This window comes from Cetorhinus maximus, chromosome 25 (assembly GCF_964194155.1).
Source record: "Cetorhinus maximus chromosome 25, sCetMax3.hap1.1, whole genome shotgun sequence".
Lineage (NCBI taxonomy): Eukaryota > Metazoa > Chordata > Chondrichthyes > Lamniformes > Cetorhinidae > Cetorhinus > Cetorhinus maximus.
In genome coordinates, this window is record NC_135903.1 from 41,367,179 (window position 1) to 41,439,267 (window position 72,089).

The following is a 72,089-nucleotide window of genomic DNA, read 5'->3' on the forward strand; positions in this document are numbered from 1 at the left end:
CGCTGTCCAAAATGGGATCTGCTCAAAATGGCAACCGGATTTCCGCATCCTGGGTCCCACTTGCCATTTTTAGGGTCTGCTAAGACGTCCTGACTCAGAGAAATGTCTCTATTGCTGGGATAGGCTGTCAGCCAATATCTACTGTAAGTCCATTGATTCCCACAGCTATCTTCATTACATTTCTTGCCATCTCACTTCCTGTGAGGACTTTGTTCCATTCTCTCAATTTTTCTCTGTCCCATTTATTCTGATGATGCTGTCTTACTCAACCGTACTTCCAATATGTCTTCCGTTTTACTCAGCTGAGGACTTGTCTCCTCTGATGTTGACAAGGCTCTCAACTGTGTCTGTCACATTTCCTGCCCTTCTTCCTTACCCTTCTTCCCAGAACTAGGATAGTATTCCCTTTGTCCTCAACTCCTTCTCCACCAGTCTCCACCTCCAACAGATCATCCTTCACCATTTTCCACCACCTCCAGCCTCATGCCACCATCAATCTCACCCTCCCCTCCCAATCCTTTGCTGCATTCTGGATCAGAGTCACAAAATTGTTACAGCACAGGACACCATTTGCCTGTCCTGTCCGCACCAACTCCCCAATAAGCAATTCGCCGAGTGCCACTCTCCAGCCTTCTCCCCATAACCAGCACATTCTTCCATTTTAGGTAACAGTCTAATTCCCTTACGAATGTCTCTATTGAACCTACCTCCACCACATTCTCAGGCAGTGCACTCCAAAACCTAACCACTCGCTGCTTAAAAAATGATTTTCCTCATGTCACTTTCGTTTCTTTTGCCAATTACCTTAAATCTGCACTCTCTCGTTCTCGATCCTTTCACAAGTAGGAACAGTTTCTCCCTACCTACTCTGTCCAGACCCCTCGTGATTTTGAATACTTTCATAAAATCTCCTCTCAGCCTTCTCTTCTCCAAGGAAAACAGTGCCAACTTCTCCAACCTATCTTCATAACTGAAGTTCCTCATCCCTGGAACCATCCTCATGAATCTTTTCTGCACTGCAACATGCATTGATTTCTCCTATAAACTTGCAAAAAATCACCAACTCTAAGGTTATATGCAATTATCAATAACAGTTATCCACGAACCCTATTATTTTGAGGAGAAATTTATAAACTTTTAAGAAATCACAGCCTCTAACAGGGAGTTTTGAGGAGAGCATTAAAAGATGTGAGGGATTGGAGATATTGAGGAGTTTAAGAAGGTAATTCCAATGGCTACATAGCCAGAGGCAGGCATAAAAGGTATAATGAAGGCACTGTTCATTCCACAACCCCTTGGTCCAGTCTTCAATCACCCCTAACCGCCCCTCTGCTTCCCATACAAGTGCAGGAGATTCAACACCTACCATTTTAACCCCTTCATTCCCAGCATGCAGGGCCCAAAACGATCCTTCCAGTGATTCACTTGTACAACTTTCAATTTAATATGCTCGATCTGCCGCTCACAATGCAATATCCTCGATGCTGGGGAGACCAAATGCAGGTTGGGTCCTCACTTTTCTGAATGTCTCTGTTCAGCATGACTCCAAGCTCCTGCTCACTTGTTATTTTAATTCTCTAATCTACTCCCAATCTGACCTCTCTGCCCTCGGTCTGCTGTACTGTTCCAATGAAGCTCAGCGTGAGTTAGAGGAACAGCATCTCATCTTTCTATTCGGCACTTTACAACCTTCTAAACTCCACGTTGAGTTCAATAATTTCAGACCATAATTTCTGTTCCCATTTTTTTCAGATAGAAGCTGATGTTAGTGATTCTGCTGTCATCAGTTTCGCCTCTTCTGGACTCATCTTTAGTTTCCCTCATCTTATTACCATTGCACCTTGCCTTGCGCCATCATCACTTTTGTCATTTAGTTTCTCCTGCCTTCCATCCCATCACTAACCTTGCCTTTTTCCTTTCTTCTTGTCTAACGCCTTTTCGCTGCCTCTGATTTTGCCTAAAACCAGTTCAATCTCAAATTTCTCTCAGTTCTGATGAAAGATCGACGACCTGGACCATTAATTTTGTTTTCCTCTCGATAGAGCCTGCCTGATCTGCTAAGTTTTACAGCAGTCTCTGTATCTCCATGTAAAGTATTTTAAGACTATGGGCAGAAATTTCCGGTTGGCGTGCAGGGGGCAGGTCCCGCAAGTCCGGGCGTAAAGTGACACGCTGTGACGTCAGACAAGCGTCCCGATGTCGCCACACGCCATCGCGATATTTCGCTGGGCGGGCCCGTGATGATGTCCAACGTGCGCCCACCATTAATTAATGGGCCATTTAAGGCTCTTGACTCACCAATCGACGCCGATTTTTTGGCACCCGTGTAACATTTGGGTTGGTGCAAGGACATAACGGGCAGGTGGGTAGGACACATTTGTATAAACCTCAACCACAGGCGGGATAAGTGGGCTCAGTGGGTCGCAAGTGTCTCTGTCAAGTATTTATTTATGAAAGATTTTGAAACTTGCCTGTGTGATCTGCAGTACTTCAAAACGCAACCCGGCTGCTTTTTCTGGACTCTTAACCTTCAGGTCAGCACTCTGCAGTGAGGAATCTTTTCTGGGCCTGCAGGTTTCAGGAAGCTTTCCCTTAGACTGGGAATGGGAGCTGAACTGTTCACTGGAGGCAGCTCCTCTGAGGAGGAAGGGAGAGCTAGAAGGGGGAGGAGACCAGGAGTGGACATTCAGCCTCCAGGGGAGCCACCTTTGGGAGGACAGGCGCAGGCACAAAGGGCGCAGGGCTAAGAGGTTGTCCGAGGCGGAAGGGGCTGCAGAAGACGCCAGGGATACAGGCGGTGAAGCAGCTACCTCAATATGTCTGAGGTGTAGTGCCGAAGGAGGCTCCATCTCTCAAGGGAGACAGTCAACTATATCTGTCAGGTGATTTGGCCTGAGATCTCCCCTAACTGTGTGGGTGGACACCCCATGCCGGTGACTCTAAAGGTCACAGCTGCCCTCAACTTCTATGCCTCTGGCTCCTTCCAGGGCTCGGTGGGTGATCTTTGCGGTGTCTCCCAATCAGCTGTCCACACTTGTGTCAAGCAGGTTACAGACGCTCTGTTCAGACGGGTATCCACTTTCATCCACTTCCGCTGTGACCAGGCAAGCCAGACACAGTGAGCCAGAGGCTACATGGCCATTTCTGGCTTCCTCCGTGTCCAGGGTGCTATAGACTGTACACATGTGGCCATCAAGGGACCAGCAGGTGAGCCCGGTGCCTTCATCAACAGGAAGGGCTTCCACTCCATGAACGTGCAGATAGTGTGTGATCACAGGATGCAGATTCTACAAGTCTGTGCAAGGTACCCAGGCAGCTCCCACAACGCCTACATCCTCAGACACTCCCAGGTGCCGGGGCTCTTCAGTGCTCCAGCCCGGCTGGATGGTTGGCTGCTGGGTGACAAGGGCTATCCCCTGCGAAGGTGGCTCATGACGCCTCTCCGCCATCCAAGAACAGGAGCTGAGCAGCGGTACAATAGGAGCCACAGCTCCACAAGGGCTGTGGTGGAGAGAACCATCGGTCTTCTCAAAATGCGCTTCCGATGCCTGGACCGCTCAGGGGGCGCACTCCAGTACCCCCCAGATCATGTCTCGGTGATAGTGGTTACATGCTGTGCTCTGCACAATCTTGTGCTGGAAAGGGGGGGATGCAGTGGACGATGAAGATGTAGACGCAGTGTCTGCGGCTGCACACGATGAGTCCAGCAGTGAGTCCGAGGATGAGCACGCACAGGGAAATGCTGAGGGGGTAGTCACTGACCTGGGCATCCTCCAGTGAGGCAGGGACATCTGGGAGGCTTTAATCCAATGAACCTTCAGCTAGAACACCACAGATGGACCCCCAGGACAAGCCTGGGCTGTAGACTCCATACTCGACACCTAAGCGCAAAATCTGCCAGGTTAGGAACAGTCACTAAGGGCCTTGTTAATAAAGCTGAATGTCCCACAAAGCATCATTACAGTTTTGGAAGCCATACACATGCAGAAGGGAAGAGGCACCCTCACCCATGGTGACACCTCTGAATTTATTCTGTCAAGCGAACCAACTTTTTTATAAAAAAAGAGAATAGTGTTACCAAACAAAATAAATCATAGGGACCTCATCTCGGACCAACACAAAAGCACCAGTGAAAAACCCGTGATGTGCCTAAGGTGCCTTATGCTTTCCTTTACAGGTGCTACGTCTTGGTGCTGCCCCCTCGCTGGTAGTGGCATCTGAGCCAGCCTGCTGACCCTGCTGTCCTGTTGGCCACGTTGACCTTGGCGGCCGTCCTCTGGCCCGTGGAGCCTGTGCTGGCCCCGCCTGGAAGGGAGCTGCCAGTTCCACAGCTGGCATCTCCCCAGTCATCCATGTCCCCAGTCATCGCAGCCTCACCGGATGCTACGGTCACTGGGAAAGGGGCGGAGGAGCTGTCGCCCTTATCCGGAGTGCCCTGAGAGGTGCCCGCAGAGATGACAGGCAGCTGCTGCACCGACATGAGGTCGCTTCGGACCTCCCTGCTCACTGTGGATGGATGGGCACCGAGCTGGGAAAGTTGATGCCCAAACCATCTCCACACTGGCACTGACCAGCTGAGGTCAATGCCGATGTGAGGACTTGCTGGTCAGAGCGCATCCCCAGGAAGCCCTGACAGATCTCCTAGAGTAACCTCTTCCCGAGAGTTGCCACTCTCTCCATGGAGGACGCATGGCGCTCGGACATGTGCCTCATTGCTTCGGCGATCGTCTGCATAGACTCCTCCAAGGAGACCAAGCCAAGCACAGCCTCATGTATCTCCCCCAGATGCTCCCACACACCCGGCCGCATTTCCTGTGTTTGCTGTGTCGCAGACGACTCCAGAGGCTCATCATCAGGCACCAACTGAGCATGTGCCTGGTCCCCTGCAGTCCCCCGACTGCTGGCAGCATGGGCACTCTCTGTCTCTGCCAGCTCCTCCAGTGAGTGTGAAGTGCCCTCACCACTGTGCTAGCCGATGCTCCAATTCCCACCGAGGTGCTAGTCTCTGCGCTGGTGCCTGCCTGGCAGAGATGGTGTGATGCTGGTGAGACTTCAAGCCCCTCTGATACGAGAGGGAGCCTCTGCTACTCCTCCTCCCGGCCCTGCTCCGATGATGCTGAAAGAAAGAACAAGGACATTGGATCAGTTAATGTGGAGACAAGGTCAATGTGCATCCCTGTCTCCCGGATCATTATGCGCTCATCCTTCCATAACCAATGGTCAAACCGTATTGCAAATCAAATCAATTAACATTCAGCAGTGCCATGGCTGCTGGGAGGACAATGCTGACCTCACTGTTGGGCATAAATGCCTGGCCATGGCACCCCAGCCTCACCGACACCAGTGGACCTGGGCGCTTGGCGCCTCTCCAGATCCAGGGCCTGCTGTTCGAAATGGTTTAGAATGGCGATCTGCGCCTGGCCAACGCCAGTCCTCACCCGCTCTGCCACGTTATGAGCATTCTTCTCCTGAAAATGAGAGACGAGCATTGTTTAGTGCAAGTTGTACCTGGATTCTCTTCACGCACGGCCCACCCCAACCAGAGTGAGACATTGCAGGGCTCCAGTGCCTCCTCACCCCGCTGCTGCCGGACACTCAGACAAAGATGCCAGGCCTGTCCCCCACCACCCCCACCCCCTTGGACACATGCTGCCTACACCACATTATGCACCACACAGTATATCCTTCCATAGCAAGGAGGTACAAGCACGTGGAGCACAAAGAGCAGCAGATCGACTGGTGCCAACGCCACCTTTAAGCTCCCCTCCCAGCATCTCATCACCCTGACTTGGACATGTCCTGGAGTTCCAGCACTGCGCCTAGGGGCAGCTCCTCCAGGTTGCCCCCAAACCAGTCATGTGGGTCTCAGTGTAACACATGCTGCGGGGGCAGAACCCATCTCTTCACCACCCTCTCAGGGTGATCTCGGCATGGGCAATATCTGCTGGCCCACCCAGCGAAGGACACATGCCGGCGATGATTCAATGCAGTAACTGCACTCAGAGTTGGGGGGGCAGTGGTGGCCAGGGGGGAAAGCCGACCTGCTGGGTTAAGTGACCAATGCCAACATGGTACTCACCCTGCCAGAGCGCAACAAGTTATTGAAGCACTTGCGACACTGGATCCAGGTTCGCTGCAGCACGTCGTGGGAGCTCACCACCCACGCCACCTCCTCCCAGGCACGTTTGGTCATGTGGGAGGGGCCTCCTCCTCCCATCCTCGGTAACAAGCACCTCACGCCGTGCTGCCACCTTCTCAAGGAGGGCAGCAAGACGGTCATCCAAAAAACGAGGGGCACACTGTCAAATCTGTTCATCTTGAAATCCACGGAATATTCGTGACTCAAGTGCCAGGCAATGACAATCTCCAACAAAAGTGAATCTAACCATCTCGCCTTCACATTCAATGGCTCTACCCTCCGGCCTGTCCTGTCCCCCTGCCCTTCCCTCCGGCCTAGCTTGTCCCCTGCCCTACCCTCCAGCCTGTCCTGTCCCCCTGCCCTACCCTCCGGCCTGTCCTGTCCCCCTGCCCTACCCTCCGGCCTGTCCTGTCCCCCTGCCCTACACTCCGGCCTGTCCTGTCCCCCTGCCCTACCCTCCGGCCTGTCCTTTCCCCCCGCCCTACCCTCCGGCCTGTCCTGTCCCCATGCCCTACCCTTCGGACTGGCCTGCTCACCAGAAACCCCCTGGTGAGCCCTTCCACTTGCCATTGTGAGCAGCCTTGCAAAGGCTGCCAGCGCTTCATATAAACAGGCCACACCCACCCACGCCCACTCCCACTCCGCACCCCCCCAGCCAACCAGAAAATTCAGCCCTATGGTTTAAACAGAAGCGAAAGGCCAAAGTAGCCCATCTCGCCTTGCTCCGGCCATCTTAGCTAGAGGAAAAATCTCTGTGAGGTTAATTCAAGTAATGACCCTTTACCTACACACAGAAGGTGGTTGCTAAGAGACCCACTTACCTAAAGGCCTGATGACATTGGTAGCTGCTTGAATAGTAGACTTGGAAGCACCAGGCAAGGTCGTTAATGAAATGATGCTGATTACAGGGCAGCATTTATTCTTAAGAGAATCAGTGTTTATGTAACCAATATAAATATCATACAGATAACAAAGTATTCAATGCAGAGTATACAGGAGGGGAATATAAATAACTAAGGGGTGAGGACAGGAATGTGTATATGCAGCTAAAGGCAGGTGAATAGTATAAAAACAGCAGCTGTTTCCTCCCAAATTTACAGCTCTTGGAACAGTCAGAAATCTCTAGAAGGCATCCCCAAGAGGTCAAATCTGTTCATCTTGAAATCCACGGAATATTCGTGACTCAAGTGCCAGGCAATGACAATCTCCAACAAAAGTGAATCTAACCATCTCGCCTTCACATTCAATGGCATTACCATTGCTGAATACCCCACCATCAAAATCCTGGGGGTGACCATTGACCAGAAACCGAACTGGACCAGTCACATAAATACTGTGGTGACAAGAACATGGGTCAGAAGCTAGGAATTCTGCGCAGAGTAACTCACCTCCTTATTCCCCAAAGCCTGTCCACCATCTAATAGGCACAAGTCAGGAATTTGATGGAGTGCTTTCCACTTTCCTGGATCAGCACAACTCCAACTCCACCAACACTCAAGAAGTGCAACACCATCCGGGACAAAGCAGCCCACTTGACTGACACCCCATCCACTACCTTAAGCTTTCACTCCCTCTACCACCGATGCACAGTAGCAGCAGTGTGTACCCCTCCAAGCAACCCACCATCCTGATTTACAATTACATTGCTCATTCCTTCGCTGTCACTGGGTCAAAATCCTGGAACCCCCCCACAACTAACAACACTGTGGGTGTACCGACACCACATGGACTGCAGCGACTCAAAAAGGCAGCTCATCACCACCTTCTCAAGGAATTAATAATAAACACTTGCCATACATCCCATGAATGAATAGAAGAATCTCAATATATTAAAGCTTGTTTAGAATTTATTGGGCTTAATCTCATGGAAGCTATCATTGAACGGTTTGGCCTTGTATTATGGCTGTGACTAAAGGAAAAATTCACCATTCGCCGTATTTCACTTATGTAAAGATTGTGCAGACCGAGCACAATCTAATTTGTTTAAACTGCTTTGGAAAAAGATATGCTAAACAACGTTAGGAAGTTTTCTGTCTTTATAACAATTCAACCACTTTCCAAAACATCAGTTAACATTGACACAAAAACACCAAAGTCACATGTAAATGTACCTCACAATGATAAAACTCAAATAAACAATCCCTCATTCTGAATCAAATGGCTGGGATCCACTTTGGAGTCTTATTCTTCAACTTAAAACCACAGGGTCTGGCATTCATACATACCGCCTTAGACAAACTAAGTCAAGGTCTAAAGGTTGAAGATAAGCTCCTCTTAACAGTCACCACTGGGTTTTTGTTCAAGGATTAAAATGCAACAGATGCTGGAAATCTGAAGGAGATATGAAGGGCATCTTGAATTTTCTCCCCTCGAAATTTGTGGATTGTGGGGGACAATTGGAGCTTTCGACAGTGAGATCGATAGCTTTTTATTCTGTGATGGTGTCAAGGGATTTGGAGCTAACATATGTAATTTTGGTGTAGATTAATCATGAAATATTTGAATGACAGGGCAGGTTTGAGGGGTTAGATGGGCCTCCTCCTGTTCCTAATGTGTAAGTTCAAAACTCGACAAAGAGGATGCAACAGGCCTCACAAAATGGGTGACAATAAACCGGCAACATTTACCCCAAGCCTCTGTTTAACCACCCTCCCCATCCTCCGCCCACCTCCACCCAGCACCCCAACCCTCCAGCAAGTGGAAACAGGTGAGTGATGGGTGGAAAGGTAAGTAGGGGAGAGCCATGGGGTAGAAAGGGAACCACAAAGAAACCGGCAAAGCACAGCTTGGTGTAGTGACCCGGGAGTTGTGCAGGAAACAAAAACCAGGGGGAGGGTTTTACCTATGGTGGGCAGGCTGGGAGGGAGTGGACGGGGGCGGGCGCAGAGCCGATCGCCGCCCGCAATCGGCTGCGCGCAGCCATTTTACGCCCGCGGGCTAATTTAGGCCCACCCAGCGTAACGCACGGCCGGTAGCGCTCAGCACTACCTGTGCGGGCGGTGGGGGGGGCGGGGGTGAGGGAGAGTCGGGGCCTGTGCTCATTGGCGCATGTGCACGAAAGAGCGCTGGAATCTCCCTGAGGCACAGAGCCGCCTCGGGGAGATTGAATAGATTACAAGACATTTGAATAAACGGCGTAAAAATTTATTTAAACATGTCCCCTGTCACATGAGCTGAGACATGTTTGTGAAGTTTGGGAAATTTATTTATTTATTTTATAAAAGCTTCAGGAAGCCTCATCCCGCCCGTGGATGAGGTTTCCTGAAAAACGCGAAGGCCGCCTGGGCTTTTCGCCTGCCCGACAACCTTAAGGCTGGACGGGCAGCGTTCTAAAGTATTTTAATTCATTTCTCAATGGCCTTAATAGGTCCTTAACATTTCGGTGGGCGTGCAGCTGATTCCGACGCACACCCGCCGAACAAAATATCGCGATGACGTCGGGACGCACGCCCGATGTCAACATGCGTCACTTTACACGTCGGCATGTCGGGTACGCCACCGCGTGCTGACCGGAAGATTCAGCGCCAGGTCAAGACTAAGGGATTGACCCCTCCCACCCCAAAAACAGTGCACTGATGGGGTGACCCCTCAGCCAAGCCCACTCATCCCAGTCTGCTCAGAGTTAAAGTCTGGAGTTGTAAAAAAAATCTATTTTAAGGATTGAGGGCTGCGAAATACTGAGTGGAAAGATAAGCTGCTGTTCCACAAGTTGGGATGGTCAGAGAAGATGGGATTGAGATAGAGAAACTGGGAAAAGGGAATGGAGTGTTTACAGCATAATGCAGTAGCTGTGGGAGTGGGCAGACTTGTCATGGATTAGCATTGAGAGCCCATTTTCAGAGAAACAGAGTCCAGGAAGGGAAGAGTGAGATACGAACCAAACAGAGAGCAGAGAGTTGTACTTGTTTCTCCCACCATTTGACTGCACAGTGTCCTTCAAACCTGGCCACAGCATGGAGCACGGCTGAGTTTGTCCACCAATATTTGCGACCAGGCCTCCTCACAGCTTCATAGTGAGGATCGGTGATGTGCCGAGATGAACAAAGCCTGCTTTCTCCCTGTTTCAATTCGTGTGGACGAACTACATTGGAAATAACGCCTATCAGAGCATGATCTAAATTCACCCTTTCCTGGGTTGCAAGGTAGTGGGACCTCAGCCAATGATGTGCAGAGATCCGGCAGGACACAAAATGGGCAAATGGGCATCTGAGGACTGGAGCTGGTGGTACGTGTGGGAGTCAATACTAAATGGTAGAAGCGGTTACCACACCCAGCTGTTCTGGAACAGGGGAGTAGAGTTTCTGCTAGGTGCTGTGGTGCTTCCAATGCAATTCACCTGATATTCACTAAATCATTCTGGAAGATGGCCACGCCCCCAAATCAAATTAATCACACCGTTGACTTTCTGCTAATTACTCCAGTTTGCAGGACTCAGAGGAAGTTCTAAAAATTAAACTTTTCTAAGATCAGTGCAATAAATAGCACCTTTTAAAATTTTTAAGGATTAAAATATTTAATTTACTAAAGAAACTGACTCCCGTATCAGGAAATGGTTCTGCATAATTTTTAAAGTAATTTTCAGTTATTTAAAATCAGACTCCGCAGAATTTATTTTTAATTCAGTCACAGGGATGTAGGCTTCGCTGGCTAGGCCAGCATTTATTGCCCATCCCTAACTGCCCTTCAGAAGGTGGTGGTGAGCTGCCTTCTTGAACCGCTGCAGTCCATGTGGTGTAGGTACACCCACAGTGCTGTTAGGGAGGGAGTTCCAGGATTTTGACCCAGTGACAGTGAAGGAACGGCGATATATTTCTAAGTCAGGATGGTGAGTGACTTGGAGGAGAACTTGCAGGTGGAGGTGTTCCCATCTGGTTGTTACCCTTGTCCTTCTAGATGGTAGCGGTCATGAGTTTGGAAGGTGTTGTCTAAGGAGCCTTGGTGAGTTCCCAGTGAGTGGGAGGGAAGTCTTTGCATAGAAATGGCTCAATAAATAGATCTACTGAACATGCAGGCTAGGACCACATGGCACACAGAGTTGGTTTTGTTTGCAACATTTATTTAATACTCTAACAATATAACACAGAACAAAATGCACAAACAAATATTTATGCAACAGATACAGATTCCCACCTGAAATCATTCATAAATAAACAGATGATGGGATGCTGATTTCCCTCTTGGTCTCCTTCTGTTTCTCTGCAGTCTGGTGACACTATTGTGGCTCTGTCCTAGTTGGAATGGTTTACATTTACTAACGTAATCAACAAACTTCATGAAGTATCCTCCAGTCTGCATTACTGGTGTGCGGCCTAGTTTGTGCGGCTCAGTATGTGGTCTCTCTAGTGGCAGATGTTGGTCAAACAGTCAAGGCTAAGCCTGTCATTGCCATTGCTTTATCTGCTCACAAAACCCCAGTCCAGGATTCTCACAGGAGTTCCCGAGCGTTTTCCTGAATTGCAGGAAAGAACCCTCAGTAAATGCAGGAAACACCCAATAGGCCGGGCAGCACCTCTGGGGGGAACAGGAGAGTTAGTGTTTCAGTTTCGAACCCTTTGTCAGAACTGATGGTGGGTCTACACCTTAAACATTCACTTGTCTGCTCTCTCCACAGGCACTAACTAACTCACTCACTGACTCTTTCTTGCATTTACTGTTTTAGATTTCGTCTCCTGCACAATTTTGCTCCTTGTATTGATACAAATGTCAATACTTCAGTTATTCACTGCACTATTTTCACTTGCCATATATGGTAGTTACTGGGTATTGTACTTTCACTTATTGCATGGGACACAGGGTAAAACTCTTCAGCGTCTCATCAAACACTCCCAGGACAGGTACAGCACGGGGTTAGATACAGAGTAAAGGTCCCTCTACACTGTTCCCATCAAACACTCCCAGGGCAGGTACAGCACGGGGTTAGATACAGAGTAAATGTCCCTCTACACTGTCCCTATCAAACACTCCCAGGGCCAATAGGTAAAAATTAATAAAATTCTCCTTCCCTCACCCACCCCTACCCATTGTGTCTGAATTGATGTCTTCATGTTCTGGTGGTTTGGGACAATTAAAGGGGGAGTGCAGGGGCTTTTGATGACTTCAGCATGAATAACATGACCTGATTGGTGCAGTGGAGGGTTCCAGAATCACACTTACTCAGTGACATTTCCTGGCTCCATACGATACCCATCCTCCATTTTCCCCATTGGTTATTCTGACTCTCCTGTAGTGCCAGGCTGAGAATGTATATCAGGACAAAGGCCTACACGTGGGCTTATCCACTCTCCCTTGGGGTTAGAGCAGAGGCTAAATCATCTCCCCTGACCCTGGAGGGAGTGCGATAGAATGTGAAGATTAGAAATTATAGAAAAGAAAAATATTTTTCAGGAGGAGCTGGTTTCTCTAAACACTGAGCACTAGGTTGCCAACCCTCCAGGGTTGCCCTGGAGTCTCCAGGAATTTAAGATTAATCTCCAGGATACTGCTGAAAATAACCCAGGAAAAATAGAAGGATATTAAAACAAAGTTTATTTTTTAATTCCCTTTGAACACTTTTATAAGGATTTTGGTGATGGGGAAGAAACCAGTTTTATAACGGTCAATATTCATCCCATCATTTTCTGGACGGGATCTGATCTCTTTCCAATTGGCCATGGGAAAGGACGGGTCTGGCAGGTGACCAATGGCAGGAGAGCATGGGAAGGGAGGCTGGGGACAGGAAGTCATATGACAAACCTTCCAGGAATACATCCAACCAGAGTTGGCAACCCTATGGTAAAGGCTTCCATATTTACAAAGCAAGAACTAAGAACAGGAAACAGTTGACTGAGCAATGTCCCTTTGGCAAAGGCTTGTGTAAGCAAAGACGTATCTGAGACTCACTGAACTGGCATCTTCCATCATGCTGGGGGTCATTTTAACCCAGCTAACCTGGTAGGTGCTGGGTAACTGTGAGCTGGACGCCCATTTTACAGCTAAGTTGATGCCCCTTCCCTGTGGGGTGGTGTTAGGCTAAATTTACCCCACAGTGAATAAAATCATCAAGTGAATACAAATATAGTTATTGTTTAATATGGAAATTGAAATAAATAAGGCCGGTTAAAGGTTGCACCTCCAGGAGAGGCTTGGCACTGTGCTGAGGGCACCATTTGATGCTCTCTCACTTATTAATTACTATGGCCACAAAAACCTAATAATGCCCTAGGCCTCCGCCCAGTCGACAGAACCATCCGGATCTGAGCTGGTACCATTCCAGATGACGCCGTTTGAAAGAGCTAAAGGCCCACATTGCTGGTATCAGCCAGCGGGTGAGAGGAAGAGGCAGGGGTGACGCTGAGACGGGACTTTGAAAGGCTGGAGATTTACAGGAAGAAGGGAGGAGGAGAGTTTCATAGTCTCGAAATCCCGGGGCAGAAATCTTCGCTCGGCAGGTGGGCGCACGCCCGACCCGCTTGAGCGTGAAATGACGCGCGTGGTCGTCGGTCGAGCTGCACTGACGTCAACGCTCAACGGCGCGATCGTTCTGTTGGCGGGCACGCACTGGAGCCAGCAGCCCGCCCGCTGACAATTAAAAGGCCTATTAAGGCCATTAACTTATCAATTAACGTGAAGTTTCATTGCCCGTCCAACCTAACAGCTGGCGGGCAGACGAAAAGGCCAAGCGGCCTCTGCATTTTCTTGGAAATCTCATCCAAGGGTGGGATGAGGTTTCCAAAAGCAAATAAAATAAAAACTTTAATTTTTCATTAATAACATGTCCCTGCTCACTTTATTTTTAATTTTTTTTTATATCTATCTCTTCATCTCCCTGAGGCAGCTCTGGGAGATTATGAAACGCTCACTCACGCGAATGCACGAAGTTCACTCTCGGCCGGCTCACCCTCCTCCCTCCCCACCCCCCCACCCCGCATAGGCAGCGCTGCCACTCGCGTTTCACGTGGGCCGGGCTTTAATTGGCGTGAAATCGCGGTGCGGTGCCGATTGGGTGGCTTCCCGGCCCCTCCCGCCCCTCCCGCCCCTGCCGGGTACCCCCGCCAACGGCAAAATTCTGCTCCTGGAATAGAAAGAGGAAGATAAATCTTCAGGAGGAAGGGGGTTGAGGTATGGAAGGAGTTCCACCATATTGAGGTCTTGGGGTAGGAAGAGATGGCAAAAGATTAACTGTTTCTATCCCTAGGCTGTTTGGAGTGCAGTAGACAGCCTCTCTCTGTATGCAAGACCCACAAATGGCCGGGAAGCAAATAACCAGCTTTGCTGATCATTTTCACTGGTGTAAGCTGAGGGAGGAATGTTGGCCAGGGCACCAGGAGATCGTGACTGATGTCATGGGATCCTTAATAGTGATCCACGTGGGATCTTCTTTAACATCTTAAACAAAAGACTGCCCCAATGTTATGTTAGTCCTCCTAGACCCCAGCTCACTATCAGCCTAGCCGACAACTCTGGCCCAGATGTGGAACAATTTGGCACAGGGGGGGGCTTTAACAGGCGTTAAGCTCCTAATTAACATCTAAGGAGCCTACAGCCGGCTATGATTGGGCACAGGTGGTCTTGCTGTTAAATTGATATGCATTGCACTCATTTTATACTCGATAAAAGACTCAGATTTCTACTCCCCAGGGCATGGAGGGATGGGCAAGTGATGGCAATTCAGGACTGGCATTGGTTTAACAGTAAAAAACACATGCTTGGGAGTGCAGAGATCATCAGGAGCTGCGGTGATGCCCTCTCCTACTAAAGCCCAAGAGCTCAAAGCAGGACAACAAAAAGTGCACTCCATGAGTGAGGGAGTATCTGACCCTGTCTGACTGACCACTGTCAGTGATTAGATAGCTGAGCACACTCCAGCCTCTGTTTGTCATCCGATAATTAACTTGGGTTGGGTCATTTAAGACTGAGCCATACAAACTACATGGCTTCAATTCCTGATCTGGGACTTAGTTTGATGCTCTAGGCTGTGGTGGGAATATGAGACTCGATGACGGACCTCAAAACCCACTCCCTCCCCGCCCTTGTTTAATGAGGGGAAGATCATCCAGGATTCCTGCTCCTCATCGAGTTCAGGCAACCCTGCAAAGCACCCGGGTATTAAACAAGGACAATGTCTGGCTCAGCAATGGAAGAAAGAAAGAATAAAGAAAGGTTTGCTTTTATATAGCGCCTTTCACAGCCATGGGATGTCTGAAAGCACTTAATAATCAATTAAGTACTTTTGGTTCAAATAGGAAGTGGTCAATTCAAGGCAGTTTATTGGGATATTCTCAAAGTCTAATATGCACCTTAAGTATAAGGTTAATTTGATTTGGTACTTGTGAAGCTCAGAGTTGTTGGTGCTGTGGAACCTAATGCCAACATCAGGTAGGCCAGGTCTGGCAGAGTAAAGCTCGCTCTCCATCAGCCCCAGTCCCATGCCCCAGTCACAACCTAGAGAGAGCTCCTTATTGCCCAAGTATGTTATTGTTCCTGTTTCCACCACCTGTCTTCCTGCAGCCTCTCTGGAGCCTCCGTGGTCCCATGCCAATTGGGAGCTGGACTGAGACTAGTCAAGCTCATTCCACTCGGGGATCTTACTGCCTCAACTGGACTTGGTCCCGGGGTGAAGAACATAATGGGCCGGTGACTTCACCATCCAACTCCCCAGGGTAAAGGTCTAATTGCCACCCTCTAATTCATCTAGCTTTTTTCCTCTCCCCTGTTGCTAGGATATGATAACCACTGGTGCACCCCAAATACAATCTATTGAGGTGATGAAACAACTTGTCATTAAAGAAGAAAATCATTATGGGTTTTAATAACGAAAAAGAGACAGAGTGAGACATCAATGGACCCTGTGCTTTTTGCAGTCACTCACTCACATAGGGTTATTAATTGTGTTCATTTGATGCTATTGATTGGAACTTTGATCTTTATGATCCCTGTGGTGAATCAGGGCTATCCCTCTCTGTCAAGGTTTTGAAATGCATGGAGAGGGCTTCCTCCTCAGGGCTTGTTATCCACTTCCACTCGCTGCGTGTCACAACATAACCGACTGTCAATCCGAAGCCGATCAGCACCAGGCCCAACACATTCGCCAAGACTCCCTCAGCGGCAAACTTCGAGTAGGTGCCTCTGCAAAGGAAAAGATCGATTCAATCACAAACATTAGCAATCTGAACTTCAGTATCTGGTGGAGTTGCCAACTGCATATATTCCTAGAGGTTTCTAACCTCTGACCTTCTACCCTCAACCACACCCACACACTCGCCTAACACATTGCGCCACCCAAGTGCCAGGCAATGACTATCTCCAACAAAAGAGTATCTAACCATCTCCGCTTGATATTCAATGGCATTACCATCACTGATTCCCCCAGCATCAACATTCTTGGGGTTACCATGAGCAGAAACTGGACTGGACAAGCCTTATAAATACTGTGGCTACAAGAACAGGTCAGAAACTGGGAATTCTGTGCAGATTAACCCACCCCCTGACTCAGCAAAGCCTGTCCACCATCTACGAGGCACAAGTCAGGATGGGATGGAATACTCTCCACTTTCCAGGATGAACACAGCTTAAAAACACTCAAGAAGCTTTCCACCATCCAGGACAAAGCAGCCCACTTGATCAACACCCCATACACCAACTCAAACTTTCAATCCCTTCACCATCGATGTGCAGTGGCAGCAGTGTGTACCATATACAAGATGCACTGCAGCAACTCACCAAGGCTCCTTAGAAAGCACCTTCCAAACCTGCAACCTCTACCACCTAGAAGGACAAGGGCAGCAGACAAATGGGAACACCACCAACTGCAAGTTCCCCTCCAAGCCACTCACCATCCTGACTTGGAAATATATTCATTGTGGGTGGCTCAAAATTCTGGAACTCCCTCCTTAACAGCATTGTTGGTATATCTACACAACATGGACTGCAGCAGTCCAAGAAGGAAGCTGATCACCACACTCTCAAGGGCAATTAGGGGTGGACAATAAATGTTGGCCTTGCGTCACATCCCATGAACGTATATTAAAAAAAATGGATATCCAGGAGGCACTTAACAAAGTTTCCCATAAGAATAAGTATCGTCTAAATGTGAAGCTCATGGAAATTAAAGCCAAATTATTGATCTCACTAAGAAGTTGACTGATTGGCATGAGACAGGGAGCAGGGATAATGGACAGGTACTCTAATTGACAGGATGTGACTAGTGGTGCCCTACAAGGGTCTGCAATGGGGCCTCAGCTATTCACTGTATTTATAATGAGTTGGATGATGGGATGGAAAGCCACATAACGTGTTTGCTGATGATAACATAGGCAGCATTAGGAAAATGGGGCCTAATGAAGAGATATTGATGGATTAAGTGAATGGGCAAAACTGTGGCAAATGGATTTCAATGTAAGCAAATGTGAGGTCATCCACTTTAAACCTAAAAAGGATCGAACAGGGAACTTTCTGAATGGTGAAAAGCTAGAAACAGTGGAAGTCCAAAGAATCTTGGGAGTCGGGGACACATCATTAAAATGTCATGAACAGGGACAGAAATTAATTAAAAAGACTAATGGGATGCTGGCCTTTATATCTTGAGGAATAGAATGAGGTTGAAGTCATGTTGCAGCTGTACAAAGCCCTGGTCAGATCAAAGTTAGATTAAAGTTTTCAAGACATTAGGGAAACAGATAGGGTAGAGAGAGAGAGAAAAACTGTCCATTCGTAGAGGATTCTCATCCTCAAGGCACAGTCAAGAATCAGAGCCAGATCTTTCAGGAGTGAAATTAGGAAACACACTATACACAAAGGGTGATAGAAGTTTAGAATTCTCTTCTCCAAGTGCCAATTAATGCTAGATCAATTGTTAATTTTAAATCTCGAATTGATAAATTTCTGTTATCAAAAGGTATTAAGAGTAAAGGTATTAAGGGGTAAAGGATTTAGGTCACACCATCCATGATCTCAGAGGCTGGTGGAGCAGATGCCAGGGGCTGTTGTTCTATGTTGCAGCAGACAGCCTCCTCCTGTAGAGCGCCTACGGATGGCAGACAGTCTCTTCCCACGACAGGGAATGTCCTTCCTGTGAGATCTTGAACAAGTTTGGGGGAGGAGTTACTCTGTGGTCACCTCATCCAGCACCTATCTGCACACATTCTACGCAAGGTGTCACTAGGCAGCCATCAGCGAATTATGGATAATCTCACTGCCCTCCCCCCCACCCCCAATTATGGCACTGAGGCCAATTGTAGCACGGTAACACAGACCAAGATCAGCCAATTTGACACAGACCAATGTGGGCCTGGATTTTCATCCTCGAGATGGGTAGGGGGAGTTGGGAAAATTCCTAGCTCGGTCTACCTGCCTCGGAAAAAGTGCCCACAGAGGAGGGATCTTCATTGCTGGGGGTTGAGTGCAAGCTGGAGTCTGGCCAGCTGATCTGTGAAGAAGTGCAGAGGCAGCCACAGGGGCTGCGAGGTACTGAGGTGAGCTGTTTAAAAGACCCACCTCGGTACCATGGGATAAAAGCAAAATACTTGCGGATGCTGGAAATCTGAAACAAAACAAAAATAGCTGGAAAAACTCAGCAGGTCTGACAGCATCTGCAGAGAGGAATACAGTTAACATTTCGAGTCCCTGATGTTCTGATGAAGGGTCATACGGACTCGAAACGTTAACTGTATTCCTCTCCGCAGATGCTGTCAGACCTGCTGAGTTTTTCCAGCTATTTGTGTTTTTGTTTCGGTACCATGGGACTTTGTCTCAGTGGAAGAAAAGCACAAGGGCCCTCCCACACTCATGCCTCACATTCCCTTCATCCTCCGAACACTCTTCATGCACCATCCATGCCACCTCATGCCCCCCACCTACCCCTAAGTTCCTTCACATGCCCTAAGCCAAGCTTTGCCCTTCTACCCATCCCCTCATGCCCCTTGTGCAACAAATTCCAAGCTCTACCCTTCCACCCAACCCCTATGTCCCATCATAGAGGCATAGTTATAGAGGTCCACAGCACAGAAAAAGGCCCTTCGGTCCATCGAGTCTGCGCCGGTCAAACAAGTAGCTAACTGTTCTAATCCTATTTTCCAGCACTAGGTCCATAGCCTTGTATGCCATGGCATTGCAAGTGCACATCCAAATACTTCTTAAATGTTATGAGGGTTTCTGCCTCTACCACCCTTTCAGGCAGTGAGTTCCAGATTCTCACCACCTTCTGGGTGAAAAAATTCTTCCTCACATCCCCTCTAAACCTCCTGCCCCTTACCTTGAATCTATACCCCCTGGTTATTGATCCCTCCACCAAGGGGAAAAGTTCCTTCCTGTCTACCCTATCTATGCCCCTCATAATTTTATACAACTCAATCATATCCCTCCTCAATCTCCTCTGCTCCAGGGAAAATAACCCCAGTCTATCCAATCTCTCCTCATAACTAAAACTCTCCAGACCAGGCAACATCCTGGTAAATCTCCTCTGCAGTCTCTCCAATGCAATCACATCCTTCCTATAATGCGGATTCCAGGACTGCATGCAATACTCTAGCTGTGGCCTAACCAGCGTTTTATACAGTTCCAGCATAACCTCCTTGCACTTATATTCTATGCCTCGGCTAATAAAGGCAATTACCCCATATGCCTTCTTAACCACCTTATCTACCTGTCCCACTACCTTAAGGGACTAAGCTCTGGCACTTCCATGCCCATTAACCCATTGTACATTTTCTAGAACCAAAGAGCACCACAGTGCACTGGGGAGCAGGTGTCCTGTTCTAATAGATGCCTGGGCTCTCAGCCAAGCTAACATAATGAAATTTGAGTGAGAGCCCAGGCAGCTTTTAAAATACATACCTGCTCCACATTGTTTGATCAACAGCTCAGAATCTCCAAACTTTGCTGTCAATTTCACAATGTTTTTTGATACAAGTAAAGTGGTTTCAAGGATTTGAGGTTTGTGGTTTTTGGAACTTCAAAGGGCCTGGATGATTGACACTTGTGTTGGTTTGGTCCAGACTTTTCTTTCAAGCAAAGGAGAAAGTGATCAATGGATTACATTTTTTCAAGGCTTTTTTTTAATGCATCCCACTATACATTGTGGTGTTCATTGGTTCTAGCAAGTGTACAGTGGATCAGTGGGCTTGGAAGTACCAGAGCTTGGAATAGGGGGAATGAGGGGCCTAATGGGGTGGTTGGAAGGGCAGAGCTTAGAATAGAGAGCTTGAGGGACAGAGGGATGTGTGGGGGGTGTAACTTGGCATAAGGGGCATGAGGGGATCCTTTTGAACTTACCAACATGTACACTGAGGTTCATCACAACTCTTCTAAGAGGCTATGAACCACGACTCTTTAAAAATGTGGCCTGACTCCATGAAAGTTGTGCAGGGGTCAGAGATACCTATCTCCACAACGGAGATGGGCAGATCAGGAGTGCCGGATGTGGGCTTTTGACAGGAACCAGCCCATACACTTTAACGGCACTCCAAAAAATCAGACAGACCTGGAATGGGGTCAGGAATCCTGGAATAGGGACCCACCCACCATTTTTAAAGGGGTCCTGAATCAAACCAACTCGGTAAAAATCCAGGCTGATCTTCTGCAGCATTTGGAAATTTTGTCCTCAATGTGAGCACCAAGTGTTGGTCGACCACCTTGAAAATGTTCTCCAATCCCTCCAGTGCTGCACTAATCCTTACCCAATGGAGAAGAGAAGCTTCTCAGTGATCCCGAGCAGGGAGGTCCCAATAGCCAGAATAAACAGTCCAAGTCCAAAGTACACATGGAGCGGCCGGTAACAGGCTCGGAGCGAGTAGGACACGCCAGGAAACAGGAAGAATATTAGCCCCACAACCCACTGCAAAAAGGAAGACGAACAAAAGACAATTGAGTCTTTAATCCAATACTAACACAGTATATGAAAGGCATGGTACAAATATCACCGGAAAGGAAAGTTAATCAAGGAGTGAGCACAACTGGCTCCATGAGGAATTTTACCCCCCACCCCCGCAATTCAGCCCCCATCTCATCCACCCATTTCCTTTATACTTCATCTTCCTCCCATTAGATGTCACTTTGAAAAACAGATTTTTCCGACTATTTTTCCAACTATCCACTTGTCCCCCTTTAATTGACTGTATTATATTTTCATGAATATTCTCCGGCCCAATTTGTACTCTTCCAATTTCTGAAACTCCCTTCCTAAATGCCCCTCTTTGGTCAGGATTTTCTGTGCCCGCTGGTATTGGGCATCATGGCGGGCGTGAGCAGACAATATGGTGAGGAGGCCAAAAATCGGTTTCACACCGTTGTGAACCCAGTTTGCAATCGTCCGCTCCGCCCATTAATGACAGGCCACGTTTCCCGCTGCCAGATGTCGGTAACTTCAGTGCAATACATCTGCATATCATTATAAGCCCAGTTCACTGGAATCATCCCCCACCACCTCCTCTCCTCTCCAGTGTTGCCGAAGACTGCGCATGTTTAGGTAACTGGTCGGTCACATCTGCCACCTGCTGCAGGATTTGGTGCCAGGGGGACATAGAGGGCATCTACTGCCCGTGGCCATGAAAGTGACCGCAGTGCTCAACTTTTGCGCCACTGGCTCCTTTCAGGGCTCCACAGGTGACCTCTGTGGGATATTGCAAGCCTCCACCCACATCCATGAGGTCACGGACGCCATCTTTGTAAAGGTGCACAAATTTGTGCATTTCGCCCGGGACCAGGAAAGTTAGGAAGCAAGAGTGCTGGGATTTGCCCAAATCTCAGGATTCCCACAGGTGCAGGGTGCCATCAGCTGCACTCACTCAGGTCTCCATGGCAACAAACGGTCAACTATGTCAACTGCAAGGGTTTCCACTTGCTGACCGTTTAGCAGATGTGCGATGGCCACAAATGCATCCTGCAGGGCTGTGCACAGTTTCCAGGGAGTGTCCAGAACTCCACCATCCTCAGCAAGTCTCAGATCCCTGACATATTCCAGGGTCCACAGAGGCTGCAGGGTTGGCTCCTCAGGGACAAGGGCTACCCGCAGAGGCCGTGGCTGATGACACCTGTACAGCCGCCTCAGACTGCAGCTGAGCGATGGTGCAACAGGGCTCATGCTGCAACTCGCACCTTGGTGGAGCAAACCATCAGGATGTTGAAAATGAAGTTCCAGTGCCTGGACCGGTCTGGTGGAGCCCTACAATACAGTCCACAGAGGGTGTCATGCATCACCGTCACCTGCTGCGCCCTTTACAACCTGACATTGCAACGGGGTGAGGAGCTGGCTGAGGAGGAGATGGAGGAGCTACATATCTCTACAATGAAGAGGAAGTTGACAGGGATGAGTGTGAGGAGGTCCTCGAAGGCCAGGATGCCAGCGATGAGGCCATCACACTGGCTGGTCAAAGCAGGGAGGGTCTCATAGTTGCTCGATTTGTAAAGGATGATGATTGCATGCAGTGAGGTGACAGCATAGATCCTCACATTGCATCTGTGAATGTTTCACTCAAGTCTGGCTTATGGTAGTGCACACACCCTCTGTGATAAGGCTCCTGTCATGGAGATGCAGCGGAGGCCCTAATAGTCACTCAATTCCAGGAGGATGATGACGACATGCAGTGAGGAGATTCCACAGGTCATCACACAGCCTCTGTGAATGTCTGACTCCTGTCTGGCTGAGGGCAGCTCACTTGCGCTCTGTGATCAGGGTCATATCATGGAGATGCAGCCTTGAAACTATAAATGCACCTGATCCTTTGTCCCCTTACGGCACCTGACCCCTTCAGGACTACACCGTCACTGGTCACAAAGGCTTAAGAGATGGAAGGAGATCATTATCCTCTTTTGGCACTGGGTGTCTGTCCTCTTTTGCAGGGCATTGGCACTGACCACCACTGCCACCGCCTCCCCAGCTGGAGTGGTAATGTTGCTGCCCCTCCTGCAGCCAGAGGATATTATGGCGGACTTCCACAGAGTCCAAATGGCATTCCAGGGGTGTGTCACTGAATCGGGGGAGGCTGCAATCTTTTTGCCTTTTGGGGCCATGCCTTCTGTGGAACAGTCCTGGGCTGGAAGCTCTGAGCTATGTGTGCCCTGAATGAGAAAGCAGCAAGGTAACAGAGTGGCGTGCAAAGAGACCTCGCCTGCCATTGAAACGGCATGTTTCCCAGGAATGCATTATTAATGAGGCGGGATTGGATGATATGGCGTGAAAAGCTGCCATTGTGCCCAGCGGGTAAAATTATTTTTTTTCCCGCCCGCTACCGCACTTAGTGCAAATCTGGGCTGGTTCCACCCTTTATCTTTAAAACTCTTTTGAAAATATGTCTGTTAAACCCAGCCTTTCGTTCCCTCCCCTGACCGTCCCTCAATGAGCCATGTATATTTCTCTCTTCCTCACTATAGAAATTCACGTTACCTGATTAGTTGCTGTTTGCTCATTCACCGAAGCAAGGCCAGTGTAGCTACTAAGACAATGAGAATGAACAGGCTTTTCTCTATCCCTAAGGTTGCTTAGTTTTGGCTTGTTGCAAGTGTGGCTGTTTTAGAAGTTCTGTTCTTTGTTTATTTGTTAAACATAATGTGGGACCTGCACTGGCACCAGACATCAGGTCCCTGAGGAACCATGAACATGAACTACCGACCCCTGCTTTCTATTTCTCAATGGGTGCCACTGGCCGAGTTTTTCAAGCTTTTCTGCTTTAGTTTCTAGATTTCCAGGATCTGAGGTATTTTGTGTGTTGTTTTTTAGATTTGTCAACAGCCAATGGGTAGCCCATTCAGTCCCTCAAACAGTTCCACAATTAAGTTTTATATCATGGCTGACCTGTATCTTATCTCCATCGACCCACCTTGGTTCCATATCCCTTAATACCCTTGCCTAACAAAAATCCATCCATCTGAATTTAGAAATTTTCAATTGACCCCCAGTCACAATAGCCTTTTGGGAGAGAATATTCCAGATTTCAGGGTGAATCTAACCTGCCTTGGATGACTTCTCTCAGAGGGCACAGACTGGCAGAGTATAAAACTGAGTTGGCACAGTGAAGGGCACTAACCTGGATACAGAAGAGAATGACGCTTATGAGGCCACACCAGCTGTGCAGGCTGTACATATCAGGTATATTCTGTGCTGAATGAAAACTAAACACAGCTACCAGACCTAGGAGTTGAAAAATACACAATCAGAGTCCATACACCTCCAATCCCAGCTGCCAATCATAGCCATCCATTTCTTACCACCAATCAGACAAGGAGCCCAAGGACATATGGAGCCCAATTGCTTTCTCACACTTTTTACATTTGCCATCACATGGCTGGTCATCACATGTTGACAAATGTTTGTCTTGGTTCCTGATCACCTCAACCCAAAGAGTTTTGGTTCAGGTCTTTCCACCACACAGGTGATAGGATCCTGAGTCCCCAATCAGAAACAAAGCAGCTTTGTTTGTCATCCATTCAGTCATCCACATGCACATTCTCCCTCTTTCCCTCTCTCTCATGTCTCTCTCCCTCTCTCCTTTGTCTCTCTTTCCCTGGTGCCTCTGTTATCTCTTCATCTCTCCCAATTTCAATTTCCATTGATCCCCCACCCCCAACAGACAGAGACCCCTTCACACTTTGACTCCCCCATTCTCACTGCACACTGAATGTTATTGCTCTTTATTACATCTGGACTCACCAACAATGGTTGCCACCAGTGCAATTAGATGGATGGCTGCATGCAGAATCTTCACTGTGGTTTTACTCTCATTTCTAAACACTCTGTACACCAGGATTGCTGCAAGAGAGAGACATTTGGTTATCAGTAATCTTCAGTGGAAGGAGAAGTCAGGGGTGGTTGTGGGGATGGGGGGCAGCGGGTTGGGGGGTGGTGTGTGGGGACCAAGTTGTGGTGGTGTTTTCAATGCTTTATTTCAGGAGGACATTCAGAGTAAAACAGGGGATCTGGTTAATAACAACATATTATAGCATTAAGAAAGGACAGTGTGCCCACTGTCTTCTGGAGTGTTCTGCTTTCCAATTAAAATTTTACTTTTAGTGACCTTGGAATTTAAGAATATACTTTGACCTGGTAAACTAGCCACAGCTGAACATCAGAATATAGCCTCCTTCAAATCACCCCACTCAACATGGTGGAGCACGGATTTGGTCAAAACAGAAGCTCTGGTGAATTTCAGTATCCCTCGTCCTTTATAATGAATGGTTGAATGGGGAGATTTCCTGTGTGGAAGTTGCAAGCACTGTAGGTTGATCACTAAATATGATTTGTTCAATTGCTTTAAAATCTCTCCCATGATTGTCACAAAGACACTCCTCTCCCCTTCCCAATCCCATTCCACTTCCCTCAGTTCTCAGTCCATCCCATCCCTCCAAATCTCTCCAAACCCAAACCACGGGGAAAAACCCTGAAAAGACCTGGGCCTTCTGCAGGCCATGCTGAATTTTAAGATGTATACTGCAATTTGTTATATACTTTATATCTGATTCACCTCAAAGCAATCCAGAGATGATAATAGTTCCAACAGGTTTATTTACAGTGTTTTAAAATATCTCTTCAATTACAACATATCTCCACACATGTCCAGAGCTCAGGTCTTCGCAAAGCTTTCTCTGGAAACCTCTGTTTACTTTAGCTCTCAAAGGTTCCATCCATGCTTAAGCAATCAAGCACATTGAACACAGATCAGTGAACAGACTAACACAATCAAACACAGATCAATTAAACCATTGAACATGACAGACAGGAGTAAAGTATGTGAAAGGTTTGTGAATTGGGCTGGGATTCCAATATGCCAAGTCCTGACCTAATTGCAGAGTTTCTGGTGAAAGGGGAGGGCGTTTCTGTTTGGGGAACCTCCACACATGGCTATTCATGTTTGAGGGGACACAGATGGGTTGTTGGTGGGGGGGGAGGAGGAATCAGTCAGGTGGCCAGTAGGCCAGGTGAAAGGGGCTATGCTGGCTGACAAAAATGATGGCCACCTAGAAATCCTGACCTGCACCCCTGAAGAATATGCCAAGCAGTATAAAGAGATCAGTTCATAAAGAGGATTAATTGGGCTGACAATGTACCAAGGATTCCCTAGTTCCTGGAGCCTGCCCAGTGCCTTTTTTTTTTCTTTTTCAAACTCCAATTTGGGCAACTAAGATGTGTCTGTAGTTCAAAGGGATAGGAACAGGAGGACGTCATACAGCAGCTTGAGCTGCTCTGCTATTCAATTTGATCGTTGGTGATCTGTACCTCAACCCCACTTTCTTTTGGCCATGTCCCTTGATACCCTAATCCAACAAAAATTTAGCAATCTCAGTCTTGAAAACGTTAATTAACCCCAGCATTTACAGCCTCTTGTGAGAAAGGGAATACAGGCATAATTTTTGTCTCCCATCCTCAACAAGTTAAGCCTTTAAACCCTGCATCATTCTGGTTAATCTGTGCTACACGCCCTCCAATATCAATACTATGCTGCTCAGAGCTGATCCCAATTGGTTCAATTCCAGGTGGGGTCTGAGCCAAGGTTTGGTACAACTGGAGCCTAACTTCTTGAGTATTAAATTCCAGCTCCTTTCAGATAAAGGGCAACATTACATTAGCCTCTTTGTTTACTGCTTTGGCCTGTACACTAGCTATTTAGCGATGATGCTGACCTCCAATGGAGGAGGAGGGAACGTCCTCCTGATCCTTGGCTTTTTCTGGCAGGAGTCAGAGTTCAGCGTCTGAGGCTCCTGGTGGACAGATCCAAACACTTTCACCAGGATCAAGCACTTGTGATGAACTTCTTGATCGCACTGTGTTAGTTTGCATTCTTGGAGTTGCAACTGTGAGGGAGGCGGCTGTGGGTGGAAGGGTGGGAAGGTTGGATTGACAGATCATGCCTTGAGATGTGTACTTTTGGGATAAGACATTGCCATTGATTTGGGTATTACTCTGGAGAGGATGCAGTCAAAACATCGGTAAGCAAATTCTAAAAACAAAAAACTGCGGATGCTGGAAATCCAAAACAAAAACAGAATTACCTGGAAAAACTCAGCAGGTCTGGCAGCATCGGCGGAGAAGAATAAAGTTGATGTTTCGAGTCCTCATGACCCTTCAACAGAACTGAGTAAAATTAGGAGAGGGGTGAAATATAAGCTGGTTTAAGATTGGGGGGAGGTGGGGGAGAGAAGTTGGGCGGGGGAGGGGGTGGAGTTGTAGGGACAAGCAAGCAGTGATAGGAGCAGATAATCAAAAGATGTCACAGACAAAGGAACAAAGAGGTGTTGAAGGTGGTGATATTATCTAAGAGAATGTGCTAATTAAGAGTGGGTGGCAGATCAAGCAAGGTAGTTCTAGTGGGGGTGGGGTGAAATAAGACTAACGGCATCAAAGGTATAAATTTAAAAATAATGGAAATAGGTGGGAAAAGAAAAATCTATATAAATTATTGGAAAAAACAAAAGGGAGGGGGAAGAAACGGAAAAGGGCTGGGGATGGAGGAGGGAGTTCAAGATCTAAAGTTGTTGAATTCAATATTCAGCCCGGAAAGCTGTAAAGTACCTAGTCGGAAGATGAGGTGCTGTTCCTCCAGTTTGTGTTGAGCTTCACTGGAACAATGCAGCAAGCCAAGGACAGATATGTGGGCATGAGAGCAGGGTGGAGTGTTAAAATGGCAAGTGACAGGGAGGTTTGGGTCATTCTTGCGGACAGATCGCAGGTGTTCTGCAAAGCGGTCGCCCAGTTTGCGTTTGGTCTTTCCAATGTAGAGGAGACCGCATTGGGAGCAACGAATGCAGTAGACTAAGTTGGAAGAAATGCAAGTGAAATGCTGCTTCACTTGAAAGGAGTGTTTGAGCCCTTGGACGGTGAGGCCCAGGACTAGGCCCAAGCAGGGTCTGATTGCTTTTGTGAAGGATTCATTACCCCAGCCCAGAGCTGACAATCTGCCTCAAGGCAGTTGCTTCTAATGAAATTTGCAGGCACAATGTGAATGGCAAATATGCTCCCATTTTCCATTCACCCCGCCTGGTGGCATTCCGTAGGGATCGTTCCCTCCGGGACACCCTGGTCCACTCCTCCATCACCCCCTACACCTCAACCCCCACCTACGGCACCTCCCCATGCATACGCAAAAGATGCAATACCTGCCCCTTCACTTCCTCTCTCCTCACCGTCCAAGGGCCTAAACACTCCTTTCAAATGAAGCAGCATTTCACTTGCATTTCCCCCAACTTAGTCTACTGCATTCGTTGCTCCCAATGCGGTCTCCTCTACATTGGAGAGACCAAACGCAAACTGGGCGACCGCTTTGCAGAACACCTGCGGTCTGTCCACAAGAAAGACCCAAACCTCCCTGTCGCTTGCCATTTTACCACTCCACCCTGCTCTCTTGCCCACATGTCTGTCCTTGGCTTGCTGCATTGTTCCAGTGAAGCCCAATGCAAACTGGAGGAACAGCACCTCATCTTCCGACTAGGCACTTTATAGCCTTCCGGACTGAATATTGAATTCAACAACTTTAGATCTTGAACTCCCTCCTCCATCCCCACCCCCTTTCCGTTTCTTCCCCCTCCCTTTTGTTTTTTCCAATAATTTATATAGATTTTTTTTTTCCCACCTATTTCCATTATTTTTAAATCTATATCTGTAATGCCCTGTCAGTCTTTCCACCCCACCCCCACTAGAGCTGTACCTTGAGTGTCCTGCCATCCATTCTTAATTAGCACATTCTCTTAGATAATATCACCACCTTCAACACCTCTTTGTTCCTTTGTCTGTGACATCTTTTGATTATCTGCTCCTATCACTGCTTGCTTGTCCCTACAACCACCACCCCCCCCACCCCCACTTCTCTCCCCCCACCCCCCCACCTTAAACCAGCTTATATTTCACCCCTCTCCTAATTTTACTCAGTTCTGTTGAAAGGTCATGAGGACTCGAAACATCAACTTTATTCTTCTCCGCCGATGCTGCCAGACCTGCTGAGTTTTTCCAGGTAGTTCTGTTTTGGTAAGCAAATTCTGATGGACTCCAAAAAATGGATTATGTAAGTTAAACAGAGCCTCTTACAGTCAACTGATTGATAACCTTTGAGTAAGTGGAGCATTCAGGGATGATTTGATTTGAATTATCCTAAGGGTGTAACTGAGAAAACACAATTATATTAATTGTACATCAAAATATCTTCCTTTTTCCATAGTCCAAGAGTTTAAAATTGAATTCACCAAGCCCAAGGCCACAAACTAACCTTATTTTCTATTTCTAACATCTCTGTGTGATTCACAGTCAGCACCCTGATCCATTTAGGAGCATATTTGCCATTCATATTGTGCCTGCAAATTTCATTAGAAGCAACAGCCTTGAGGCAGATTGTCAGCTCTGTGCAGGGGTAATGAATCCTTCACAAAAGCAATCAGACCCTGCTTGGGCCTAGTCCTGGGCCTTGTTGCAGAGATAGGATGTGTGTCTCTTTCAGTTGCAATGATGACAATGAACCTGGCTGTTATCTGACCAAATGGCTCGTGTCTGTCTATGGATGAACAACAATGCGTACTGACCAAGGTTACTTATGGACATTCTTCCCCAGTTTTATTGACTGATTGTAACATATAACTCTCAACTCTCCTGTTTTTACAGCAACAACAACAGCTTGCATTTATATAGCCTATTTAATCTACTGAAATGGGAGCATTATTACAATAAATTTGACACCAAGACACGTGAAGAGATAATAGGGACAGGTGACCATCAGCGTGGTCAAAGACTTAGGTTTTAAGCAGCATCTTAAAGCAGGGCAGAGAGGTGGAGAGGTTTAGGGAGGGGATTTCAGAGCTTAGGGTCTAGATGATATCTGGGTCAGGATCTCCCAACTTCAGAGAACTGGAAAAAGCAAGTGTGGTGTGCAAGACTCAAATTAGCAAATCAGGCCATTGGGGGTTTTACTGAAACCCAAAGTCCCACTAAATGTTGATCATGCTTCACCCTTTCAGCATGTTGCTCCCCAAGTTTTGGGCTTTGTGTTTATCTCGAGATCCTCTCCACACTCTCCCCAACCCATTTTGGATTTCTCTGGGAGGGTAAAGCCTGGGTGAGAGTTGTCACTGTGATAGCGTTGCATGGTTTTCAGCGCAGGTGGTACTCTGTAAATATTGACCTAGTTCTGGGGATCCTTCTAAAAACTGCACGCTCCTGGGATCTGCTGGAAATAATACCAGGCCCTCTGCCCACAACCTCACCACTGCAAATACTGTCACATCCCCATGGACTCCTCTATCACTGGAGCTCCATTGAAGAGCCATTGTTATTCCATTGTTGCTCCCTTGTTAATCCAAAGAAAATCTGCCTGTTTGAATCTAAATTTTATCTGCACCCTGATTCTCTAAGATTGAACCTATGTGCTTTCATTTTGGAGATTGTGCAACACCTCACAATGTTTGCAACTCAACTAATGGAATAAATTGTCCTTCTCTTTGTTTGAATATTAAATACAGCCTAATCCAGCTGTAATGGATAGAATTCTGAGAAACTTATGGACCATCTGGGATCTCCTTGTGGCCTCATGTGTCAGGGAAATTGCTCTCATGTTGGCCATGACCAGTACCATTGGAAGTGACAGAAAAGGGGTTAAAAACAGCACAGCAAGGAAACTTTCAATAAATTCTAATTACTAAAACGACCCATTTATTTTATTGTCATCAGGTCTCAATAAATGGTGGGACCAAATGAGGTGTTCAATAGCAACAGGTATGGGTCCCAGATGACAATCTGGTTCATCTACAATAATATGAGAGACGTCAACTGCAAGGCTCTATTACCAAAGGTGTCCTTATTTGCAATGGAAACACCAGGGCCAGAATATTCGGCTCGACGAGCAGGGGCGGGACCCGCTCGCTGTGGCGTAAAAAGACGCACGGTGACATCGGGCATGTGTCCCGACGCCACAGTGAGTGAGTTAGATTTTCAGTTCGATAGGCACGCAGCTAACTTGGCTGCATTCCCGCCGAACGGTCAAAGGCCCATTAAGGCCATTTAAAAACTAATTAAATTAATAAACTGAGATGTCCGTCCAACCTTAATGTTGGCGGGGGGCAGGCAAAGAGCCCAGGTGGCCTTTGCATTCTTCATGGAACCTCATCCACGGGCGGGATGAGGTTTCATGAAGTGTTTATAAATTGAATAAAATGTTTAATAAAAATTCATTGACATGTCCCAGCTCATGTGACACTGTCACATGAGAGGGCATGCCTTAAAACTTTTTTCTTTTTTTTCTTTAGATTTTTAGAACTTAAACTAATCTCCCTGAGGCAGCTCTGTGCACCCGCCCCCACCCCCGCACAACCCCCCTAATGGGGGGAAAATTCTCCCCCAGGAGTCTGATAGGTCAGTGACCAACACAATCTGAAGCAATCACCAAACCCAATGCCAATATGCCTGTGTTCTACAATTCCAACCCAAAACCCACATTCTGAACACAGTCACATCTTATGTTCTGAGCCTGTCTGTTTCCCAACATTTAGTGGTCCCTCCCTGTCCATGTTCTGCATTCCCAGTTGACCTGTACAGAACACTCTCACCTGGCACGTAAATCGTTATGTTATACACAAACAGCGTTGGAGGTGAAGAGTATACTTTCACCGGTTGTACAATCCTCTTTTTTGCAAAGTGTAATTCTACAAACTGAAGCAAAACATTGAGAATGTGGTACTCACAGTCTCCATAGAGGAAGACCATTCCAATCACCATACAGAGAGGGTGGACATTGAACTCCAGGGAAGTTCCATCCCACGCAAAACCCCCTTCATAGTAACCCATCCACACCCCAGTCATGACCACAGCAGCCAGGCCAAGGATCTGGGTTGCTGCAATAAACCAAGGCAGTAGGCCCAGGCTGCGTTCTTCCAAGGGGTTGCTTTCCATTGCAGAATGTAGGCTTCCTCGATCCACGGGCCTGTAGGAAAAGTTATTACAAGGCAGAAGATCAGTCCTTTGCGAAACAACACCAGGTTAGCACCAGAATTTCAGTAAAGTATACAGCTACTACAGGCCTGTGTGCTCATCGGTAATCCCCGCGCGCCCCCCCTCCAAAGGCAGAACATGACCCCACAAAAGGAAGTGTTTTTCTAGACTTGGTGTTGAGCTTAAGTGCTGAACACAAGTCTGGAATGTGATGGAATACTCCCAACTTGCCTGGATGAGTGCAGCTCCTACAACACTCAAGAAGCTGGACATGATCCAGGACAAAGCAGCCCCCTTGATTGATACCCCTTCCAACACCTTAAGCATTCAATCCCTCCACCACTGATGCACAGCAGCAGCAATGTGTACCATCTACAAAACTCACTGCAGGAATTCACCAAAGTTCCTTCGACAGCACCTTCCAAACCCACAACCTCTCCCACCTAGAAGAACATGGGCAGCAGATAGATGGGAACACCACCACCTGCAAGTTCCTCTCCAAACCACTCACCATCGTGACTTGGAACAATATCGTTGTTCCTTCATTATTGCTGGATCAAAATCCTGGAACACCCTTACGAACAGCACTGTGGTTATACCTACACCACATGGACTGCTGCAGCTTACCACCACCTTCTCAGGCGCAATTAAGAACATAAGAAAAAGAGCAGGAGTAGACCATTTGTCCCCTCAAGTCTGTTCCGCCAGTCAATAAAATTTGATGTCACCTGATCTGATGTGGCCTTAACTCCACTTTCCTGCCTGCCCCCATAACCCTTGACTCCCTTGTCAATCAAAATCCTGTCTAACTCAGCCTTGAATGTATTCAATGACCCAGCCTGCACTGTTCTCTGTAGAGGAGAATTCCAAACACTAAGGACTCTCTGAGAGAAGAAATTCCTCCTCATCTCCATCTAAATGGGAGATCCCTTACTTTGAATTTGAATACCCGGGTTTGAGAAGAGAAATATCTTCTCAGCATCTACCCTGTTAAGCTACCTCAGAATCTTATGTGTTTCAATAAGATCAGCCCTCATTCTTCTAAACTCCAATGAGTACAGGCCCAAACTGCACAAGCTTTCATCATAAGGTAACCCCTTCAACCAGGAATCAGACTCATGATTCTTCTCTGAACTGCTTCCAGTGCAAGTACATTCCTCCTTAAGTAAGGAGACCAAAACTGCACACAGTACTCCAGGTGCCGTCTCATCAATACCCTGTACAGTTGTAGCAAGATTTCCCTACTTTTATACTCATCCCCCTTGCAATAACATTCCATTTGCCTTCCAAATTACTTGCTGTACCTGCATTCTGACTTTTTGTGATTCATGTACAAGGACACCCAGGTCCCTCTGTGCTGCAGCATTCTGCAGTCTATCTCCATCCAAATAATATTTTTTTTTTATTCTTCCTGTCAAAGTGGACAACTCACATTTTCCCACATTATACTGCATGTGCCAAATTTTTGCCCCACTCACTTAACCTTATCTATATATCTTTGCAGACTCCTTATGTCCTCCTCGCAACTTGCTTTCATACCTATCATTGCATCATCAGCAAATTTGGATACAATACTGTTGGGCTCTTCAGCTAAGCTATTAATATAAAAGGTAAATAGATAGGTGCCAGCACTGATCCCTGCGGCACTCCACTCATTACTTTTTTCCATTCTGAAAGTGAACCATTTATCCCGACTCTCTGTTTCCTGTTAGTTAGCCAGTCCTTTATACATGCTAATATATCACCCCCAACACCATGAGCTCTTACCTTGTGTAATAACCTTTTAGGTGGCACCTCATCGAATGCCTTTTAGAAATCCAAATACACCACATCTACTGGTTCCCCTTTACCCACCCTATTCATTATACCCAAAAAGGAACTCTAATAAATTTATCTAACACAATTTCCCTTCACAAAACCATGTTGACTGTGCCTGATGGTCTTATGATTTTCTAAATGCCCTGCTACGATCTCTTAATAGTGGATTCTAGCATTTTCCCAATGGCAGATGTTAGGCTAACTGGCCTGTAGTTTCCTGCTTTCTGCCTTCCTCCTTTCTTGAGTAGTGGTGTTACATTTGCGGTGTTCCATCCGCTTGGACCTTTCTAGAATCTAGGGAATTTTGAAATATTACAACCAACACATCCATTATCTCTGTAGCCACTTCTTTTAGGATTCTAGGATGCAATCCATCAGATCCTGGGGACTTGCAGCATTTAGTCCCATTAATATTCTGATTACTTTTTCTCTAGTGGTGGAACTAAATTCCTCCCTCCCTTTTGTCTCTTTATTTTCAACTATTCTCGGGATGCTTTTTGTGCCTTCTACTGTGAAGACAGACACAAAATACTTGTTCAAAGCCTCTGCCATATCATTGTCTCTCATCATGAATTCCCCAGTCTCATCCCCTAAGGGGTCAACACTCACTTTAGCAACTCGTTTCCCTTTTATTTACCTTTACGTAGAAGCTTTTACTGTCTGATTTTATATTTCTTGCTAGTTTTCCTCATACTCCAATGTCTCCCTTTTCCTTTAGCCATCCTTTGCTGATTTCTAAAACTTTCCCAATCTTATGCTCTACCAGTAATGTTCGCAGCATCGTACATCTTTTCTTTCCAATTGACACCACCCTTAACTTCCTTAGCCATGGATGGTGCATCCTTCTGTTAGAGTCTTTCTTCTTCAGTGGAATATATTGTTGTTGAGAGTTATGAAGTATATCCTTAAATATCTGCCACTGCATCTCCATCACCTTACACTTTAACCTATTTACTCAGTCCACTTTAGCCAATTCTGTCTTCATACCCCTGAAATTGCCTTTATTTAAGTTTAAGATATTAGTAATGGATCCACATTTCTCACTCTCAAATTGAATGTGAAATTCATCTTGTTATGGTCATCCTTACATGGAGGATCATTTACTATATGGTCCTTAAGTAATTCTGTCTCATTCCACACAACCAGGTCCAAAATAGCCTAAAAGCAAAATACTGCGGATGCTGGAAATCTGAAACAAGAACAGAAAATGCTGGAAAAACTCAGCAGGTCTGACAGCATCTGTGGAGAGAAAGACAGAGTTAACGTTTTGAGCCCGTATGACAAAGAGCTCCAAAGAAGAGACAGAAGGACTCGAAACTCTGTCTTTCTCTCCACAGATGCTGTTAGACCTGTTGAGTTTTGCCAGCATTTTCTGTTTTTGTTCCAAAATAGCCTGGTCCTCATAGGTTCAAGAACATATTGGGCAGGGTTTTCTGGTTATCAGGTGGGCACGGCGGGTGAGCATGGGAGTGCCCGCGAAACAGCCCGCCTCCCGCCATTCGGCCCGACCGCGATTTCACGCTGGCTGGCCAATTAACGGATAATTGGTGCCTTAGCAACAACAACAGAAACTTTACATCCCAAAGTTCTTTACTGGATGGGTGGAGAAGAGAAGAAAGATAAATGGAATTGAAGAGCAGTAGCCAGCCTTGGGGGATAGCTGGTTAGAAAGAGACAATACAGTAAGTCCTCATTTTAAGTTGAGGCTGCGTTCCTGGAAAGCCTTTAAGTGAAACAACTTAATGTGAATCATGGGTTCCCATAGCAATCAATGCTAAAGCTGGAGTTAAGTTCCTTTGGACATTTCTTGCCCAGAAGATAACAATGTACAAGTTGAAGTGTTGTACGGTACAAGCCTCGAATACAGTACAAACAGCCTCCTTAACAATGACGCCAATGAATCCTTGTAGTTTCAATGCTTCTACATTAGGGTTGCCAATTCTGGTTGGGGAGATTCTTGGAGATTTGATTATGTGATGTTCACATCACATAACAGCTGACAACATGACACCTTAGCATGAGATTAATTTGTCAGTCATATCAACTGTCCTAGGGAACTGCTGAATCAATGGCCATTTCCATAAACATGAGCTCATCCATTTGCAAGGACGTGAAGCTTCAGGTCTTGCCTGTTGGGAAGGGACACTGCTTGCTTCTTTCTCAAGGCGTAAACCAAGCTGCCAATTCTCTAACCCTGTTCCGTAACACTGGCCAAGACACATCTTGATCCCATTGCAGAAGTTTCATTGCAGCAGGGAGATAATTTTTTTGGAGTTTTCCTGACTATCCTGTCAGAGTTTATGCCAGTGGGAAAAGCCCGAGGAAATTAATTCCCACTGCGTGGGTAAAGTGTCATCATCGATGAACACAGACCATTAGAAAATAGACATAACAAAGGAGAGACTCCGATATTCAATGGTTTCCCTGACAGTTCCTTCCATTATTCTGGCTAGTTCAAGATATAAAATACAATTTCCTGAACAACAATTGTACAATTACAACAACTTTAGGAGGGATAAAAAAAATCATCAGGCTTTACCCACAATGATTGAATAAGTAGACAAACCCTGGAACTCCCTTCCTAACAGCACTGTGAGTGTTCTACATGGACTGCAGCGGTTCAAGAAGGCAGCTCACCACCCTGCTCAAGGGCAGTTAGGGATGGGCAATAAATGCTGGCCCAGCCAGCGATACTGGCATCTGGTGAAAGAATTAAAAAAAGAACATATTTGTCCTGAAACCTCTCTATCTCTTCCTTGAATTCCTCCCACTGCTCTGACACTGATTTACTTTCAAGTGTCTGTTTCTAGACGACATTTGCCAAATCACATAGAAAAATTCGCCTTTTCCCAGCTGAAAACTTTCACTCTTGATTCATCTTTGCTTTTTTTCCATAACGGCACTAAATCTAACTGAATTAAATGACATTCATTCAAATTGAATTATTAGACGAAAACCAAAATTGTCACCTCACAAATTTGTTCAGCTACTGTTTGGCCTTCTCCATGAGCAGATTTTTTCTCTCTCTCTGCCTATGTCTCAGTTCTGCTATCATCCTTGTAAATCCTTAAAGCCCTTTCTTCAATGCCCCTATAGCCCAGTTGCTAATTCTGGTTGGAGACATTCCTTGATGTTTGATTATGTGCTATTCAGATGAGGAACCTGACCATGTGACTTCTACAAATGTTATTACATTTATCTTATAAAAGGTCAAGGCTGCCTGTAGCTGAGTATTTTTTTCTTGTGTTTTCACACCAGCGGATGTTGTATGAGATCATCCAGGAACGAGGAGGCCACCTGAGAGAAGACAAAGAGGGAAAACTGCAGATGTGCAATCTGAGGTCAGGGAACCCAAGGAAGGGAAACTGAAGATGGGGGAGAGGGGAATCCGAGGGAGGGGAATCTGAGGGAGAGGAACAGAGGAATCCAAAGGTGGGGAGTGATTTACGGATGAGAAATTAGAGAGTGAAGACACTTTGAGTTAACCAGTTACTAATGATCACTTAGTGAAATTGCATTGATAACTAATACTGGTAATACTGATTCTCCTCATGGTGAACAGCAATGTTATAACTCACTGATAGTCTATATGTAACTGGTATTAATATGTGTAATGCCCTGATATCCTATCTATAACCATTAAAAATCCCAGAACCTGCTATACTAACCCTGAAACCATAGCCAGAAACCTCCTGCACTGTACAAGTTGCAGTTAGGCTTCCCAGTCAATGCCACTTCTAACAGGCCCAGTCTCTGCCCCTATCTCCTTGGATTCTGGTTTCGCTCCAGTTCGGTGTGAAGGACACAGCTCTGAACTAGGAGCCATAGTCAGTATTGACCTGTACTTGGACTTCACACATCACAGTCTGACCTGCACCAAACTGGACTTTGGGCTTGGTGTTTTGGATACTTCTCATTGGGCATGTCATCCTAAACTCAAACCAATATCAACATTTCTAAACCTTAGAAATCATAGAATGATAGAACCTGCAGTTCAGGAGGAGGCCATTCAGGCTTCAGGTCCTGCAACCTCATTCCCAGAGATTAGTTCCATCTCAACATCAATACCCAAAGGAGATGAAGGATCCTACAGTCTAATTGTCTTTTGTTCACAAACTTTCCTCCCTCGTTCATCTGGTATGATTCTTCAGTTTACCTCCAATCGTCCACCAGATGAAACAATCTTACACCATCCATCCACAGTACGGTCTCCAGGTTTCATTCATCCCTATGTTGGCTGCTTCTCTCTTAGTGCCTCCCAGATCTTCAGGAAGGGCCAATCCCTGTGCCCATCTACTATGCTTACTTGACCCCAAATCCCCCACTCTCAGTTTCTTCCCATTCCTCAGTCCCTTAAATCCTCTGTCTCCTTTGCTCCACAATTTCCAGGGGGGCTCCCTGAGCCCCCATTCCTCAGTCTCCTGTTCTATTGAATTATGATTGATCTGTACCTCAACAGCATTTGCTCCATATCTCTTCATTGGCTTACCTAACGAAAATCCATTAAACTCAGTCTAGAAATTTTCTATTGACCCAGTATCCTTAGCCCAGACTATCTCCTGCCTCCCCACCTCACTCTCCTCAAAAAAGGCCTGACTTTAAACTCACCTCTCTGACCAAGCTATTGATCATCCCTCTTTATATCACCTTCATTGGCTTGGCATCCATTTGTGGAATATGCCTCAGTGAAGTATTCTGGGTGACCTCAGTCCAGTAAATCTCTGGAGCTTATATTACAACATCAATGTGTCTCACACTGGTTCTAAGCTGTAATGAGTTCTACTGATGTCTAGGTTTGGAATCCCAAATTTAGACCGCATTGGGTGCCAAACAGCATAGGGAGTGGTCTCAGGGAACAAAATAGCTTTATGTCAGATACTGAAATTCAGTGCGGCAGAAAACCGAAAGGAGTATAGAAAATTCAGGAATGATATCACAAGGGAAATTAGGAAAGCAAAGAGAGGGCATGAAAACATATTGGGAAGTAAAATCAAGGAAAACCTTAGGATGTTTTATAAATACATAAAGATCAAGAGGATAACTAAGGTAAGGGTAGGGGCAATTAGAAACCAAAAATGTAACTTGCGGTGGAGGGGGCATGGTTCTGAATGGATAGTTGAAGTCTGTTTTCACAAAAGAGGGGGCGGAATCAGACATTGCAGTCGGAGTCATTGTAGAACAGGAATGTGAATTATTGGATGTGACAAACGTATTGAGAGAGGAGATACTAAGGTGTTTGCCATCTTTGAAAGTGGCTAAACTACAGGTTCAGATGAAGTATATCCCAGGCTGCTATATGAAACAAAGGAAGATATAACGGAGACTCCAACTATAATGTTCCAATCTTCTCTGGCTACAAGAGTGATGGTGAAGGCCTGGAGGACTGATAATGAGTTGTTGCTTAAAAAGGAAGGGTATAGACTGAGCAATTACAGGCCAGCCAATGATAGAAAACTATTGGAAAAAAACCTCTGAGGGAGTATAAATGTAGAAAAGCACCGATTAATCAAGGACAGTCAGCATGGATTTGTTAAGGTGGGGTTGTGTCTGAGCGACTTTATTAAAACTTTTAAGGTGGTAACAAGGAGGGTCGCTGAGGGTAACACTCAAGTGTAGTCTTTATGGATTTTAGCAAGGCTTTTGACAAACTGATTAGAAAAGTTGAGGTGATGAGATCCAAGGGCAAGCATCAAGCTGGATCCAAACTCAACTCAGTGGCAAAAAGCAAAAGGCTATGATAGACAGGTGTCTTTGTGACTGGAAGGTTGCTTCTAATGGTGTTCTGCAAGGCTTAGTGCTGGGACTATTGGTTTTTGTGGTATATATCAATGAATTGGGCTTAATCATACCCCCTACATTTAAGAAGTTTGCAAATGATACAAAAATTGGTCAAGTGCTTGATAGTGAGGAAGAAAATTGTAGGGAGATATCAATACACTGGTCAGGTGGGTAGGAAAGTGATGATGGGAGGGGTTTCCACACTCACACAGGGAGGGTTGAAGCTGGTCTGGCAATGAGAGCTCGGCACCACCATCTTCCATCGTGCAGTGATACTCTTTCGAGTTATCAACAGTCACAGATTGCAACTCTTTTGAGTACAATCACAGTTCTTGGTTTCCGGGAGTGGGACATGAACCCACAACCCTCTGATTCAAAGGCAAGGGTGCTATGAACTGAGCCACAGCTGATTAAACTGAGGAGTAGCTCTGCTGGTGGGGGCTCTGTGGGTGGATTGGAGGCAGCTGCATGCATGGGGAGAGGGGAGGGGCTGATTAAAGTGGCACTCAACTGAACTGAGCATTTCCAAATGAGGGGAGAGGCACAGCTCAGGCATGTTAGGAACATTTCAATGACAGTGCAGGGAGTCAGGAAAGTGGAGCAATGATGCCCATTCATGTGAGAATAATCCTGGAAAGTGGCGCTTATTGATCTCCTTGGTTTAACCCCTTGTTCACAGAGCGGAAATTCCCCAGAGTCATAACACACTCCAGAGCAATTGAGCGAATGGACAAGCTCCAGAAGCCCGTTAGAGAGTTGCCGCTGGCTGGTTCACTGAAGGGAAACCTTAGGCCCTCCTCAGATAACCTCATTTCCTGAATGAACACTTTCCCTCATGTTTATTCCCAAGAGTGTAGTATTAGAGTGCAGTGAATGAAGCTCCCAGAACCCGGGCTGAAAGCAGTAGCTCCAAGCGCCTTTCCTGATTTCTTGCACTGTCACCCAAAGCAACCTCACTGCGGTCGGTCATGTTGGGTTGGCGGGGATGGGGTGGGCTTGATACACACTCTGCACTGACCACCGTTTCAGAGGCAAGTAATGTCCCACATGGGAACAAAGCCCTTGAACCCACATTCGCTGATGAGTCAGTGAGAGAAAGAGGACCTTTGGAGACTAACGCTGACACTTGTATGTTTCCCATTGATACTGCAGAGTGGAGACCATCAGGAAGACGGAGGCTGGATTTATCGTTGTCTGCATTATCGCTTACAGGCTGGAGAGAAGAAGAAGAAGATTGCGAAGGAGGTGCCTGGGTCGCCAAAGGGAGGAGCAAGACCATCAAGATCGAGGGTCAGTAGGGCCTCCTGTGGACACAGGGATGAGGCTCACAGGACATGGGCTCACAAGACCCAGGGTCTACAGAACTCGCATCTGCAGATGAATGAGAACCAGTGTCACTGATGGCTCCGCATGTCCAGGGATCTGGTGACTCACATTTGACATTCTCCAGGAATTGGTGCCATGGGGACTGGGAGAGAATCCACTGTCAGTGACCATGGAAGTAATGGCTGCTCTGAACTTCTACACTGGTGGCTCCTTCCAGGGCTCCACTTGGGACCTCTGTGGAATCTTCTCAAGCGTCCATGCACAAATGCATTCATGAGGTCACAGACACCTTTTTTGCCCAGGCCCACAATTATGTCAACTTCAACAGAGGTCAAACAAGCCAGGACACTGGGCTTTGCTGAGATTTCTGGATTCCCACAGGTGCAGGGGTGCCATCGACTGCACTCACGTGGCTATAAAAGCTCCCTGGCAACAGGCACTGCACTCCATAAACCAGAAAAGCTAGCCCTTGCTCAATGTATACGACCACAAGAAACTGATCATGCAGGTTTGCGCCAGATACCCAGAAAGCACCCTCAACTCATACATCTTGAGTAGATCGTGGTTCCTGGACATCTTCAAGGGACCAAACAGGATCCAGGGCTGGCTTCTCCTTGACAGAGTAGCTGCAAAGGACGTGGCTGACGACACCCATGCGGCAGCCTCAGAATCCTGTAGAGATGAGGTACAACAGGCTCTTGGCTCTAGCCGAACATTGGCGGAGCACACCATAGGGATCCTGAAGATGTGATTCCGATGCCTGGATAGATCTGGAGGAACACTCCAGTACACTCCCCAGAGGGTCTCACAGATCATTGTGGCTTGCTGCACACTGAACAGCCTGACACTACAGAGGGGGATGACTTGCCAGATGATGAGATGGAGGAGCTGCACATCTCCTCCAATGTGGAGGACTCGAAGGGGATGAGGGTGATGAGTTCGAGGACGCCAAGGCTGCAGGGTGTGAAGTTATGGCACAGCCCAGACGAGGCAGGCGCGTGTGTGTCAGGCATGTGTATAGCTGCCAGATTCCACACAGAGGATGTAGAGTTGCAGTAAGTATCCTCTTGGACAAGTGCCCTCCATCTAGGCCAACATGATCACCACATTGCTACTCCTCTCATTTTGCCCACGCACTCCAAAAGGAGAGTGAATAGTTACACATCAGGCTCATATTGTCCTGATCCTTTGAAGGATAATGAAGCCTCGGGAGCATGTGTCCTTGCTGAGATGAGGTGCTAACTGGAGGATGGTATCCCTGCATCAGATGTCAGAGAATGTTGCCTCTTGAAGCATCGCTCCAGCATTACAGTCACAATGGCATCCTACAAAATCCTCAGTGGTCTTGTAGCATTATGTCTTCATTGTGATATGGATGTGGACCACCTGAGCATGACAATGTCAAACACTTGTCTTCCACACATTAAAATGCCTCCTCTTTAACACAGACATTGTGCCCTCATGGAGACTGGCCATATATCATGCAACTCCATGTGCTCTCTGTCTCTCGGCAGGGTTTCCATGCTATGAGCTCATACTCAGAGCTCGTGTGCGCTGCTGTCAGCCAACCGCATTTCTTAATTTCAGGGTGTACATCTGCTCCCAAGACTTCATTATCCTTCAAAGGATCAGGACAATATGAGCCTGATGTGCAACTATTCACTCTCCTATTGAAGTGCGTGGGTGTAATGAGAGGAGTAGTAATGCTGGTGATCATGTTGGCCTATGATGGAGGGCACTTGTCCAAGAGGGCACTCACTGCAGCTCGTCCTGGCCAGCCCTGACCCCTGCCATGTCCAAAATGCACACACACCATGAAGCCCTCACGTGTCATTGCTAATAAAGAGCACACTTCAGCTTCAGTACATCCTCGCTCCTATCTCAGTGCCCCCCTCCACATTGTCGAAAGCAACCGCGTGTACTTTCAGAGCTGTGTTCAAAGCCTCTACTGGCCTCAAGAAATTAGCATGTGACCTTGGTGAGTGCTCAGGTGAGGGGATGCACAGCGCTGCAGCCCTGGTTTGTGACAAGAGCCTTGTCCCCGCTAAACACACAACTGCGGGGTGAGGTACACTCAAAGTTGGACAGCTGTGTGCCAAGAAAATAACGTGGCTGAGAGGGGCTGAGTTTTGTCACCTTGAGGTGGCAAGATGCCCCCACTTAATGGTGAGCTTAGCAGACATATACCCTGAAATTCAAACATGCGGTTGGCTGACAGCAGCGCACACGAGCTCTGAGTATGAGCTCACAGCATGGAAACCCTGCCGAGAGACAGAGAGCACATGGAGTTGCATGATATATGGCCAGTCTCCATGCATGAACACAACTCTACTTGTACACATCACCTTCACCTTTCAAGAATGCAGACGAGATAGGAGAACATCTCTGCCTCAATCTTACACAACCAAGAATAAACATGACACTGCAAAGCATGTGAACAAGGTTTGTAGCACAAGCCCACTTAACATTAAGGTTGAGGGATTTGTGATATGGAGAATGACCTGGAAAAGGACCATATACTGTGATGATATGGAAGTACACTGCACAGATGAGAAGCCCATGATAGCGACATCTGTGATGAATGGCGGGAGGGACCAAGGTATCACGTGTGACTGACAGCAACACAGTTCACCATAAGAAGGGGGCATAGACAAGAGGAGGTGAGAAATGAGTTTGATCCCATTTACATTTGTGTATATTTTATACCTGTTGTGAACACCTGTGCCACTGTAGTGCCCCTAAATCTTTTTAACTTTCCTTACCCCATTGTTATATCTCGGTGCTTCCCTGACATCCACAGCAGAGGTGCAGGCAGCCTGCTGCCTGTGGTGACCTTGGTGGGTGTCCGCTGGAGGGCTGAGACCTGGAGGGCCCTGACCTGCTTTGGGTGTCCTGCTGTGGGGCAGGTGCACCTCCTCGGCCCATGGAGCTGGAGGTGATGGAGTCACATAAAGGGTGGAATTTGTTTGGCCGGAGAGTCCAGAAATCACCTATATGATGGCCATGGGGTGTCCAGCTGCTGGTCCTCCTCCCTATGAGTGCCCAAGGGCCCCTTGCAGACTCCTTAAAGATATGGGGCAGCTGGAGTGAGATCTAGGTGCCCCGCCCCCCCTCTCGCAGAGCCATTGATGGATGCCACCAAGGGCTAAAGCGATGAAGTGCAGCTCCTGCAACAGTGCAGGACCAATGTCCTGGAACAAAGTCTCCACAGTGACTGCCATCCTGCCAATATTGACCTCGGTGCGTGGCATTCCATCCCTATCACCTCAGAGTGAAGGCGGACAGGCTCCTCCATTGTCCATTTTAATCTGAGGAATGCAGCCGACAACCCTTCTTGATGTTCCCGCGATTGTCGCTGCAGCTCCGGCAACTGATTTAGGACCGAGTCCAGAGACTCGTCATCTGACTCGCACTCAGCAGAATCATGTCCTCCAGCAGCCCTCCGAGTGCCGGTGAATTCTGATGTCCCTGCCTTCACCAGATTGTGACCCAGAGGCTGCTGTAGAACTAGGCCTCATTGAGGCGTGTGCCTCTGCACTGGTGGAGGGTGTGGGTGAGTGTTATGAGGGGTCTTCCTCTGTGGTGTCCTCTGGTTCCTCATCCGAGGCTGGAGCTGAGGGCTTGGCTTGTGGATGCCCTCAGGAGCTTTCCAGAGTTGCCTATGAAAGAAAGGAGAGATAATTTGTGCATGGCAGGCGACTCTAAAACAGGACAAAGCACTCACAGTATGGTTATCTGATGGATGAGCTGGTGCAGGATCCTCACTTGGGTGTGCACCGCCCACCTCGCCATTGGTGCAGGCACAGTCAGTGCCCTCTCCTGCCAGCTCATTGGCTGGATTCTCATAGGGAGCGAGGACCTCAATTTCAGTCACTCCACCCCTGGTCTGGGACCTCTCCCTTTTATTGTGTGCAAGTTTACATGAAGACAGCTGGAGAGAGTGTGAGCAAGGCACATGCAAGGGCAGATGAAAAGGATGCCTGGCATGAGTGGAGCCACAGACTGGATGAAGACGCGATCTCCGGAGGAGATGAGGCCAGATGGAGATGTGAGGGTGAGTGTGAGAGCGTGAGTGGTGATGTCCCTTGAGCTGGCAGTGAGTGAGATGCCAGTGAATGTGTGATGGGCTTGTGAGTGTGTGAGTTGAGAGTGATGAGATAGTTGACTTACTCTGGTGGCACAGATGAGATCATTCATCCTCTTCCTGCATTAGGTGTCTGACATCTTCTGCACAGTATTGGCACTGAGAACCACTGCCACCACCTCCCAAGCCAGATTGGTGACCTTGCTGGACCTCCTGTGGCCAGAATGGGGGATAGAGGACATCACGGCAGGCCTCGACTGTGTCCAACAGGTGCTTCAGTGAGGCATCACTGAATTTCGGAGCAGCATGCTTCCTCCCTTTGGGAACCATGTCTTCCATGGAGCAGCCCTGGGCTGCAGACATTGACAAACCTTTGCAGGGGTGCCATTTAAATGTGGCACCTGGAGTGAGGAAGCGGTGAGCTGACGGTGGAGTGAGAAAATCAGAGGTCGTCCGCCAGCGACCCAGCGTGTTTCACACGTGCACATAATTAATAAGATGGGGAATGGACGACATGGCACAAAAACCTGCCACTGCGGCCGGAGGGTAAAACGCTGTTTCTCACGCCCACTCTTGCACTTAGTGCAATGTTGTGGGGGGGAATACCCCATTCATAGAATGTAAGAGCAGGGAGGATATGCTAGAACTACTTGGACTGCATACAGTTCAAGTTGCTGCATTACAAGAAGGGTGTGATTGCATTTGGGAGGGTATAGAGGAGATTTACAAGGATGTTGCCACCTGAGAATTTATTTAGGAGGAAAGATTGGATAGGACAGTGTTGTTCTCATTGTAACAGAGAAGGCTAAGAAGAGATTTAATTAATGTGTATAAAACTGTGAGGAGCCCAGATAAAATCAGTAGGAAGGACTTATTGTTTTTGGTAGGGATGTCAATAACTAGTGGAGAGATTTAAAGTAATTGTAAGATTTAAGGGAAGTTGAGGAAATGGTTTCTCACTCTGAATATGGAATTCACTGCCTGAAAGGGTGTTAGAGGCAGAAGCCCTATTAGCATTTTTAAAACCTTTGTATATGGACTTGAGGTTATGTTAGCAGCAGGGCAACAGATCAAGGAAGTGGGATTAGGCTGGATTACTGTTTCACAGCCGGGGCTGGCCCGATAGGACAAGTGGCCTCCTCCTTCAATGAGGGCAGGATTTTCAGGTAGCCGGTTAGTCTGCTCAGCCCAGGAGCAGTGGGAAATGGTCCCACCGCCCCATGGTCGGCCCCCGATGGATGGCCAGCCAGTGTGAAAGGCAGACTGAGAAGCTCAGCGCTGCCGGGTTGGGGGCGGGGGGAAGGCGAGCGCTGAGGTCAGCGCGGGCGTGAGGGAGCGCACAAAGGAAGCTCCCTGAAGGCAGAGAGCTGGCTCAGGGAGCTGAAGAATATAAAATCCCTAAATAAAGATGTGGAAAATGTGAGAAAAATGTCCCCACATAGGACTCACTCATATGAACATAGACATAATAATAATTCTGTCAAAATATTTTTATTATTTTAAAAATTAATGTCGGAAACCTCATCCGGCCCATGGATGAGGATCCTCAAAAATGCAAAGGCCAATTCGCCCGCTCGCCCGCCAACTGTGAAGCTGGATGGGCAGCGAAAAATAGCATTTAATTAATTGATTAATGGCCTTAATGGGCCTCTTAATTGTCGGCGGGCACACTACCGACTATCACATGCGCCCATCGACCGAAATATTGTGCGAGTGCAACAGGACACTCGCCTGTGAGATGTAAAATTCTGCCCTGGGTTAAGAGTGAAGCTGTTTTTGGTATATGAAGGAATATTCCACCAGGATTTCTCCCCATCCTCCTTCACAGAGTGTCACGGAATCATTAATATTCACCTCAACCACAAAATGGCAACTTATCTCATCTCATCTGCACGATGTGGTTTCTGACACTCAGTCACTCCCCACTGAAATATCATTGAGGCTGGAATTCACAATCGGGGAATGATAACGGATGATCCAGAGCCAGGCTGCTCACATATTTACCATCCCGGTGGGAATATGGAGCAGGAGAAATCTTCATTAACTTGTTGCTGCGTGGTGATTGCTCCCTCCCTGCATTCCCAGAAGGATCACTCCTCCTTAATTCCTGGAGAGATCCCTGAATACAACCCCACCCCATGCTCCCTTTGTTATTGGAGAGGCTCCCCCTGCCTCTCCTGCATTCCCAGGGCTGTGTTTGAACCATTGCACTGATGAGTTTGGAAACAACTGCTAAGAAATGAGGCTTGACAAACGATGCTGCAGAGTTAGATAGCGACGCTGTAGCCTGAAGGAGAGAGCTCTCTATACCCCTGGGGCACGTTGTCCAGTATTCACCCTGGGTCTAGCCCGTGCACCACGCCCATCTCATGACAGCACAAAGACACCCTTAAAAGGGCACTTTAAATATAATCAGCAAAAGAACCAGAGGAGAGATGAGGCGAATTTGTTTTACAGAGCAGGTTATTATGATCTGGAATTCGCTGTCTCAAAGGGTGATGGGAGCAGATAGAATTGTAACATTCAACAGGGAATTGGATCAATACTTGAAGTAGAATAATCACAATACTCTGGGAAAAGAGCAGGGGGCAATGGAACTAATTGAATAGCTCTTCTCAAAGACCTGGAATGATGGGCTGAATGGCCTCTTTCTTTGCTGTAAGATTCTAAGACATTTTGCACATGTTCTAAGTTTCCTGAAGATACTTAGACTTGCCACTTTTGATTCTGGAAGAGTTCCCTGAACACAGCACTTGGACACATTTATACTCATAGTCAACAGGCTGGGCAGAGTTCAGGAAAACACCGAGCTGCACTTACAACAAGGTCATCCCCTTGGGCGGTTGAGGCTGTCAGCTCCTTATAATGTGGATTTGTGTGCACTGTGGAGAGGCTGAAGGGAGGGGACTCATGAGCCTTCTGTCAGATATGCTCCTGAAATGTCTTACATTCAAAAAGGAATGTGAACAGAGGAGTTGAACCAAAGAGCAAAGTACAGGGTTCAGAGCCTGTTGTTTTACCTCAGAATTCAACTGCTCTCTAAAATTTAATCTGAAAATGTTATTCCTTTTACTCCCCATGAACTCTCCCCCGCACCTTTATGTAAGATATTTTTGAACAAGTACAGCCTATTTCTTAGCGTCACGCTCTGAAAAGTCTGACAAAACACCGCCTCACACCCACACATATCAGTCCCAGAAAGGCACAGACGTTGGCAACAATGCTTTGACATTGTGGAATTCAACACTAAAGAGCTTACCTGCCCTAATGGATTGAAGATCCAGTTCCAACTCCTGCTGTCCACGCAGTGACCTGTTACAGGTTGGCAAATCTAGGCACCATCAAAGGGAAGGGGAAAAAAAAATCTACTGGGTCGTTGCTCCTATGGGGAGGAAGAAGCTGAGGGAATTGGCGGCTCTGTGAGTTCAGTAACTTGAGATCAAATCTGTCAGGTTCTGCTGAGTCTCAATAAGAGCAATGTGCTCATACTGCTATGAAACAGGAAGACACTGGGCTGTCGAACATCCTTATGTAAGGCAGTGCTATCTGACCTGCCCATTTGCGTTGTACTGAACAAGGAAGCATATCAGCTGGTGAGGCACAGCCTCAGGGCCTGGCTAGTTGCCATGGTGATGCAGAAGATCGACTAATAATGCTGTTAGCTGATCCTGCACCCGGCTGATTCCAATAAGGAACTCTGAGTCATACTTCCTCAGAGTTGAATTTTTAATCTTTATTCAAACAAGTCCTTAAATTATCATTACGTGTGTTTAACTATTTCTGTAACAGGACTCATGCACATTCACACTCCCTCTTGTAATGACCCAAGGTTGAAGGAAACCAGAAAGAACAGAACAGCAGGTCAGGCAGCATCTGTAAAGAGAGGCAGAGTTTTGCTGAACAAAGAGACACGTTGTTGAAGCTTTTCTTTATGCACTCATCAGGACAGAGGCAAGAATACCAAATTTCAAAGGGAGAAGCAACTGATACTGCATGAGAAAAGAAGGCTGCTTGGTTGTCAGGTCAACTCTGAATGATCGAGGCAGTGCCATGGAGAATGCAACAGGGAACTATTGTCCCCCACGCTTTTGTTTAATTCAAAAAACATTGAAATTCATATGCCACATTGATCATTTGTGTGGTCGGCAGACACGTTTTTGGCTTGATGGCAGCATCCTGTACATGGAAACTCGTGTCGCTATTGTATAGTAACAGCGTGGAACGGCTAGCTTCACCTGTTGTCAAATCTTTTGCGTTACCTTACCCTTGCTGGGTAATTTGAGGTAGACTGGGCACTGCAATGTCAGTACCATGCACAGGCTGAATACACCACGCAGCACTGGGAGTGGACCCACACCAAGACATCACATTTTGGAAAGCTATTCACCTGAAGGGGCAACATCACTTCAAGGTACAAGTGATGTATGATGCAGGTCCCTAGCATGACTGCCTCCTGTTTAGCTCATTGTCCCGAACACTAGGAAAAGTGACCATAGTGCTGCTGCTTTCACCAGACATGGGGCCATCTCAATCTGTCCTGGTGGGCTGTGTAGGTATATACTGTGAAGCCTGGGGCCCACAAGTAGGCCTCAAAATTGCTGCAATCTGATTTCACTGGTGTAAGTACAATGGATTTGAGCCCCTAACTGTCCTTTACCAAAATCCTTGGGGTTGGGGCCATTTTTGTAGCTAAGGATGAGCTGCCAAATTCAGGAAGGCCATCCATACTTCAGCTGACCCTTCCTTCTGAGGCAGAACAAAATCCTCCGAGGCCCAAATGGGCTGTTGTAAAATAAAGTAAGAGTCTTAAGTTCCCAGTGGAGTCAGTCCAGTTATAATAGCTGATGGGCCCCTCTGGGATTGGTGACCTTACTCTGGTGAAGGTTTGGGGCCTCAAGAAAGTCTCAGAGAAACTCACATCAGGTCAAAACTTCCATGAGTTCCACTGAGGCCTCTTGAGCAGAAAGGAAAGAATTTCCTAGGGAGCTGTAGCAACTTACCCCTGGGTCTACCCTGAACCCTACCCCAGAACTGAATAAAAGCCACTTGCATTTACATAGCAGAAACTTTTTCTTTCAGAGGGTTGTGCGACTTTGGAACTCTCTGCCTCAGAAGGTGCTGGAGGCGGGGTCATTGAATATTTTTAAGCCAGAGGTAGGTAGGTTCCTTTTAGGCAAGGGGATCAAAGGTTATCAGGGGTAGATGGGGACATGGAAATCGAAACACAAAAAGATCAGCCAAGATCTGACTGAATGGTGAAGCAAGCTCAAGGGGCCGAATGGTCTACTCCTGATCCTATTTCTTATGTGCTTTTGTTCTTAAAGAGCAGGGACAAGACATAAGAAAAAATATATTATTACGGGAAATGAAAAACAGACTGTGACAGGAAGGGATAGAGAGTACAAATCTAACAATAAATCAACAGATGAAACTAGAAGTTATAAAAAGATTAAGAGGATAAAAGCTCTGTATCTGAATTCACACAGCATTCAAAACAAAACAGATGAACTGAGAGCGCACATAGAAATAAAGAATTGCGATTTGACAGCCATTATGGAGACATGGCTGCAGGAGGACATTGCCTGGGACCTGAATATGGAAGGGTACGGGATAGTTAGGAAGGACAGGAAGGGAGGAAAAGATGGAAGAGTGGCTCAGTTAGTTAATGATGGTATTAGCACAATAGAGAGGGATGACCTTAGTTCAGAAAACCAGGATGTGGAAACGGTTTGGGTAGAGATGAGAAATGGTAAAAGCAAGAAGTCACTTGTGGGAGTCGTGTACAGGCCCCCTAATAGTAACCACATGGTAGGATGGAGCACAAAGGAAGAAATATTTGGAGCTTGTCCGAAAGTCACAGCGATCATCATGGGAGATTTTAATTTACATACAGACTGGAAAAGTCAGATGGGCAAAGATAGCCTAGATGAGGAGTATATTGAATGTTGTTGGGATAGTTTCTTAGAACAACATGTTCTAGAGCCAACCAGACAGCAAGCTATACTAGGCCTGGTATTGTGCAATGAGGTGGGAGTAAATAATGATCTCATGGTGAAGGTTCCCCTAGGTAGCAGCAACCATAATATGATTAAATTTGACATTCAGTTTGAGGGAGAGAGAAGTGGCTCTGAGGCTAAGTTTTTAAACTTAAATAAGGGTAATTATGAGGGCATGAAATCTGAGCTGGCTAAAGTAAATTGGAAAATTAAGTTAAGAGATAAGTCAATAGAGATGCAGTGGCTAATATTTAAGGGGATATTTCAGAATGCACAGGATAGATAGATTACAATGAGTAAGAAAAAGTCCAGGGCCAGATACACCATCGTGGTTAACTAGAAAGGTTAAAGATAGTGTCAAACCTAAAGAAAAAGCATATCATTGTGCAAAGATAGGTGGAAGGCCAGATGATTGGATATGACATAAGAAACAAAGAATGACTAAAAGAGTAATAAGGAGGGAAAAATTAGAGTATAAGAGAAAGATAGCCAGGAATATACAGACAGATGGTAAGAGCTGATATAAATATTTAAAAAGAAAAGAATTAACAAAGTGAGCGTAGGTCCTATAAAAAGTGAGCCTAGAGACGTGATAATGGAAAATAGGAGATGGCAGATGAATTGAACAGGTATCTTGCACCAGTTTTCACTGTAGAGGATACAAGTAACATCCCAGAAGCAGCTATAAACCAGGAAATGGAGGGGGGGAAGGAAGTCAGAAAAATTACAGTCATCAGAGAAGTGGTACTGAGTAAATTGTTGGGGCTGTGGGCTGACAAGAGCTCGGGTCCTGATGGACTTCATCCTAGGGTCTTAAAAGAAGTGTCTAGTGAGATTGTTGATGTATTGGTTTTAATTTTCCAAAACGCCCTAGATTCGAGGAAGATTGGTAGATAGCAAACGTAACTCCACTGGGCAGGATTTTCGGGTTGTCGGGCGGGCACAGCGGGCAGGCGTGGGGGGCCCGGGAGTGGACAGGAAATGGCCGCCACCTGCAATCGGCCCCCGACCGCGATTTCATACTGGCTGGCCAATTAATGGCTGGCCAGCGTGAAACATGCATTGAAAAGCTCAGTGCTGCCGGGGCGGGGGTGGGGGTGGGAGGAGAACGAGCGCTGAAGTCTGTGCAGGTGCAGGGGAACACGCAATGAGGCAGAGAGCTGCCTCAGAGAGTTGAAGAAATTGAAAAACATAAATAAAGATTTTAAAATCCCGGAAAATATTTCCACACATAGGAATCACACACCTGAACATACAAATAATAAAAATTCTGTCAACACATTTTTTAAAAAATTAATCTCGGAAACCTCATCCCGCCCATGGATAAGGCTTCCTCAAAAATCCAAAGGCCGCCTGGCCAATTCACCCACTCGCCAACCGTAAGGTTGGGCAGAGAAAAATCATTCTTAATTAGTACATTAATGGCCTTAATAGGCCTCTTAATTGTTGGCAGGTGCGCTGCTGACTCTCGCATGTGTACACCGATGGAAATATCGCTCAAACGCGCGATGATGTCAGGTCGCTCGTCCAACGTCATCGGGCACTATTTTACACCCAATCAGGTCGGGCACGCACGCCCGCCTGTGGGATGTAAAATTCTGCCCATTATTCAAAAAGGAAGGGAAACAGAAAGCAGGAAACTACAGGCCAGTTAGTTTAACATCTGTCATACGGAAAATGTTAGATGCCAACATTAAAGAAGCTATAGCAGGGCACTTGGAAAAGCTCACGGTCATAAGGCAGAGTCAACATGGTTTTGTGAAAGGGAAATCATGTTTAACCAACTTCTTGGAGTTCTTTGAGGAAGTTATATGTACTGTGGATAAAGGGGAACCAGTGGATGTACTGTACTTAGATTTCCAGAAGGCATTTGATAAAGTGCCATGTCAAAGGTTATTGCGGAAAATAAAAGCTCATGGCATAGGGGGTAACATATTAGCATGGATAGAAGATTGGCTGGCTATCAGGAAGCAGATAATAGGCATAAATGGGTCTTTTTCAGGTTGGCAAGATGTAATGAGTGGCGTGTCACAGGAATCAGTGCTGGGACCTCAACTGTTAACAAGTTATATAAATGACTTGGCTAAAGGGATTGAAGGGAATGGTTCCCAAATTTGCTGATGACACAAAGATAGGTAGGAAAGTAAGTTGTGAAGAGAACATAAGGATGCTACAAACAGATATAGATAAGTTAAGTGAGTGAGCAAAGACCTGGCAGATGGATTATAATGTGGGAAAATGTGAAATTATCCATTTTGGCAGGATGAATAGAAGAGAAGCATATTATCTAAATGGTGAGAGATTGTAGAGCTCTGAGGTGCAGAGGGATCTGGGTGTCCTGGTGCATGAATCACAAAAGGCTAGTATGCAGGTATAGCAAGTAATTAGGGGAGCTAATAGAATGTTGTCATTTATTGCGGGGAATTGAATACAAACATAAGGAGGTTATGCTTCAGTTATACTGGGCACTGGTGAGACCACATTTGAAGTACTGTTTACAGTATTGGTCACCTTATTTAAGGAAGGATGTAAATGTGTTGGAAGCAGTTCAGAGAAAGTTTACCAGAATAACACCTGGAATGGATGGATTGTTTTATGAGGAAAGCTTGGACAGACTAGGCTTGTATCTGCTGGAGTTTAGGAGAGTAAGAAGCGACTTGATTGAAGCACATAAGATCCTGAGGGGTCTTGACATGGTAGATGTGGAGAGGATGTTTCCTCTTGTGAAAGAATCCAGAACTACATGTCACTGTTTAAAAATAAGCGGTCGTCCATTTAAAATAGAGATGAGGTGAAATTTTTTCACTCAGGGGGTCATGAGTCTTTGGAACTGTCTTCCTGAAAAGGCAGTGGAAGCAGAGCCTTTGAATATTTTCAAAGCAGAGGTGGATAGATTCTTAGTGAGCAAGGGGGTGATAGGTTATCGGGGGAGGCGGGATGCAGATTTCAGGTTACTATCAGATCAGCCATGATCTTATTAAATGGCGGAGCAGGCTCGAGGGGCTGAAAAGCCTACTCCTGCTCCTTGTTTGTATGTCCATATGTTCGTATATAACACCCACACAAACACAAGACGTCCCAAAGCACTTTACACTTTTGAAGTGTAGTCATTGTTGTAAGGCAGGAAGGGGCAGTTGGTACTTTTCCTATGGATATTGCAACTGCTGTCATGGAGATTTGGGCTTCCAGAGTGGAGTGAGCATGTTCTCCTGTCTATGAGGATCACCTAGAGTCAGTGTTATCCTATATGTATATATATATATATGTGTATATATATATCACTGACTCATGTGGCTACAACAAAAACCAGTTCAAAATTTTCAAATCCCAATAAAAATCAGTAATACTGGCACCAGTTATACTGGAATTCTGTTTTAAAGCATAGAAGATGAGCTTGGACAGGTTTTACTGGTGCCCTTCATTTCCAAGTTTTATTGTTCTTTCTTTTTGATCACAGGTTTGAATGGGAAACACCCTGTGCACACACATGAAAGTTAATGTGCTTCACACAGCTATGTTTACTTAACAAACATCTACTATCATTCATTGGCCAGGGAAGTAAAACCCTCACAGCACTCAGAAAACACTCACACATTCTGCATTTTGTCTTAACATTTTACTAACACGTGCACAGAAAGGCTAACCTCTAAAGGTTACGATATACACCATGTGAGAATGAGTATTGACGTCAGAAGACCAAGGACAGTGTCTACCTTATCAATCAGGGATACAAGGACAGTGTCTACCTTATCAATCAGAGATACAATTAGCCACACGTGGATTCTATTACCCAATTGTGGCGAGTGCCTAACATATTGGACAATACTGGTGTAATGAGAAAAGGGGCTTGATGAGGGAGATCTGCGGTTTCCTCTATATCGGAGAGACCAAACGCAGACTGGGTGACCGCTTTGCAGAACACCTTCGGTCTGTCCGCAAGCATGACCCAGACCTCCCTGTTGCTTGCCATTTCAACACTCCACCCTGCTCTCTTGCCCATATGTCTGTCCTTGGCTTGCTGCATTGTTCCAGTGAAGCTCAACGCAAACTGGAGGAACAGCACCTCATCTTCCGACTAGGCACTTCACAGCCTTCTAGACTGAATATTGAGTTCAACAATTTTAGATCATGAACTCTCTCCTTCATCCCCACCCCCTTTCCGATCCCCCCCCCTTTTTTTCCAATAATTTATATAGATTTTTCTTTTCCCACCTATTTCCATTATTTTTAAATGTATTTCCATCCATTGTTTTATCTCTACCTTTTAGCCTATTTTGATTCCTTCACCCCACCCCCACTAGGGCTATCAGTACCTTGCTTGTCCTACTTTCTACTCTTAATTAGTACATTCCTTAGATAATATCACCACCTTCAACACCTCTTTGTCCTTTTATCTGTGACATCTTTTGGTTATCTCCACCTATCACTGGCCCTCTATCCAGCTCTACCTGTCCCACCCCCCCTTAAACCAGCTTATATTTCACCTCTTCTCTATTTTTACTTAGTTCTGTTGAAGAGTCATATGGACTCGAAACGTTAACTGTGTTCCTCTCCGCAGATGCTGCCAGACCTGCTGAGTTTTTCCAGATATTTTTCTTTTTGTTCTGCTCTACTGTTGGTCAGTAACAATGTCGAGGTGATGACCTGTAACAGGAGCTTGGCAGCAATGAGAATGGGTGAAGACTGTGTCGCTGAGGCTGCAACACATCTGCTGCTGGACCTGCCTGTCCCTCCAGGCTGTCCCGCTCCCACTGGGCACATGTGTGAGTGTAGATGCAAGGATGCCACGGCTGTGATGCATGCCCTGTCACTTGAAGAATGGTCACTGGCTGAGGTGGCCCTGCAATGACCTGGGCGTCAGCACCATAAGGAGCAGAGAAGGGAGGAATCAGGCAACAGAATTGAATTCAATCAATGTCCACTGTTCTGAACTCCAGCAACAATTACACTCCTTGCCAGGAGGGGGCAGTGTCACATTGAAGCACCAATCAATCCCTGGCCACCTGATAACTGGGCAATAGAGACTGGGCTTGACCTATATCCACCCTTCATCCCAGTGTGACATTTTGATCTCCTCCATTGGGAGCCCATTGGTTAAAAATCATTTTAAAAGGTCCTACTTCCTTGAGTTGGATGCAGCGGTCAGGGCCCACCATTTTCCATCAGGAGATCAATTTTGGGCAGTGTCCTTTCCCTGGCTCCACACAGCCTTCATCCCATAAGAGGTGAGTGGAGGTCCCACCCCTCACAAGGTGAGTCGGAAGCAGCAGGAACTCAGCCCAAAGTGGTCTCCATGGTTATCTGGTGGGTTCCCTCAGACCCGAGGTACCAGTGGATCAGCAGAACACCAGAAACTTTTCAGTCTCACGGGTCGGAATCTTCCGGTCCTGCCAGCAGCAGGGCGCTTGGGGGGCAGGGGAGCTTAATTTGGTGTGAGGCCAAAAACCAGTTTCCTGACGTCAGGATAAACTTTAGGAATCTTGTCCTCGGGACTTTAAAGGCGGGTCAACCTTCCCGACAATCAATGTTGGGATGTCCTTCTGCACGCTCAATAAAAGGATGCCTCACCGGAGTTAAGTTCTCCCTCCAAATTAAGTACCTTGCCAGTCAGAAATGAGAAAGTTCACTTTTACGACTGTATATACCTGGTGAGCTTGACATCTTTCACAACTTTGAGGTGAGTAGAGGCCGCTTTTCCTTGCTGGGGACCACTCAAAACTTGACTCATATCAGGCGTCAGTAAGACAAGCGAGAAGGCTGACCATAGGTGTAGTAGCTGGGTCCTTTACGTACAAGGTTAATTTATATTCTAGAGATGGACAGGGGTGTGTACAGCTCCATACCTGTACCTGCTACTGTATATATGAATAGAGTTATGAGCTGTTAATAAAGACTTACTGTTAATATGCTCAAAACTATGAAGCCTACTTCCTGGTGTCCGAAGCAGGATTGTTCAATGGGAGGCAGGTGAAGGATGGAAGGGAGAGCTGCAGTCTGGGGAAGGGATAGACTGTCGGGGTCGGGGAGGGCGGCAGTGTGGGAATGCAAGGGTGCAGCGATGTGGGATGGAGGCAAGGGCCTTTCTTGTTGGGTTTGGCGGGCCTGTGGCTGGGTTGGGTAGGGGAGGATTTTGGGCAAGGATGGTGGGAGAGAGAGATGGCCCTAGAGGGCAGGGTCAGTGCTGTTGATGGTGGGTCCTGGGGGTTGAATTAGGCAGCGGAGGGAATACTCACAGTCAGAGTGGGGAATGGGATGTGGGTGGCAGGTCCAGGGTGATAGTCAGGTAGCTGAAGGTTTCATGGGGTGGATCATAGAAGCGAATGAAACAGGTGGCTCAGATAATGGGAGGGGTCAGGGTCAGGGTGGGCATGGGGATGGTAAGGGGTGTAGGTTCAGAGGGGAGAGAAGGCATGTGGAGGTGGATGGTCATAGATGTAAGGGAAACCCTATAGTCATGAGGCAACTGATGACAACCATGCTCAGTTGTGTCCTCCTCTCTAAGCTGAAGGCCGCATTGCAGTAGATTTGTTCTCGGCTCATGGGGTATGGCTGGTGGACGGAAGCCAACATGTAACTCCAAACCTCCATCCTCCCAGGTGAATGGTCATAGCTGACTAGGGATCATGTGGTAAGTCTTTCTATGTTGCCAAGGCAATGGCCTCGATAAAGAGCTTCGAGGGTAGTGGAGGCAAGCTGAATAGTGTCAGAGGGAGGGTTCTCATCACCCCAGTCAAAGAGCAATGTCTCCATATGCAGTTGTGTATGAATGGGAGGAACCCCCATCTCTGGTCCTCCAGGATGTCCTTCACTGGGAAGGGGTGGGGTGGGACTCCCATGTCTAGACAGAGGCCAGGCACAGGGCTTAGCACTGCCTTGGTGGCTCTGAGATGGAGGTTAACCCGTAAAGAATATGATCACCACATTTCTTATTTCAATTCATTCACAGATGCACTGAGGCCTGGAAGATGCAGGCTCCAAGCAACCCCGTCTTTCTACTGGCTCTCACCCAGATGAGGAGAAGGACGGCCTGTCGCAGGCGGCATAGGACCAGAAGGAGCAATGGCCTGAGCAGCGAGAGGCAGTGGAGCCTCAAGAAGGTCAGGATGTTGGCAAACAGGGTCCACCTCAGTGGCAAGCATTGGGATGACCATGGGTACAATGCAAGCTGTGCAGCTATCGACAAATGAGCGAAGGCCATGATGGAGGCACCTCAGAATGTGGTTGCTCATGTCCGCCAGCTTCTCCACGATGACCTGCAGCCTCAAGGACTTGGAGGGAATCCCATGCTGGTTGCATTAACGTCTCCCTGTTAGAGATACACAAGTGCATCTGCGAGTTGACAGATGCCCAGTTCAGGTGAGTGCACAATTTGTACAATTCCACCTGAATCCCAAAAGTGTTGGGATTTGCAGTAATTGCAGATCTCCCGCAAATGCAAGGCCTTGAGAGCCCCCTGGAAACAGCCAGTCACATTCATCAAAAAAAAAATTCAAACATGCAGCTGATATGTGATCACAGAAGGCAAATCCTGAATGTTTACGCTCGGTTTCCAGGGTGCTGTCATGACGCCTACATTGTGAACCACTCCCAGCTGCCACCGGGCCTTGAAAGACCTCGGTGATAGCAGGGCTGGCTCACTGGGGGAACAAAGGATATCCCAGAGGACCTAGCTGATGATGCCAGTTTGCCATCAGCTGAGGAGAGCTATAATATTGCAGAAGCCTCCACCAGGTCCATGACTGAGCAGACGATAGGCCTCCTAAAGATGAGGTCCAGATGTTTGGACCACTCAGGTGGAGCTCTCCAATGCTTACCACAGAGTATCCCAGATTATCATTGTCTGCTGTGCTTTGCACAACCTCGCACTACAAAGAGGGGATGTCTTGGCTGAGGAAGACATGAACGACCAAGATGTCTCCTCCAACGATGAAGACAGTAAAGAGGATGGCACTGACGAGGGCCAGGATGTCGCCAAGCCACAATGCAGAGGCCCTAGCAGGGTTTTACAACACAGTAGGCAGACCTACGGCAATTTGATAGCTACTGGATTCCGGGCAGAGTAAGCTGCCAACAAATTTCCTTAAATTTTGGTTTTCTATCTGCTGTTGGCTGGAAGGCCTCAGATCCTTTTTGGTTACTGCCATTAAAAGCCATGAATTACTTACAGATACATTGAACTTTTTAAGGAAAACATGTGTGTTTTAAATACAAGCAAGGATACTGAGCAAAAGATGGCTGATAATGTTAAGTGACCACTTTCTGGAAAATTCCTATGCGGATTATACTGGCTCCTGAGACAACATGGAACATCGCACCTGAAAAGGTGTCATGGCCTTCTGCAAGCAGAGACACTTAAAAGGGAGATGGGAAAGATGCAAAACAATGAACTTTAACCTCCTGTGATTGCGGAGACAAAGGACTGATTACCAAGTCTCAGCAGTTATCTAAAGTCCATCTCCTGTTAATTCTTATCTCAGAATGTGCAAAATGATCGAGATCAAAAGAAACAGACTCTGGGCACAAGACATGGTTTTTTTTTCCCTTACAAGAACACACAGGGAAAACGGTTCTAAAGCTAGCTGCAGATATATGCAATGTGTGCTAATGTGCTGGTGTGTTGGTGTGCTGTGTGTGTGACAGCAAGACTAACTAGTCACCCATGTGGGAGGGGGGGAGGGATCCCTTTTAAATTAACCTTGTTGTGACCAACCAAGGGGGTTGAGTAAAGAAGAGGAGAAAGATCATTCCTCCTAACCTGGGAGCATAACAAAATTGGGGTCCTTTTCAGGTGAACATGGAGGACCTTGCCCTGGGCCAGGTCATAGCAAATTGGGGGCTCTGTACCAGAGGAATTCCCACAGACAACATGAAAGAATTAGAGTAAATTGTTCCTTTGAAACCAATATTTTAAAAAACACAAAAAGGTTTTCTTGAGTCTGCCCTACTAAAGTGTAAAAGTTTTCACATTTGATGCCAGTGTTTTTACAGATGGAAGGAAAGTTAGTTATGAAAATTTAACACTTCTGTCCCTTGAAGAGTTAAAAGAACTGACGAGGCATTTAGGATTAGAATTTCAGGGCAGAGAGAGGGAAAGGGAGTTTAAATTAAAACAGCTGGAGCTGAGGGGCAGGAATCCTGCTGTGCCTCTTGAAGACACCACTAGCTCAGATTTAAAGGCTGAGCAACCCAGCTTGCCTATTTAATCCCTAAATTTGATGAAGGAGAGGTGAAAGTTTTCTTTATCTCTTTCGCGCAGTTAGCACAGCAGCTAAAGTGGCCAGTCCTACATTAGTCCTTATTACTGCAAAGTAAACTTTTGGGGAAAGCTCACAAAGTTTAAGGAAAGTGCCACTGACTATGAGGGAGTAAAAAGAGTCATTTTATGTGCGTACCAGGTAGGCCTGAGGCGCACTGTCAGAAATTCCGTACACCCATAGGAGCAGGAGAAGGTCATTCAGACCCTCAAGCCTGCTCCGCCATTCAACTAGATCATGGCTAATCATCTGCCTCAATGCACCTTTCTCGCACTATCCCCATATCCTTTGATGCCATTTGTATCTGGAAATCTATTGATCTCTGTCTTGAGCATCCTCAATGACTGAGCTTCCACAAGCTCCTGGGGTCGGGAATTCCAAAGGTTCAGCATCCTCTGAGTGAAGAAATTCCTCCTCATCTCAGTCCCAAATGGCTTTCCCTATATTCTGAGACAGTGTCTCTTGGCTCTAGAATCCCCCCCCATCCAAAGGAAACATCCTTCCTGCACTTACCCTGTCGAGCCCTGTAAGAATTTTGGAAGTTTGAATGAGATCGCCTCTCATTCTTCTAAACCCTATAGAATACAGGCCCAGTCTCCTCAATTTCTCCTCATAGTACAATCCACCATCCCAACGATCAGTCTGGTGAACCTCCGCTGCACTCCCTCCTTGACAAGTATATCCTCCCTTAGGTAAAGGGACCAAAACTGTACACAATACTCCAGGTGCAGTCTCACCTAGGTTCTGTAGAATTAAAGCAAGACAGCTTTACTCCTATACTCAACTCCTCTTGGGCTGCATCTTCCAATCGGTGAGCGGGGGGGGGGGGGGGGGGGGGGGCGGGGCCCACTCGCCAACACGTAAAATGACGCAGGGTCACGTTGGGCGTGTGTCCCGGCATCACCCTGAGTCATTTAGATTTTCAGTTCAGCCGAACTGTCAGAGGCCTATTAAGGCCATTTAAAAACGTAATTTAAATGATTAACGGACCTGCCCATCCAAGCTTAAGGTTGGCGGGCAGGCGAAGAGGTCAGGCGGCCTTCAGAAAATACATGAAACCTCATCCACGGGCGGGATGAGGTTTCATGACGGTATTAAAATTTGTATGAAATGTCTAAGTAAAAGAAATTGACATGTCCCAGCTCATGTGACAGTGTCACATGAGGGGACATGTCAATAATTTTTTTCCTCATCTTTGTGCAACGTTTGAAACCTGAGCTGATCTCCCTGAGGCAGCACTTTGCCTCAGAGAGATCTGTGCGCTCTTTCGTGCGCATGTGTGAAAGAGCGCACTCCCAGCTCAGCGCATAGCGCTTCCTGGTGCACGTCATGCTGGGTGGGCCTTAATTGGCCCGCCCACAGAAAATGGCAGCACACCCCCCCCCCGACTGGGGGCACCAATCGGGAACCCGCCCGCTTGCGCCTGCTCCCAGTTTAAGTGGCTTGAAAGATTGCTCCATTTCACAGTGAGTCGGCACGGTGTGTAATTGAAAACATGGCACTGATGACATATTTGGGAACAATTGGAGAATTCAACCCCAATAAAGATGACTGGTATAATTATGAAGGTTACTTATTTGACTGAAAGGGAATAAAATAGGAGCTGAGGATAAAGTAAATGTTTTCCTCGCCATGATGGGGCCAGATGCTTTTGATGTGGTGTCTAGCCAGTCATACGAGACCCGAGTATTAGGGTATATGCTGAAATGAATGCAATTCTGGACTCATATAATGGCATGACTATGAATGAGATTGCACTGGGAGTTGCATTCCATGAAAGGAAACATTTGTCAAGTGAGACGATTTCAGATTACATTCTCAAGTTAAAGAAACTCTCTCGTCACTGTGGGTATGGCGTGAACTTAGAAATTAACCTTAGAGACACCTTCTTAGGAGCCTAAAGAACAATAAAATCCAGGCCAAGTTTTTGAGAAAAGGGATTAAGCCAATGTGGAAGTAGGCCTGCGATGAGGCCATGGCAATCAAAGTGGCTGAAAGAATTAGGTGCATATTGCAAAGGAGCTCTTTACCTGAGCTGTCAGGGGCAGTCCACCTGATTTCAGTGAGATCCAGGCTGCGGCAGCCAAGTCACAATCTCAGAGTCAAGAATTTAGGTGTTAGTGTTGTCATGGTAGGCGCCGACCATCAAAATGCCCCCATTTCCGGTCGAAGCACTATGTCCGTGGGACAGTTGGACATATCCAGACTGCATGCAGGAGTAGAGAAAACAGTAATGATCCAGATTGTGGTAAAACTCCAGATTGCAGCCATGCACCGGGTCAAGCTCATGGTAGGTCTAAAGTTAGTTTGGGAGTCTGGAAGTCCTCAAATGCACATTTGATAGATATGGAAACAGAAGTTGATGTTATTGAGCAGGAAGAGGCAAGAAAAACAGCATGTGGAAGGTGACAGTAAAAGAACTGAAGATATAATTCCAGCGCCTAGAGTAGAAATGAAAATTGGAGATTCACAGCTTATTTTCATCTTTGATGCAGCTGCAGCAGTGTCTGTTATCTCAGAAGGAAAATGCAAGAAGTCTCAAAGTCATGTTCCCTTACACAAAACTGACATGAAACTGACTAGTTATTCTAATAACAGTATCCCAGTGTTAGGTGAAGTAAGCTTTGAAGTGGAAAACAATGATACATCCTATTAGTTGCCATTGCTATTAGTAGCAGGGAACAAAGTCTCCCTGTTGGGAAGGAATTGGTTTAAGAAAATACTGTTACACTGGGATGAGTTATTTACAGAGTGGAACAATAAGATTACATCTGACATTGAGGAAGTGTGAAGAAAGCACAAAGTGGCCTTTTTGAGTAAGGAGGACCAAATGATGAAATTAGGTATCATGGGGCCAAAGTCAAGATAAGGTACAACGTACAGCCAACATTTTGCAAGGCTAGGCACACAGTTAGAAGCAGTAAACAAAGAGCTTGATAGGTTAGAAAAAACAGGGGAAATTAAGAAGGTGAAGAGCAATGAATGGACCACACCTATTGTGGTTATTCATAAAGCAGATGAGTCCGTTTGGATTTGTGGAGATTATAAGCAAATGGTAAATAAGTTGATCGAGAATGAGACTTACCCACTGCCTAGCAGTGAAGATTTGTTTTCTAATCCAACAAATGGAAAGATGTTCAGTAAGATGTATCCGTCAAATGTAAATTTGCAATTAGAATTAACTGGCAAGAGCAAGGAGTTGCTTACCATGCATACACACAAAGGGCTGTACCAGTATGAAATGTGGTCCATTCATTGCTCTTCACCTTCTGAATTGCCCCTGTTTTTTCTAACCTATCAAGCACTTTGCTTACTGCTTCTAACTGTGTGTAAAGAACTGGCCTAGCCTTGCAAAATGTTGGCTGTACGTTGTACCTTATCTTGACTTTGGCCCCGTGATACCTAATTTCATCATTTGGTATGAAATGTTACCATTAGCGGTGCCAACGGTTCCTGCAGTGTTCCAAATCTTCAGTGATCAGGCACTAAGTCAGATGAAAGGAGTTTGCTGCTTCTTAGATGACATTCTAAGTAGCAATACATCAGTGGAAGAACACATTGTAAGGTTGAACAAAGAATGACTTCAAGAGAACGACACCAAAGGTAAAAAGTTCAAGTGTTACTTCATGGTGCCAAGTGTAACATACCCGGGCCAACAAATAGATGGTGAAGTTATACACACAGCGTAGGAAAAGGTTGAGAAGATTTTGAAAACAAAGAGACCAGAGAACAAAGAAGAACTTAAAACATTCATAGGGATTGTTGTGTATTATTCTAAATTCATCCCTGACTTAGCTAATGCATTCATTCCATTTTATCAACTGCTCAAAGATGGATGAGTTGGGAGTGGTTAGTGGAATGTGTTACGATCCCAGCTGATGTTAACACAGGACAAGTCAGACCCCAGAAACCGCGGAGGAAAGTTACTGAAAAAATTCGCAGGGGTCTGCTGTCGATTTTCTAATACAAATAATAAAATATTTATTCGAACTATATTACACCAGACACAAAGATTGGAAAGATCTCAACACAAGCAAAAGAGGACAATTCAAAGTCACACTATTCCATTCCCCCAGCAATATCTTTACATACACATAAACCAGTGAAGAGTTAGCAATTTTTTTAAATTTGATGTGGCAGTCACTGGCTAGGCCAGCATTTATTGCCCTTGTTCAGAGGGTATTTAAGAATAAACCACGTTGCTGTGGGTCTGGAGTCACTTGTAGGCCAGACCAGGTAAGGATGGCAGATTTCCTTCCCTAAAGGACATTGGTGAACTAGATGGGTTTTATTGACAATAGTTATCATGAGACTTTTAATCCCAGCTGCCATGGTGGGAATCAAACCCCAGTCCCCAGAGCCTTCCCCTGGGTCGCTGGAATACCTGCCCATTGAAAATACCACTATGCCACAGCCTCCCCCAAGCTTGACATAAAGACTTCTCGCTTGGGACTGGCACAGGTGCCAATGGTTTTCTTCTGGTGAATTCCTCAGCATTCATTTGATGCTTCTTACCTCGAGACACCCAAAAACCACACTCTAAACTCACTGTTTCAACTGCAGAGCAAACAATTGAGTTCCCTAAACTCAGTCTCCCAGAAGTACCTCTGTAAAATTGATCACTTCACTGAGTCGTATAACTGATTATTCAGTTAAATACTGTACCAATAGCCTTGTAGCTTCTCTTCTCAGAGAGCTTAAAATTCCTGTCTTCTCTCTCTGACACATACTGAGCCATTCCTTTTTCTGTATCCGTATCATTGGATCACTGTGGCTAGGCAACAGTAAAGCTTTTCATCTTTGAGCTTTATTCCCAGGATTACAGAGCTTTCAACCCCCTTTAATCCTTAATTTCAGTGGTGATAAGACCTCATTAAAAACATATATATAGAAACAAACCCAAAGGACCCAACATGTTGATTCTGTGGGAATTTCCTGGGAAGTTTGAATGTCTGATGGGAAATTTCCCTGCTCCCCGGGACCCTCCGGAAAAATCTCCAACTCTGAGTTAGAGTCAGAGAGTTTGAACAGTTCTGACTTACTTACCTGGGTAGTTACCCAGGAAATGTTAGACTGAAGATTCCTAGTCTAACTCCTGAGTAACTATACAACTGATACCCCCAGCTCCACCCTCAATTCCCTGACTACCCCCCAATCCCCTGGCTCCCCCGACCCAACCTGACTAGCCCCTACCGCCTGAATCCCCACGGCTTCCTCCCAACTCAACCTGCTTCACCCCACCCTCCTACCCACTCACCCACACTAGCCACTTCACCAACTTACTACTCTACCCAACAGTTGCTACTCTACCTAGGTGCCATGCTCCACACTTATCTCATCCACCATACCTACTCACTGCCCCATACACAGTCATCCATACACGGTCACCCATTCACTCAAGCACTCATTCACTAACACACTGAAAAGCTGTTTAAATGTCCCAAAATGTTTCCGATTGTTAGTGAAGAAAGGGGGCATGGCTTGTCTTCCCTGATGATCCAACGCTACAAGGAAGCCGGTCAGTGGCAGACTGCTCCACATTTCTGAAGAAGCTGGGATCAGAAGACCTGGACAGAAAAGCGGAACGCAAAACGTGGTGCGGAAAAGTAGGAGTGGAACAGTGATTGGTGCTCCTCAGAAGATTCAGACCATGTTACTAAGTTCCCCGGACACCTGTACGGTCGGAACTTGTTAACAGAGCATTAAGCCCTTACAATCATGTTTGGTTCAAAGAAGGTGGCACCATCCCTAGCGGCAGCATGGAGTTAGAGATTGGCCTTGACTTTGATGGTCCATCAGTGTGAGATTAAATATTGTAAGTCAGGAGATCACACTAATGGAAATGGAAAAATAAGGAGATGTCCAGACAGAAAGAAAAAGAAGCCAGATAGTTTAATTGAAAGTATGCAGGAAGGAAGAAGAAAAAGAAAGTTGTTCTTTTCATGTCATGTGGTAGGGTATAGAAGGGGTTATTTGGTGCTTGTCTGCTCTCTAAAGCTGTCTAAGACTGCAGTTTGTTAAAACCGTAACTCTTTATAGTGACTATATACATATTGGGGCCTCTGCATGAGGTTGGAATTTCTCCTCCCTCCAGATCTCTGTTACTCAATCATGTGATGTTACATCATCAGTATATCATCATCATGTGCTTCTGATGTTAACCCTTTACATTCCCCCCCACAAGTCTTTATCCTCATCATATTTACATCCTCCTACATCTCAGACTTAGTTTCTGAGGCACTTTGACCAATCTCCCTGATCTTGTTCTGATCTCTTTCTGAGGTTGAGAATATTCAGTACTCTCCATTCTGTCGGAGTGAGTGGTCTTCACCTGGGTGGCTGCTGAGCTTGTAGTAAATCTTTCTTTTTTCTCTTCAGGACCTGAGCAGTTGGCTCAAGTACCTATTGGCTTTCTCTCCAAGGATATTAAGGTGCTCTGGTTTCTCCTTATGGTGCCCTGATCTGCCTCAATCCTGTATGATCTCGGTTATGGAGTCCTTTCCATTATTACACCTTCTTTCTGTTGGTCTCATGCCCATAGTCTCTCCCTGGGCTTCAGCACTGATAGGTCTCATGCTCTGTGCCTGTGGTTGAAGTACAAGCCAGTTTGTTCCTCTGTTCTTCCTCACGCTGTTTTACCCTCTCGTGGTCATTCAAGGTAATATTAGGTTTTAATGTCTGCTGCAGAGATGGAAGTTGTGTTCTCAATCTTCTTCCCATTAACATCTCATGGTGAGAAACCATTTTGTACCGGTGAGGTTCGGTAATTCAGAAGAGCTAAATTAAGAACTTCATTCTCCTTCTTCAAGTTTTTGATGGTTCGCACACTTCTCTCAGCTTCTCCATTTGCCTGAGGATGACAAGGTCAACTGGTTACGTGAATGAATCCATATTCCTTCACGAAATTTTGGAATAATTCATTGGTAAATAGCAGACCATTTTCTGTCACCACAATGCCTGAATGCCATGTATTGCATCGATCCTTTTCAGCGATTGAATGACTGCTTCCACCATGATGCCATGCAATCTGTTTACTTCAATCCACCTTCGGTAGTTATCCATGACAATCCTTGCCTTTAAAATAATTCCCCGGTGCTCCCACAGCCTTAAAAGTAGAAGGTGATAGTGGTTCTTTTTATTCCTGGCTGTGCACTGCACACGGAAGACAATTAGGAAGCATTTCTTCTATAGAATAAGTAATGGCTGGCCACCAGACTGATTGCTGGGCTCTTGCTCAACATTTTGCTATCCCTTAGTGACCTTGGTGAAGTCTTTGAAGAATATCATACCAAAGTGTTCTCTGAAGGATTATTCTGTCATTAAAAACTAGGAGATCATCAAGGATTGTGAGGTGCTTTCTCCGTTTGGAGTATTGGATTGTTAGGGGTACAGTCTGGCCATCCTTCCAGACAGTATTTTCTTATCTGGACACATTCATCATCCTGCGGCCATGCTTGTTTTATCCCCTGCAGCTTCTTTGCAGTAGCTGGTAGGCGTTGAGCAGTGAGAGATGTATACACATCCCCCTCCTCGAAATGCAAATCCTCTAGATTGGTTTCTTCAGTTGGTACCCTCAAAAATGTATCTGCTGTTGCCTGGTACTTCCCTTGAATGTACTCTATAATGGAGTCATATCTCATTAATCTCAGTCTGAAACATTGGATTCCAGGTGGCATCTTCACAATCTCTTTCATGTTCAGAAGAGGGTCTAGTGGCTTATCGTCTGTTTCAATTTTGAACCACAATTCCATTATGTAGTCCGAGGATTTCTCGTACGCCCACGTTGCTGCCAATGCTTCTTTCTAAATTATAGCATATCTTTTCTCTGTGCCTGTGAGTGACCTTGAAGCATAGTAAACTGGTTTACATTTACCATTTCTCTGTACTTGAAATAATACTGCACCCAGACCTATAGATGATGCATCTGCTGTTACTATTGTCGGTAAGTCTGGGTCACAATGTGCCAACGTTTCAGAGAAAATTTGAAGATTTTAGATTTTTTCAAAAGCATTTTGCTGGTCTTCATTCCAGCGCCACTGCTGACCCTTGACCCTGTCTCAATAGCTGTCTGAAAAGCTCATTGATCTCTGCCAAATTTGACTGGAACTTGCCTACTTGGTTGACCATCCCACAGAATCTCTGAAGTTCAGCGATGTTCCTGGATTGTGGAAACTCTCTGATAACCTTTGTTTTTTGGTGGGTCGACTGTTATTCCAGGGGGTTGTACAATGTCATCTAGAAATTTAATCATTGATTTGGCGAACTCACATTTTTCATTCAATGTTAGACCTGCATCCTTTAAGTCTTTCAGGACAGCTCTAACTCTATGGCCTTGCTCTTCTCTCAAGGATCCATGTGTAAGCATGTCATCCATATGGCATATTCCTGACAATTTCAGGAGCACACGCAATTCTGAATGGTAATCTAGTGAAACAATAACGACCCAATGGTGTTATGAATATGGTCAGCAATCTGGATTCTTTGTCCACAGACAACTGCCAAAATCCACTGTTTGGTGAATAAAGTACTCTTGGCTAGTTTGGCATGACTCTCATCCACTGAAGCCGTCGGGTGGATCTCACGTTCCACTGATTTGTTTAGTTGAGTTAAATGCTCGCAGATTCTAATTGAGCCCTTTGGCATTGGGACCGTGATCATTCCTGAACCCCATTCTGTTGGCATAGTGACCGGTGAGACAACTCCTTGCTGCAACATGTTCTCACTTTCACCCCGGACTTTGTCCAAGAGCAGGCAAGGGTCTTTCCTCGGTGGAAAGAGGCAAACTGGTTTAGCCTCAGCGCGTGGTAGAATAAGGTACTCGGTCTTCAAGTTTTCCCAAGCCTGTAAATAATTTTTTTAATGTATTCCTGAATGTACAGCTGTAATGCTCATCAGCAACTTCATCAACATTTTAGATTAGTTTCAATTTTAAGCATGCCTTCTTGCTTAGTAAAGTAGTTTCTTGATTCTGGGTGGCATACAGAGGTTCAATAATATCTCTATCATTGTGCTTCAATTTTGCCATGTGTTGTCTTATGGCTTTCAGTGTAGTCCCACCTGGGCCCTGTAACATGATAGATGAAGGCTGTAGTGTAATGTGCTTAAGCAACTTTACTTCATTGGATAAGAAAGAAACTCCTGCCCCTGTGTCTAATTTAAATTCTGTGGGGTGACCATCCACTTTAAATTTAATACTCCAGTATTTAGTTTCTGTATCATTTACATCCCCTAGGAAAGTCATTTCTTCTCTCTCTGGTTCTTCCACTTCTTGTATGTGGTTGGTTTGGCTTAGTTATTTTTCATTTCTTTTTGCAGGTGGACGGCATTTTCGATCGGCAGACAGTTTTAAAAAGTCCTATTTTTCCACAGTTGTGGCACTCTGCTCCCCCTGTTGGACATTCTTCCCACTTGTGCAAGATTCTCCCACCACACCGGGAGCATTTCAAGATGGCAATTGGCATGCTTTTCCCCATTTTTGCAGCTTCTGTTTTGGTACACTTTCCCTCTTCTGGCCTGCATATTGAACGGCCTCACTCATTCCTTTCCAAGGGACCTCATTTTCCCCACAAAACAAACACTCTATTTTGCTTTCAGAGCTCAGTTTGTCTCACAGTTTCTATTGCCTAAATCTTCTCTCATTTGCAAGAGATCTGACAGAGCTCCATCTAAGACTTCAACTCGATCACAATTAGATCACAAATCAACTTGTCCCTCAATATTCTGTAGTCACAATTCTGCCGGCCTGTATAGATCATTGATGAACGAATCCATACTCTCGCCTGGTCTTTGTTTTTATTTGTTAAATTTTGCCCGCTCTATGATCAAATTTTGTAGATGCTGAAATATGAACCAAATGCTTTGAGGACCTTTTTGTAAGAAGTTGAAGTCTCATTGGCTTCCTGCCTTGCCACTATGCCGCTGGCAGGAGTTGCAGCTGCATAAAGTACTGACCTGATCCTTTGGTCTTTTTTTGTGCAAACCAGAAGCGGTTCAATATCTGCAAAACCTCTTTCTCCAATTGTCCCAGTGCTGAACCTCTTGCAAGCCTTCAGTGCTCTGGGATTGCTCTGGGCATGGTAATGTGGATTCCATGCTTGTACCAAGCCCTGGGCTTGTTGCTGCTTCACTGGTGTTGCTTGTTGATCATGGTCTGTGCTCACTGCTGTCCGGACTCTGGATCTGTGTCTCAGCTGGCTTCTGCTACACCCATAGTGCTCCGATTTCCTGGTGAGTCTTGAATAACTTTGTTTTGTCATTCTTTTAAGGATCTGTTGACTTGCCAGGTCTCTAGCTGCTTCTTGGAGTTTTGCCTGAGTCTTTTACCCGCTGTCTGCTACCACCATATTTCGTCGTGTGGACAGGATCTAGGCAGGGTGCACTGGGGCTTGTTGATTCTCCCAAAGCAAGCTGATTGAGGCTGTGGTTTGTTAAAAACATTACTCTTCATTTACAGCTACTATGTACGTATTGAGAACACTGCACACGGTTGGAATTTCTCCTACCTCCAGATCTCTGTTACTCAATCATATGATGATACATCATCATTACATCATGTTATGACCAGTCCCCGGGCTAGGTCCCCCAATTTGTTCACCTCCCGAATGGGACCTCAATTCTGTTATGCTCCCAGGTGAGGAGGAATGAGCTGGCTCCCCTTCTTGATTCAACCCCCTCAGTTGGTCGCAATATGGTTAATTTAAAGGGGATTCCTTCCCCACTGTGGATACCTTTTCCCAATCCAAACATTTTGATGTTTTAGAAGGAGCCAATTTAATCAGGCTTTCTTGAGTCAAAGAAGGAGTCAGTTTATTCGTTACTAAAAACCCGAGACAAATGATAACAACACAACAACATACACGCAGATCAAAAATGAGAAGCTGAGTCCAAATAAAAGTATACAAATCAGTCTTTGGCTTGTCCAAGAGAAGTTTATGGCGAAACGTTGCGGCTGTTAAGTTGGGCGATTCCGGTAGGGCTGACTTTGGCAGTTTAGCAGTTGGTTTAGAGACACTTGGTTCTGCAGGTTGGCTGAAGAAGCTGTCCTGTTTGCTTTTTAATTGTGGCTTTGCTGACTTGCCTCCAGCTACACAGAGAGAGAAAGAGAGGTAGCCTTTTGCCTGCAAGCTGTAAGGGTGCCTACCTGATCTTCTTCTGCTGTCGCAGCATACTAGCACACACAGATCACGCTAGCTCTTTAACCCATTTCCTTCTGTATTCCTGGAAGGGAAAAAAACAAGCATGCCTTTCGCCCAGAGTCCATTTTCTTTCAACTCAGATCATTTCCACATTCTAAGATATAACTCAACAGGAGATGGTTTTGGGTATCTCCTGAGATGTGGCAGTCAGTCTCCATTGTCTCTATAACGTCAGGAAATTAAAGTTCAGCCTTTTGCATTTCATCTCTTTGTTTCAAGTGTCTCTGTCTGAATTAGGCCTTGAAACCTTTTTAGGTGTGACATTCCAGGTTCTCACAGAACTAGTTGGTCAAGTATAATCCACATTGGAATTTTCCAAAAAGTTTTTTTTTAATTCATTCATGGGATGTGGCCTTCACTGGCTGGGCCAGCAATTATTGCCCCTCCTTAATTGCCCTTGAGAAGGTGGTGGTGGTGGTGAGCTGCCTTCTTGAACCATTGCAGTCCATGTGGTGTAGATACATCCCCAGTGCTGTTAGGAAGGGAGTTCCAGGTTTTTGACCCAGCAAAAGTGAAGGAACAGTGATAAGTCAGGCTGGTGAGTGGCTTGCAGGGGAACTTCCAGGTGGTGGTGTTCCCATGTGTCTGCTGCCCTTGTTCTTCTAGATGGTGGTGGTTGTGGGTTTGGA

The 72,089-nt window shown here is 46.3% G+C and overlaps 1 protein-coding gene across 1 annotated transcript; it reads right to left on the reverse strand.

Moving 5' to 3' along the window:
• Window positions 1–15,898: 15,898 nt before the first annotated feature.
• Window positions 15,899–48,578, reverse strand: cyb561 (cytochrome b561). Its single transcript, XM_078529843.1, has 6 exons — window positions 48,275–48,578; window positions 31,763–32,001; window positions 24,759–24,857; window positions 24,136–24,239; window positions 20,791–20,948; window positions 15,899–16,243 (listed from the first exon to the last, which is right to left on the reverse strand). Exons 2-6 carry the CDS (start codon window positions 31,968–31,970, stop codon window positions 16,042–16,044), a joined length of 771 nt encoding a protein of 256 aa, XP_078385969.1. The 5' UTR covers window positions 31,971–32,001; window positions 48,275–48,578; the 3' UTR covers window positions 15,899–16,041.
• Between the last annotated feature and the right edge of the window lie 23,511 nt (window positions 48,579–72,089).

Coding starts and splice junctions, on each gene's coding strand:
- cyb561 (XM_078529843.1), bottom strand. CDS start 31,970: ATGGAAAGCAACCCCTTGGAAGAACGCAGCCTGGGCCTACTGCCTTGG. Junction 20,949..24,135: donor TCATTCTCTTCTGTATCCAG/GTTAGTGCCCTT, acceptor TCCTTTTTGCAG/TGGGTTGTGGGGCTAATATT. Junction 16,244..20,790: donor AAGCTTCTCTTCTCCATTGG/GTAAGGATTAGT, acceptor TTTCCTTTGCAG/AGGCACCTACTCGAAGTTTG.